Raw genomic sequence first — 69,663 nt, 5'->3', positions numbered from 1 at the left:
CACCAGCTGGGGATCCCCGGGAGATGCAGATGAATTGCTCCGGGGTGAGATAGCCATTCTCCACGTAAGATAGCCACTTCCTACACAGTGGAAGAGTAGGCCAGGGGCTGCTCCTCAGCACTGGAGTTGATGGAAAGAAGAAAGCCCCTGCTGGACAGATGCGGGAGCATCTACAGAGAAAGGCAGGAGGAGAAGGGGATGACAGAGGACGAGATGGTTGGATGGCATCACTGACTCAATGGACACGAGTTTGAGCAAACTCCAGTAGACAGAGAAGGACAGGGAAGCCTGGTGTGCTGCAGTCCACGGGGTTGCAAAGAGTTGGACAGGACTTAGTGACTGAACAACAAGTCATGTTCCCAAGCAGTGTATGAGGACTTGGTAATAAGAATCAAAATAACAGCTGCAACCTACCATAAACCAGGCCCAGGTGTTAATTCATCTAATTCTCATCCCAGCCTTACAAGTTTATACCCATTTTGCACATGAGAAAAATGAGTCACACAGAGCTTGACCCTCCAGAACTGGAGTCATGTAATTTGCATCTACTATCAAAATTTGGTTATGAGTTTAGTCCTAACAGTTGCTCTTAGTGACCATCTGCTGTCTATCCCCTAAGAGGTAGCCTTCACAAGCATAGCTCCCAGTAGGACAAGCAGGCCTTAAGTCATGTCTGTGACTTTCCTAAGCCCCTCCAGGAGCAAAGAGATCTCAGGACCACTCTGCTCCTCCCAGCCCTTCGGGATGAGGCCTGGTGTAGAGACACAAGCTGATTCTCTGAATAACCCAAGCATGGAATAGTGGGAGTAAGAGTGCTGGGCTGGGGGTGAGGAAGCCCAGGGCCAGGGGACAGACAGAATGGAGAGAGCGCCTGGGAGGAGGAAGGAAGGAGATGGGCAAGGCTTCTGAGCTTGTTCAGAAAAGCAGCCAGCTCTGGGCTGAACACAGAGGTCATGGGACCCCCATGTGTCTGGCAGGCTCCAGCAGGAGTCAGGCAAGTGCTGAGGACAAGCAGGGAGGGTAGGACCGGACTCAGGCCTTATACCACAAACACCTCACCATCAGCAAAGCCAGGATGCCCCAACATGGGAATCCGAGAGCTTCATGTCAACTTGGCTGCAAATTGTCTCCGCCATGCTGGGAGGGGTGGGTGGTTTCTACAGAGAAGCACTTGTTTAGCCCTGAGATGTCTCCGAGGGTGTGCTGTTTCCTCCTCCTCATCCCCACCACCACCACCCCTGCCCCGCCCCCCAGAGCCAGACAGATCTGCTCCACTCTGGCTTTGTCACAGCTTCAGACACATATGAACTGGCCTGGCTGGGGATAAACACAGCATGGGGTCAATAAAAGAATGATGCTGACTGCCTTCAGTAGCCCCAAACCTCAACACCACCAGCCACAGGCCTACCATCACACCCATCCCTTGCTCACTGCTCACAGAGAAGAAGGCAGTGAAGAGTCAAGCCATCTCCTTTCATCAACCACACTTGTGACAATTATAATGTCCCCAGGCGTCCGTCCTTGCTCTGGTCTGCGAGGTACTTTGGAGCTCTCCTTCCAGCCCCCACAGGTTGTCATGGTGCCTGCTGCTCAGACTTTTCATTGGACAGAGCTATGCAGACTGTCTCCATGGCAATAAAAAGGATCTGTGGAGAAACGATGCTGGCCTTGGAAATTAACTCACAGGAACACTCCTGGGAAATAAGCTCCTCTTAGGAGGTCAGGAGACATTCCCCTCCTGAAGACGCAGTTTCTCAGCCATTTCACTGGCCTGGGGAGCCTGGCTTGGTAATGGCCGTGCCACCATCCTTGTCTACTCTCCAGCCACAGAGGATGGAAGCTCCAGGTTTCTGGCTGCACCAGTAAAGACTGCAAGTCAGGACTTCCCTGGCGATCCAGTAGCTAAAATTTTTCACTCCCAATGCAGGGGCCCTGGGTTTGAACCCTGGTCAGGAAACTAGATCCCGTGTGCCAAAACTAAAGATTCCGTGTGCCTCAACTAAGACCAGCTGTAGCTAAGCAAATAAATGTTAGGGGGAAAAAACCCTGCAAGTCAGGAGAGGACGGTTGAGACAGAGAACAACTTTGCCCTTCTTAGGGTCCACAGGGAGCGTCCCTGCCCACCCCACTTCCCCTGGGTTGCACCCCTCCACCCTCCCCACATGACAGGACCTGGGCTCTCCCTGCTAAGATATGAGCTGATACAGCTGGAGGCACTGTCTCCTCTCTGCCCAGATACCTGTGTATTATCCCAGAACCTTTGATAACAAAACAAACAGCTCTCTGCTGGTCCTCTCCGGTCTTTCTCTGCCCTGTGTCTGCATCTTTCTCTTCTGCCTTTCATACCAAGCTTCTTGGCTTTTGTACTGTTCAGGTTCACAGTCCAACAGGGAGGGAACTAGGGTTCTTTGAAATGCCTAGTCCCTTTCAAAACCAACACTCGCCGACCTGGAATCGAGCTGAGCTAGGCTGAGATGGCCTACATCAGGTCCCTAACCCCTTACCTCTCCCCGACACTCCCTGCTTTCACAGAAGGATCAGAGGCCGGTTCACACTTGAAGGTGACTAATAACAGACTGAAGTGTATCATCTCAGGGAGATCAGAAGTTAAATTGTGAGGAATGAGTTCCTATGTGGAATTTTAGGATTTTCAAGGAAGATTTTCAAAGAGTAGAGTTTGGACTTCACTCTTAGAAAGGAAAAGAGAGAAACTATATGGATTTTCTTGTCTCCAAAGCATTTCTTTGTAGTTGGTGACTCGCCTGGATGAAAAAGGAAATTTGTTTTGTCTTACCTGCTATTTGTAAATCCAAAAAAAGTGATTTCTTATAAAATCTTGCCACACTGGGGACTTCCCTGGTGGCCCAGTGATTAAGACTCCTAGCTTCAATGCAGAGGGCACAGGTTCCATCCCTGATGGGGGAACTAAGATCCCACATGCCACACGGTGTGGACAAAATATAAAAATTTAAAAATAATCCTGCCACACTTAAGCTAGGCATGGAGTCACCGTGGAGGACTTTACCTCCACTATCTAGTGTGATGATGTCCTTCCCAGCAGTCCAGAGCACCGCTTTGTACCCATCACCTCTGATAGACCAGCCCCCAGTGAGCTTGGTCAGGTTCTATAAGGGCACCCTTCCTGGCTTGCAGCTGGCCATCTTCTCATCGTGTCCTCACATGGCAGAGAGAAAAAGAGATCTCATATCTCTTTTATAAGAGCACTAATTCCACCATGAAGGGCCCACCTTTGTGACCTTATCTAACCCAAATTACCTCCTTTCAAAGGTCCAGTCTCCAAACACCATCACGTTGGGGTAAGAGTTTCAACACACAACTACTGGGGGAGGCACACAAACCTTCCATCCATAGCACTCCCTGTTCAAACCCAGAAGCTCCTGCCCTGGAAAAGAGAACTTCTTGGGGAACATCAGTGCAAGAGGTAATGGGCCAAGAGAACCTGGCACAGGACTTTCTTGAGATAAGCTCGAATCAGGATCAGGAACCCGATTCAGGCACCACTTCTCCTAAACAGCCCATCACATTGTCAAACTCCTTACCGTCCATGGGACTGTTTCCTCATCTGTAAAATGACAGAGGAGAGAAAAGGTGGGGTAAACCAGATCTTTTGTATGACAGTTTCTAATTCTATTTACCTTGATTCTGGGGTACAGATGTTGCCAAAGCAGGTGAGGAAAAGATAAGAGACCAGGTGCATTGGAGAGAAGCCTGCAAATTTGGCAAGAAAAACACAGCCTCTGACAAGCAAGTGGCTTGGGTTTTATAAATCCTCGGGGAGCCACAGCTCCCCACACCTGCTTCAGTTCTTAACTATCAACAAGTGAAGCAAGGAGGAGGGACACTGAAGTGTTTGACATGGAGTTGGACGATGAACTTCAGAAGAATGGGGAAGAGAAGGAAGGAGTTAGAGGAGAATGACGGACACAGACCCATCTAATGTGGGCAGTTGGGGTCTGTTTTGAAGTTGGGTGGTGGGGGTGATGGTTTCTTTTGCTTGGCACCCCATACTCCTTCCTGGTGCCTGTTAAAAGGAGCCAACTGTACTCTCAGTAAGCTGTTTAATTGGCCAATGGGACCACGTGCTTTCAGTTCAGTTCAGTTCAGTCGCTCAGTCGTGTCTGACTCTTTGCGACCCCATGAATCACTCTGACCCAGGACACTCAAGACCCAAAATGCCCAGTGCTCTGGTCAGGATTCCTGCCAAGGTATCCAGTTACTAGCCCTAAGCGCCCCCCATCTCAGTCCCACACCTGGAGTACGACAGGTCACCAAGGCCCCAGCCTCACCATCAACATCTGTCAACTGTCTCCAGAAGCTGGGTCACCAGAAATGAGACAAAAGGAAGCTCTGTCTTCCTCCTCTGCCAGGTCTTCACATTCTAAACTGTCCTCATTTTTACTCAGGGAAAAGTAAAGGGAACTGTTAATACATAAATTTCACTGTACCAAATGTTGCATTTAAACGATTCTGGGTTTTTTTGACAAGTTGTTCAACAACATTCAGTTGTTGAAAGACCCCAGCCCAGCTCTGTTTGTGTGTAATGAGTTTATTCAGACCTTCCTGTCTTGTCTTCCTCCCCTGCCTCCTCATTCTTTTTTTCTTTTTTAATTTATTTATTTTTGACTGAAGGATAATTGCTTTACAGTATTGCATTGGTTTCTACCAAACACCAGCGTGACTCAGCCATAGGTTTATCCATGTCCCCTCCCACTTGAGCATCCCTCCCACCTCCCTCCCCATCCCACTCCTCTAGGTTGTTACTGAACCCTGGTTTGAGTTCCCTGGTCATACAGCAAATTCCCACCGACACTCTATTTTACACATGGTAATGTGTGTTTCCATGTAATTCTCTCCATTCATCCCACCCTCTCCTTCCTCCCCATAGTCCAAGCCATGTCCCTAAGTCTGTTCTCAATGTCTGTGTCTCCATTGCTGCTCTGCAAATATCTCATCCTTTTAATCTGGTTTCTTCTGGGAATCCCATGGGACAGCCATGTGGCCTGCTCAAACCATTAACCACAGATATGAGATCTGGCAGCTCTAAAGCCTCTAGTGAAATTTTCTGAAGGCTGTCACTTGGAGGAAGTGGACTAATTGCTATTTGGGGAAGAGGAGAGATTGTGTTTCTCCCTGGGGCCTCAGTGGAGCAATGGTTGAGTGTTTTGTCCCTGAAAGATACTTGAGACCACAGATGGTTACTTCCTGGAGACTGGAGGTAGACACTTATGTGCCCTGACTCATCCCTCTTGCCTTCATCCTGATTTCTGACATGAGTATGTGAACTGTGCCTGTGGGTCTTGACTCGTCACACTGCAGAAAGCATCTTCCTCTGATTGGAAGTATGGGAGTGTTGATAAACCCAGTGCAGCCCTCAGTGGATGGGAGATGAAACACTTGGGTAAACACTCTGCCTACCAGCCTTAGGGTGAACACTTCCAGTCTGAGAGGCATTCTCTACTCTCCTTGGAAAGTTCAGGGTGGCGGGGGGAAGGAGTCTGTGCCAGGAATGGCACCCATCACTACACACCCCTGTATGGGCTTTCCTTGCTTCCATGATCACCCACCACTCACTCCCTCACTCCTGCTTCCTCCCATCTCCTGTCCAAAAGCCCTTGTCACTGTTTTCAAAAGAAGCCAAACTAAGACAGATCTGAAGAGAGAGGTGGACTGACAGAGCCTGGCCATCACTTTGACATGAAGGGTGGTTGAGAGACAGATGTGGATTCAAATCTCAGCCTCACCTTTTACAAGCTACATGTATTTAGACAGATTAACCTCTCTGGAGCCAGCAGCAACTGGAAAACATCAAAGACTGATGATGAAATGATCAGCAAAGGGAGTCATTTTACTCACTGGGATTCATAGGGACCCATCCTGCAGAAGAACAGCATCTATTGACCTTCAATGACTAAGGCAGTGGAGACTCTAAGTGGAGTCCAGCCAGGGCACACGCAACAGCCCCACCCAGAAAGGCTCCTTCAGTCCCTCTCCCATCTCCACATGGTGTCCCATCCCTAAGGAAGCCCAAGGGCACCCTATGGCCTCTAGCCTTAGTCCTGAACCTTTTCCTTGATCACTCCTGTTTTCCATTCCCATTCTATTTCTAATCTTTCATTTATTCTGTTAATAAACTAATGTTTAGGACTTCCCCGGCGGTCCAGTGGTTAAGACTCAGCACCGCCAGTTCAGGGGGCATGTGTTCGATTCCTGGTTGGGGAAATAATATCCCACATGCTGCATAGTGTGGCCAAAAGATTGAAATAAAAATGAATATGAGGAGTAAAATTTTTTTTTAAAAACTTTCCTGGTGGCTCAGGGATAACCTGCCTGCCAGTGCAAGAGACACGAGCTCGATCCCTGATCCACGAAGAGCCCGCATGCCACGGAGCAGCTAAGTCCATGCTCTACGACTATTAAAGCCTGTGGTCTACAGTCCAGGAACCACAGCTGCTGAAACCCTGGCGCCTTAGAGCCCGTGCTCTGCAACAAGAGAAGCCGTCGCAATGAGAAGCCTGCGCGCTGCAACCAGAGTAGCCCCCACCAGCAATGGAAACCTGGCGCAGCCAAAAATAAATAAATAAACTGTTTTAAGAAAAAAACTATAAAAGTATTTTAAATAAAATAATGTTTGGCCCATGGCTTAATCAACCAAAAGGAGCATTCCCTTTAGGTGAAAGGGTCGTGCAACTTCTTGGTAAGTCTGACCCAGGATCTGCACCATACAGCAGATTTTTACCCTCACCCCACAGAACCCAGCCTCCATGAAAACTCGGGTAATGGACCCTTTGGCCCAGGTACACTGCCTCAGGCCAGCCAGGGACTACCTCTTCTGCTCCAGTGCTGCTCCAGGACTGTCCACCTAGGCACTGACCCTCAAGCTGCCTCCTGCCTGTAAGTTCAGCCCCATGAGTGGGACCTGGGCAGAGGCAGCCAGGGATATCAGCACAGGGGTGAATGTGGCCTTACAGGGGGACAAGGGACGGACCACCACAGTAGTCTGGGGTAAAAACAAGAGTAAAATGGCCAGAGGCTCCAACTTATGCCACTTTTTATTCCCAAGGGACCTCACATCCAAACAAGACAGAGAACCCTCAGGCTGGAAGGGCATCACCCCTGTTTATCATAACCCTCACCTGTGGCCATCTCAGGACTCCCCAGAATTCCCCTTTGCCCTAAGAGTTCTTTCCAGATCTTTCTTAAGGGATCGGAGAGGAAGAGGTTAACCTGAAATGTATAAATGCAGACAAAATGCTCCCAGGTAGAGTCACATATGCCAAGCCTCAGCGCCAGAGTCTGGCCCATCCTGAGGCCCTCCCTCCCACATCTGTGGGGGCTGCAAGCTAACTAGTCCCCACCCCACCCCACTCCGCCTTTCCTCCCAAACAGGCTTCCCGCCTTCTCCCCCCAGGCCTCCCAGCACACAAATACCTGCAGAAGAGCAGGAACTCTGATGTGCCAAACTCGGTGGCTTTTTGTTTTTCACTTATTAGTCGGGATGAAAGCATCTCGTACCACCTCAGGGGCTGTTGGGAACCAAATAAATACTGAGGTGGTTTATTCCCAGGAAGCACTTGGGTCTGGTTATCCCCAATCCACAGCCTCTGGCTGGAAACTTGACCCAAGGAGGACTCTGGGGGGAACGGATGGAGACCCAAAGAGTCCAGCCCCTGTCCTCACCCAACCAGGGCAGCTGCCTTTCCCGCAGCCCCTGTCCTCTTGTGAGGCAACGAGGTGAGAGCCAGGTGAGCGGTGGACACGAGGGCCGGTCCTGCTCTCTGCCCCTCCGCCTCTCACAGCCGCCTCCACATTGGGGACACTCCCTCATCCCACAGCACTCTTGAGGGAGCCTCATCTCACAGGCAACTTGAGCCCAGGCTGGGCTTTTCCAGACAGAAGAAGGGGCAAGGGCCATAGATCAAGTGCCAACCCTCCCTCTGCACCCCTACCCTTTCTCCTGCTCTCTCCCCCAGCCCTTCCCATCCCTGAAGTCTTTCCACCATAGACACACACCAACAGCCGCACACACAAATCCCCTCTCTGAGCATTTCCTTATTGGAAGCAAAGGTCTCTTCTCTCTCTCGACTCCCTACCCCCTGTACATGGGATTTTTCTCAGTGACAGCCATCCCCACTGCTCCCCTGGAAGTCAGCACCTTCCCTCATTCAGTGCAGGAGGCGAGGGGTCAGCAGCCCTTACTCTGCTGTCAGACTCTTATTGTCCACCTCCTCTCTGCGGCCGCTCTCTCCCTCCCTGCAGGCCCCCTGCACCACTCTCAGTATCTCCGCTGCAGGCCTGCGGGGCACTGACCTGACTTGCCTGGCGACTGTCCTCCCCTGCCTCAGCCCCTGCAGAGTGTATGAGACAGTCTTGGGGCTGGAGAGCCAATGGCAAGATTCTGCCCATGGCCCTGGCTACTAAAGGGCCGGGGGACACCCCACCGAGTCCCCTTTCTGGGCCTGGCCTTCTCATGGAAACATTCTGTCCTACCCTGCCTGTCTGCATCTTCCCAGCATAACCACCCCGAGGCCCCAGTTCTTCCAGGTCTGTAAAACCTACTCTGCAAGGACTGAAGCCTTTGGCCCAGAGTCTTAAATACTCTTGGTTCACTGGTAAATTCTGACTCCCCACTTCAGAGCCCTCAGTCAGGCTGCTGCAGGTGGCACCCTCCCTTGAACCTGTGGCCTGGAACTGTCCCAACCCCAGGAAGACTTCATGGCTTTTTCCTAAGTGACAGAAGTAGTAAAGGTGGCTTGATCTTCATAGCGTATCTCTTTCAACTACACCTGAGTTTATGTTAATAGGCAACTTGGAAAACACCTAAGGATGGGGGTTGGTTGCCAGGGGAACCAACGATGTGATTAGAGGGCTGGAACTTTCAGCCCCATCCCCTTGATCTCTGGGGAGAGGAGAATGATTGGAGGTTGAATAAATTGCCATTGGTCAATGATTTAATCAATCATGCCTATGCAATGAAGCTTCATAAAAACACAAAGGTCAGGATTCAGAGAACTCCTGGGTTGGTGAACACATGGAGATCTGGGGACAGCGGTGCCTGAAGAGGTCAAGGAAGCTCTGCACTCTTTTCCATACCTTACTTTTTTTAATATTTGTTTATTTATTTGGCTGTGTCGGGTCATAGTTGCTGTGCACAGGCTTAGTTGCCTCAAGGCATGTGGATCTTAATTCCCTGATCAGGGATTGAACCTATGTTCCCTTCATTGGAAAGCAGATTCTTAACCACTGGACCACCGGGGAAGTCCTTCTGCCCCATACTTTGCCCTGTGCACCTCTGCAGAGCTCTGTGAATCTGAAGAGGGTGCCTGCTTGGGGAAGGGATGGAGGAGAGGTGGGTGGGGTGGAAGACGAGAGATTTCGCAGTCAGTCGGAGACAATGGCGTCTACCTGAGGGTAGTGCACAAACGGGGTCACGGATAAGATGAGCAAGGAGAAATTCCCCTCACCATACATCACCCCCCCCCAAAATTTTTTAATTGGGTTCAGCTGAAAGCAGAGCAGCTTGTTTTGTGAGCATTTCACCTCTGTGGTGGCAGACATGATGGGGGAAGATTTCTGTCCGGGGGCCAGAGTTGTTTGTAGAGCATCAAGCCCTTGGAGAGCAGAGGGGCAGCAGAGAAGGTAAGGCGGGCCATCATCCAGTGTGCTCAGCTTCAGCAGGGAAGATTGCAAACAGTTCCGAGAAGAGGCATGGTCCCCTGAACTGAGATGCTGAAAGGGAAAATGACTCAGGAGGGTTAGTAGACTGTCAGCAAGGAAATCTCAGCTACAGACTCACAGATGAGACTTCAGAGGCATTAGAGAAGCTGAAGAGACTGGGGAGGCCACAGGGAGCTCGGATTTCAGGTCATCTCTGAGGATGGAGGCAAGGGCACTTGGCCAAGGGCAGATACACAGGAGGGACCAGTCTGAGAAGGATGTTGGCAGAGCACAGAGAACTAGGGAGGCAGAAGGCAAGCTCTGACCAGTGCATGGGCAGAGGGGGATGATAACAATGACAGGACAATTGTGACCTTATCACAGTCCATCTGGCCTATCAGAGGGGGCTAGGGGACAAACCCCCCGAGTGAACAGAACATAGTTGTAGGAGATTAACAAAGCCAGAGATTGACCTCAAGGCATTTTACAAGGTCTCTCACGGACCCAGGGGAGCCAAGTGGCAGGATGCCTAGGTGGACTGTAGTGGGTTGGAACACCTGAGCTTATGGAAGGCTGGGGGTGGGTCTAATGCAAGATCCATCTGAGGGACACTAAGAATCCCTTGTCTAAAAATGGTGGAGAATCTTAGTGTCAGGTACAGTCACCAAAGAGGGCCACAAACACCAACGTATGTCCCCACCAAAGGATGTGAAAAACATAAATAGTTGGCAGAGAGCAGACACCTTTCTGTTCTTGACTCTTACAAGAGCAGAGACTTCATCCATAACTCTACCCACAGAGGATGGAGCAGGGCCTAGAACAGAGCAAGCCCTAGAAAAATATTTGCTGAATGAATAAATTCAAAAGACATGAGAAAGGAGAGCAGAGAGTTTAGGAATCAGCTTTAAAAGCCAGAAAGGAACATCATGGCACATTCGCAGGGACATGTGGTCCGTGCCTGCTTTTACAGGTCTCAGTGGGGAGTGCCTCAGACCCCTTGCCAACTCCCAGGGGCAGCCTCTCACCTGTCCCCCATCTTCTCACTGGCCCCCAGGGTGCTCCCCACCAATGGGTTGACCACTGCATTGCACACCAGGAAGTCAACGCCCCTGCAGTGCTCCAGAGCAGGGTGGCATGTAAGGCTGGGTAAGCTGGAGATGGCTTGAGCAGGCCTTGCCCTCCCAGAGCAGTCCAATGCAAGGGGCATCGAGACAAAGCTTGTTAATTAGATACCATCTCCAGTAGGAATGCTGTCAAGGCTCTGTGAGAACCAAACTCAGTGAAGGGAAGTGCCTCGGACAGGCCTGGCCAGGCTCTCCAGAGCCGAGGTCCTCAGGGGAGGAAAATCCTATCCAGGAGCCCTCTGGAGGCTGAGTATCGGGGAATCTCCTTAAAGCCCTCTTCAACCATAGATCTCCCAGCTTGGGTGGGAGTGAGGCCCTCCCATCAACAGGCCCCTTTACAGAGCACCAGCGTGAGCAGTGAGGTGGGCTTAGTTAGACCGTGAGCAGCCATGGTCTAGGGCACATTCCAGGGCCTCCAGGCCCCCATCCCAGTCTCCACCTCCCCCTTTGCCCCCAGGGCTGAGCGAGGAGGGGAAGGCTCTGCACGTTCTCCTCTCTGTGTCCTTCCACCCCTGTGGCTGTTACTGTGGCCACCAGCCACTGCCGGTCTCTGCCATCCCCTGGGCTACATGGTGCCCGTCATGCTCAGCCCCTCACCCTTCAGCTCTGCCACCGCCCAGTCCATGTTCTGCTGCCAGACACTGAATCGTGGTGAAGCTGATCCTGTGGGAGAGATGGAAGGAACAAGGCAGCCCCAGCTCCCTGCTACCATTCTCCTTTCCCCTCTGAAAATCAACAAAGCCATGCCCTACCCCGCAGCCCTGAGGTCCTTCTGCGGTAAGGATCCCTGTGAGGGGTAGGCCCACAGGGCAATGGGGCGCTCACCCATCAGTGGACGCCGTGACCGTGGCTTCCCAACCGGCCAGGATGCACTTTCGTTTGCTTCCTCTGCTGCTACACTGTCCAGAGAGCTCAGCAGAGGATGGAACCTGCTCTGAGGGACCCAGGCCACTGCCTGGAGCATGTGACTGGTCTGCTCCCTGCTAAACGCTACGCTGGGGGAGAGAATCAAAAACTTAAAGCTTATTACCCCCAGCTCCTCTGGACAGACAAGGGCCAGCAGCAGAGAGTGGGAAATCAACAGGTGAGCCTCAGGCCAGGGAAACTTTTCTGAAAATTTCCTGTTTATAAAAGGGCAAATTAGAATGGGAGACCCAGAATTCAATAGACAAGGCTATTTTCCCATTCAGTCCATAAACAAGCACTGAGCACCTGCAATGTGCCGGGTACCAGGCAATAGATGTCGTGACCCTGGTGAACCATGCCCTCTGATCCCCACCCATGGCGCTTCCCAGTAGGGTGAGGATACCAGATACCAAACCAATAATTATACCAATCATCAATTTTAATGAGCTGCTTATGGTTGAAAAAGCAGAATTCAACGAAACTCTCAGTCAAAGCTGGAGAGAATACAAGCACAATCACTTTGGAAAATGGTTCGGCGCTGCCCAGGGAATTTGAACAGACAGCCCTCTGACTCTGTACTTTCATAGCCCAGGAGGGGGGTCATGTGTGCACCACAAGCCTGCACACAAGTGTTCACAGCAACATGCCTCAAACTGGAACCAAGCCCAAATGTCCATTAATGGTAGAATAGACAAATTGGGTTGCACTTATATACCAGAATACTATACAGCAATGAAAATTAATGAACTGAAGCTACATACTGAACAGAATATATGAATCTTAAAAAAAAATAAAGATATCATTGAGGGAAAGAAATCAGACACAAAATCATCCGTTATTATGTGACGCTATACACATGAGTTTCAAAAGCAGTCATAACCCCTCTGTGTTGTTTAAGATGCAAACAGGTGGTAAAATTGCACAGGAAAACAACAGTACTTATCACAAAAATCAGGACACTGAATATTCCTAGGGTAAAAGAGAGGTTACAACTGGGGAGGGGCAAACCTAGTGGCTCCTGGGGTGCTGGTTGTGTTCCACTTTATGACTATGGTGTCCATTAAGATACATGTGACTTGAGGAAGGGATAAATTAAGGAGTTTGGGATTAACAGATACACACTACTATGTATAATGTAGATCAGCAACAAGGACCTACTGTATATTCAATATCTTATAATCTCTAATAGGGACTTCCCTGGTGGTCAAATGGTTAAGACTCTGTGATTCTACTGAGGGGCTACAAATTCAGCCCCTGGAAGAAGAACTAAGATCCCACATGGTTCCACATATTGCACTGCAAGGCTAAAAAAAAAGCCCAGCTCCTCCGCACAGAAAAGGCCAGCAGAATGGAATGATAGAAAAGAGTCTGAAAAAATAATATATGTAACTGAATTATTTTGTAGTACATCTGAAACATTGCAAATCAGTTATACTTCAATAAAAAATGTTTAATCAAAAATATAAAAATAAATAAAAATTTTAAAAAAGAATATACCCCCACAAGAAAAAAAAAAAGATATGTGTCTTGTGTGTGTGTGTATATATATATGTGTGTGTGTGTCTGTGTGTATGCATTCATATACACTTTCATGTATTTATTATATTTCATAATCAAAATGTTTAAAAAGTTAAGATTATCTACTCATGGTAAATTTTTTAATTCAAGCAGCTCAAAGCTAACTCATAAACTAAATCTCCCAGTTCTCTTGTTGGAGGGAAACATCCCAGTGTCTCAAACACTTTCTCAGAGATGTTCTGTGCAAAGGGCTTTGTTTGGAACGACAGGCTTTTGTGTATAAACATTTGATCCACAAAGGGTTTGCTGGGAGCATCCTGCCAGGCAGTGGAGGAAGCAGAGGATCAGTGGGCTCCTTGAGGGCAGCTCCACTTGCATCCTCTCTGGGCCCCCAGATCCCTGCCAGGCCTGAAGCCAAGGGTTCTTGGTCAGGCCAACTCAGTACAGGGTGCCTGGCTCCTTTCTGCTCAGGCTGGGAGAACCGTCACTAGGGAGGCTGCAGGAAACAGGATCTGGAAGATGAAGGGGGTCTGGTGAGGGAAGTAGCTGGATGGGTGCTCAAGTCCAGGGGCACAGACTGAGAGGCAGAGCAGAGGGGTGTGAATGTCCGCGGCGGCTGGGACAGAGTAGGGTCCTCTCTGTGCCAGGGGAGCAGAGAACGAGGGACCCTTGGCTGAGAAAGCTGGCTGTGGTTCCCAATGCCTGCATGATGACTCCACCAAGCTGTGCTGAAGTGACGCTCTCTGAAGGGCAGCTGTGGGGAGCCCAGGCGCCCCAAAGCAGCCCCCAGCCAGACTGGTGTGGAGACCCATGCTCCACGGAAACACTCGGAAAGGAAAGAGGTATGCCACCCTACCTATGCACAGGGTGAGAACTGGCATGGGAGAATCATGCATTTCCAGTTCGTGGGGATGCTTGCCTAGGGGACCCTCTTTCCCTCCAACCCCCAATTTCCTTGCTCCACATCAGTGTGAGCCGAGGCTCCTGCTTCCCCCAGCATGAGATTCCATTTGCTTGCTGAGGAGCACTGTCCCTTCTTGAATCTAGGAATTTGATTAGCTTCCTGCTGAGGGAGATGGGGAAGGCATGGTTGGAGCAAGGGATTGTCAAGGACACTCAGAGACTTGAGGTATACTTTTGGGGTATGGAGAGTCAGGGAGATGAAGAGAGGCAAGCTCTGGCAGCTCTGAGTCCAGGGGCCAACAAACATGCCCTTTCAGGAGGCTCTGGTGAGGGCCGACTCTGTCCACAGACCCCTTATCTGTTCCAGACCTGCTCTGGCCACTCCATCACAAGGGACTCTGGTTACTAAGCAACCCCTGCCGTACCTACTGCATCTCCCCTCGTTCCTTAGCAACCCTAGCATAACCCAGTTCCTTGGAGTTAGGGGTTGGTATCTATACATGATAAGTGAATGGGTGCTGCTCAGGAATAGTGGAGAAATTTCAGAGTAAATATCAGTTTGCGTCAGTGTCATAATGCAGGTGATCAAATGGTCTGCTTTGGGAAGGACGGCCTTGATAGTCAATTTTGGTCTCTCTTCTGGTACCATACTTCCAAAAACACCCATTGCAGGTCCTAGATCTCCTTCTTCTTCTTCTTCTTCTTTTTTTGTTTTTTTGTTAAATCCCTTTCACTCTGCTCTTTCTGTCTTCTCTGCAAGGTCATAATACATTCTTTTAAGGGGATGAGGGGTTTCAGGTTCTGATGGTTCTACCTTTCCTAAACGGGACAACAGATTCTAAATGTTGTTCTGATCCCTGGGGGACTCCTTTCCCCTGGAGCTGCAATCACAGGTTAACCCCATCATGTGCCACGGGGAATCAGTCTCCTTGGCAGGGAGGGCAGCAGGAAAAAGAGGACTCGCATTTTGTCGGGGCAGGACACCCCCTGCTGGAAGGCTGGTTTTATAGCACCTCAGGGAAGCTGTTCCCATCACTCAGCAAGTCTGCGGCTTCCAGCACTTCTTCCCAAGCCTTCAACTTGCAGGAAAGTGGTTTGCGGGAAAGCTGCCCTACTTGTAAGGAAAAGCAGCTCCAGGAGAGACTGGTGAGACTTCCTCCATCTCCTTTGGTTCCCTTTCCTGTTCAAGTTCCCCTAGATCAAGGCCTGAGATTGAGTGACTCCCGTGGGCCCAGACTCTGGCAATTTCTCCCTTCATTCTCACTCATCTTCACTCTGAAGCACAGGTCCTGGGAGCCTAAAGTGGCCTCTGAGCCTGGCACTGCCCACTCTGATTCCCCTCCCCATGCAGATCAGTTCAGATGCCCAAATGTGGAGGATGGGAAGCCAAGTAGACTTACCCTCAATCTAGTCCCAAGTGGAGGTGGATGGCCTTCACTGATGGGACCAAAGAGAGAAGAGAATGGTAAAGGAAAGCAAACAAAGACTAGGGAAAGATGCGCAGTCATTAGAAACATTGATAATCAGGAGAGAGAAACGAGGGACATGTCAACAAAAGCTGCGTGATCTTGGGCATTTGTTCCTCTCTCTGACTCCATCGGCACCTTGATAAGACTAAGTTGGGTGGTCCTAAGGGCTGTGACAGTCCCAAGAGCTTTGTTATGAGAATCAGAGAAGAAATCAAAATTGAGCTGCAGACAGAGCCAGGGAGAAAGAAGCCCCAGCACAAAAAGTAAAAAGGAATGAAGTGGGCAGCTCTGGCATCACAGATCCCAACCTGGGCACAACATTCCTGCCCTGAGCTGAGGTGAGGCCAGCTCAGCCTTACCCTTCCCGGGCTGTGCTTCTGTCTGTCCTGAGAATGGGTCAGGGTCTCCTCTGCTGTGGAGTCTGCAACTAAGTGCAAAGATGTGAGTAGGCAGCAGGCTGGGTTTCAGGCACTGCTGATTCTATCAGAAGAGCTAAAGGATGCATGGACTTTACAGCTCTAGAATTAAGAAAGGTGGAAGTGATCACTTTGGTGTACAGTAGAAACTAACACAACATTGCAAAGCAACTATATGAAAAAAAAGAAAGATGGAAGTGAGAAAAGCCCACCCCCACGGCTAGGGAGGAAGCTTGGGGAGGGCGACCTTGGGGGAAGTACAGAAGGTATTTGTCTAATATTCTGCAGAGTACTGCACAGACCACTTACGAATAACCCAGTCCTTCCAGGCCAGCTGTCCCCAGACTCTCACAAACAACAGAGACGGACAGATCTGTGCATCCAAGCAGACTCCAGACCCCACAGTGGGCGGGGGTGGGGTGGGAGGAGTGAAAGGCAGTATGGGCAGCCTACAGGCTCATCTGGCTGGGGACGCAGAGCCGAGTACAAAGTAAGCCCCAAAGAGAGACCGTGGGCCTCAGTCCTAAGGCCAGTGATCCCACCCTTCCCCACTAGCTTGGGCCCCTGTAGTTTCACAAGACTACTGGCTACAGAGCTGCAGGTGCTGTCACTCAAGCTGTCACCTGGGCCCAAATATTTAATGAGCACACTTCATGCCAAGCACTGTGTCAAGGACTGAGAATATCAAAATACTGAAGACAGAGTCCCACCCTCGATAACCTTACAGATTATTGGAGGAGCCAAATCAAGGCGGTACAAAGCACTGCATGTCAAGGGAAGGAGGTTCGAGACTCAACCTAGAACCAAAGGATATTTCAGAGGAGGTATCCAGGCAATTGGATAAATCGTTCTGGCACTCAGGAGAACAAGCTAGCGATCAGAAGAATGATTTGCAAACTTTTGATCATAGGTAGAAGCAGTCTCATAAAATGGATGAGATATCCCAAGGAAGTGAATCAAATGGAAAGAGGACAGCCAAATTTGGAATGTGGTTGCCCGCCTCTGAGATGGTCCCAGAGATCCCGGTGGGCTGGTCTTCACAACCTTGTTTAGTCCCCTCCGACATAATGCCAGGCTCAGCAGAAGTCACGATGTGTCACCACTGAGAGTAGGCTATATTAAACTGAGTGTTCCGTCTTGGGCCCTCGCCATTTGTTTCCTTCCCTCCTGGATTAGTCCTGGCTACCATGTTGTGAGCAACCTGATGGCAAGACCCACATGGCAAGGAACGAAGGGCTGCCAACAGCCACACTGCCTGGGAGCGAACCTCTTAGCCTGAGCTTTGAGATGCCCAGCTGGCAACTTAACGACAGCCCTGCTAGATACCCTGAGCCAGAGCCCCCGGCTAAACATCTCTCATTCCTGTCTCTCACAACCTGTGAGATAATAAATTTTGAAACTGCTAAGTGTTAGGGTAATCTGCTCTGCAGTAACAGATAACTAGTACAGGACACTCGGAGAAATTTAGCTCATTGAAGAGACAGAACAGAAAATTCTAAAATATAATATTTTAAGAAATAATGTAGTCACAGTTAAAACAGTGTTGTATTGATACATGGATAAACAAATCAAAGGAACAGAAAGTTCAGAAAGAGATACATTATGTAAAGTAATTATCCTTCAATTAAAAAAATAAAGTGGAAAAGTTTTTTTAAAAAGAAAGAGATTAAAACACATTTGAGAATTTAATATAAAGGTGGCATTTTGAATCAGTGAGAAAAAAGATCATGTGTATAAATAAATGATGTTGAAACAACTGGGTAGCTCTCTGGGGAAAAAAGAAATTAAATTAGATCTGTGTCTTTCACATCACACACCAAAATATATATCAGATGGATCAAGTATTTCAATATTTTAAAAATGAGACCATAAATATAAAAAATCACAGTAATTTGGTTTTTTTACTTCTACATGGGGAAAAAACTATCTAAGCCAAGGCAAAATAAAAGTCCAAATTACATAAATTTCTAAAACAGACAAAGCTAATATATAGTGATAGAAATCAGATCAATGGTTGTCTGAGTGTAGGGACACAAGGGAACTTTCTAAGGTGGTGGAAATATTCTGTATCTCAACTGCTGAAACTCCACTACTTTGGCCACCTGATGCCAACCCATTGGAAAAGACTCTGACGCTGGAAAAGATTGAAAGCAGGGGAAGGACGACAGAGGATGAGATGGCATCACCAACTCAGTGGACCTGAGTTTGAGCAAACTCCAGGAGATAGTGAAGGACAGGGAAGCCTGGTATGCTGCAGTCCACGGGGTCACAAAGAACATGACTGGGGTCAAAGTCGAACATGACTGAGCGACTGAACAACAACTATATATATATATATCACACACACACACACAGATGCTGCAATGTGCAGCTTATGGAATCTTAGTTCCCCAGCCAGGGATTGAACCTAGGCCCCAGCAGTGAAAGCGTCAAGTCCTAACCACCAGACCAACCACCAGGGAATTCCCTATAAAATATATTTAAAGGACACCAGCAATATAGGGAACATTCTTCTAGCAACCATCTAAAAAAGACAAATAAAGCAAAAGTTCTCCATTAGTAAGCCACCAAACTCCCATGTACTTCCCCAGAATAACCACAGTTAACAGTGTGCTCTTCTAGAACTTTTAATGTGCTTGCATACATATATATATACACACACACATATATAAATACAGAATATGTACAGTTGTTTTGTGTGTTTGTATGTATCATATTATAAATGCTACTTCCTTGTTCTTTTTAAACATAATTTTCTCTATTTGTTTATGTAGTTTATTTGGGGCTGTGCTGGGTCTTGGTTGCTGTGGGAGTTTTTATCTAGTTGCGGTGGTCAGGCTTCTTTTTGTGGTGGCTTCCTTGCAGAGCAGAGGCTCTAGAGCTCACAGACTTCAGTAGTTGTGGCTCCCAGGCTCTGGAGCACAGGCTCAATAGTTGTGGCGCATGAGCTGAGTTGCTCTGCAGCATGTGGGGTCTTCCCAGACCATGGATCAAACCTGTGTCTCCTCCAATGGCAGAAGGATTCTTTACGACCACCCACCAGGGAAGCCCTATTGCATCGCTCTTGTTACATGACAGTACATACAGATGTATCTCATAGTTTTTTAAAAGCTGCATACTATTCCACAGAACAATACTACCCTAGTTTAGCATATCTCAGAGTGTGGTCTGGGAACCTCTTGGGGGATCTTTTCAGGGGGCCTATAAGGTCAAAATTATTTTCATAACAGTATGCTAAAGCTGAAGCTCCAGTACTTTGGCCACCTCATGCGAAGAGTTGACTCATTGGAAAAGACTCTGATGCTGGGAGGGATTGGGGGCAGGAGGAGAAGGGGATGACCGAGGATGAGATGGCTGGATGGCATCACGGACTTGATGGACATGAGTCTGAGTGAACTCCGGGAGATGGTGATGGACAGGGAGGCCCGGTGTGCTGCAATTCTTGGGGTCGCAAAGAGTTGGACACGACTGAGCTACTGAACTGAACTGAAGACATTATTTTGGAGAAGACAATGGCAGCCCACTCCAGTACTCTTGCCTGGAAACACCCATGGACCGAGGAGCCTGGTAGGCTGCAGTCCATGGAGTCACGAAGAGTCAGACATGACTGAGCAACTTCCCTTTCACTTTTCACTTTCATGCATTGAAGAAGGAAATGGCACCCCACTCCAGCGTTCTTGCCTGGAGAATCCCAAGGACGGAGGAGCCTGGTGGGCTGCCGTCTACGGGTCGCACAGAGTCAGACATGACTGAAGCGACTTAGCAGCAGCAAGACATTATTTGCATTCTGCACTCTCACTCCCTCTCAAATACACAGTGGAGTTTTCCAGGGGCTCCATGACATGTGATGACGTCATGGCTCTGACAGCTAATGAAATACGAATGTGTACTTCTAATATTTTCCAAAATGTTCTAAAGAAGTAGATTTAGGGTAAAAAATATGTGCATTTCCAAGAGATGAACTCAGCTTGTTCTTGAACTTCTACTGTGTTATTCCTCACTAACTTCAACTGTACCTGCTTTAATTTCTGTATTATTATACAATATTGTTATTCTGAAATCCTGATGTTTTCTTTGGACCCATGGGGGAAACACAAGAAATAAGTATACTTTATTTGGTTTTGTAATAATATTTTTAATGTTTTTCAAAAACCTTTCTAAAATGTGTCATTTTATGGGATTTCCCTGGCTGTCCAGTGGTTAAGACTCTGAGCTTCCATTGCAGGAGGCATGGGTTCAATGACTGATCTGGGAGCTAAGATTTCACATGCTGCAAGGTGTGACCAAGAAAAGTTTCTTAACTTAAAATAATAATAAAATAAAATTTGTCATTGTATCTAAAATTCCTACTTTGAAATGTTACAATATTTTATTCTAACACATATCATCACTTCTTTATATGTTTCTTATGTTCAAGAATTTGCCATTGGCTTAAGAAAGACAGATTAGAAGACTTGCTTCTTCAACCCACAGTTGCACCATACGTGTCTAAAAATACTGGAAAAGATGAAACTGACATGTCAGAGTTCTCTAAGTAGCTAAAAGGAATAATAGACTCCAAAGCAATTGGGCAAAATTAAGAAAAAAAAATATGATGAAACTTATATTTCCCTCAACTATGTAGATACTAATAGTTTATTTTATTACGTCTTATGCAACAGAACATTTTGAATAGTATTATAGCATTAGGTATACTGCAGCATTATTGTGAGACTAATCGCTCAGAGTTTAGAGAAAAAGGAATTGCCTATTTTAAATGTAGGTATGTTGAGTTCTTTAAAAGCTAAAACTTGTTTCTTTCAGCCCTTCAAAGTAGAAATGAAAAAGTTACTGAAGCATCATACAGGATAAGTTATCTCATTGCATTCACTGCAGAAGGGCACACAATAACTGAGAGATAATAAAGCCTCACACCTTGACATCACTGGACACCTGCTGGATGAAAAGTCATAAAAGAAATCTGAGCGCTGCCACTTAACAACAATACAGTCACTTGTCAAATTAAAGATTTAGCAGCAAATATGAAGACTGAGTTAATCTCTTGTCTGAAGAATTCTACTTTTGCTTCATAAATGAATGAATCAACATACATAGGAGAAACATGCTGTGTCCTTGTATTTATCTCATGTCAGCACTAACTAATCATTAAAGATATTCTTTTATGTGAATACTTCGCAGCAAACAAAAGTAGTGGTGAATTCTCAGTGCTGACTTTTTTCAATCTCATGGTTTCTCCTGAAACAATTGCTTTGATATTTAGTTGCTGGCCCTTACCTTAGCACAAATAAAACAGTGGCACAAAACTGTCATTAAATTCCTCACTGCAAATACTTGCAGTTTAGGAAAAAAATGCCAACTTCATATAAGATTATTTCATTAAATCTTAACCTTTTAAAGAATATGTGGTACATATATATACCACATATGCAATGGAATATTACTCAACCCTGAAAATGAAATAATGCCATTTACAGCAACATGGTTGAACCTAAATATACGAAGTAAAGCAAGTCAGAGAAAGACAACTGTCAGATGATGTCACTCATATGTGGAATCTATGATACAAGTGAACTTATTCACAAAGCAGAAATAGACTCACAGACAAAGAAAGCAAACTTATGATTATCAAAGAGGAAAAGGGCAGGGATAAATTTGGAATTTGGAATTAACAGATACACACTACTGTGTATAAAATAAACAAGAAGGACCTACTGTATAGCAGAGGGAACTATATTCAGTATCTTGTAATAACCTATAATGGAAAAGAATCTGAAAGGAATAGAGATAGATATGCATATATATGTAACTGAATCACTTTGTTGTACACCTTAAACACTGCAAATCAACTATACTTCAATTAAAAAATAAACTAGTTAGCACACACACAAAAACCTTGATCCTTGAAAACACATTTTGTTATCATTCTTTGTGAAGACATGGAACAACAGACTGGTTCCAAATAGGAAAAGGAGTATGCCAAGGCTGTATATTGTCACCGTGCTTATTTAACTTATATGCAGAATACATCATGAGAAACACTGGGCTGGATGAAGCACAAGCTGGAATCATTGCCGGGAGAAATATCAATAACCTCAGATATGCAGATGATACCACCTTTATGGCAGAAAATGAAGAACTAAAGAGCCTCTTGATGAAAGTGAAAGAAGAGAGTGAAAAAGTTGGCTTAAATCTCAACATTCAGAAAACAAAGATCTGGCATCCAGTCCCATCACTTCATGGGATATAAATGGAGAAACAGTGGAAACAGTGACAGACTTTATTTTGGGGGGCTCCAAAATCACTGCAGATGGTGACTGCAGCCATGAAATTAAAAGACACTCCTTGAAAGGAAAGTTATGACCAACTAGACAGCATATTGAAAAGCAGAGACATTACTTTGCCAACAAAGGTCCGTCTAGTCAAGGCTATGGTTTTTCCAGTAGTCATGTATGGATGTGAGAGTTGGACTATAAAGAAAGCTGAGCACCAAAAAATTGATGCTTTTGAACTGTGGTGATGGAGAAGAGTCTTGAGAGTCCCTTGGATGGCAAGGAGATCCAACCAGTCCATCCTAAAGGAAATCAGTCCTGAATGTTCATTGGAAGGACTGATGTTAAGGCTGAAACTCCAATACTTTGGCCACCTCATGCGAAGAGCTGACTCATTTGAAAAGACCCTGATGCTGGGAAAGATTGAGGGGAGGAGGAGAAGGGGACGACAGAGGATGAGATGGTTGGATGGCATCACAGACTCGATGGACATGAGTTTGACTGAACTCCGGGAGTTGATGATGGATAGGGAGGCCTGGCATGCTGCAATCCATGGAATCGCAAAGAGTCGGACATGACTGACCGACTGAACTGAACTGAACTGTGAAGAAATGGGAAGTATACATAAAACATTGCTGCTGCATGCTGAAGAACAATGGTTATCTCAAGGAAAAGTACTTGTGCAATCATCTGAGACAGAAACTGAACTGTCCACTTTCTTCATGTAGCACTATTTTACTGGAAAGAATGACTGATAGGCAAACTATGATTATTTATATTTGGATATTTGGCAGGTACTTTCTCAAAAATAAACAAAGGAGACTGTCACTTCAAGGAACATAAGTGACAATACTTCCTGCCATTCATACAATTTGAATTTTCCAACAAAAATTAGAACTGTAGGAAACCTGCGTCTGCCATCCTGAATCTAACAACTGCCTGACACTATAAGAGTTTTCCAATGAGATCAATATTGATATTAATAAATGTGATTTTTAGTATTGTGCAATAAAATATATCAGTGTTTGGAGGGGTATGCATAGCTCAGAGAACGAAAATTTTCCAGAAGACCAACACATGATGTTACAGCATCACACGTAGGTGAACGATCCACTCAAAGTATAAGATAGATCAAAGGAATTTTAATATAACAGAGCTGAAAAATTTGTTGATATGGTTTCATGCCGGGGTCCAGCCCCGGTGGATCCAGGGAATTCAAAGGGTGGACGGCGTTGGCGTGGAAAGACTTGCTTATTTATTAATATAAGATTAGATTAAGAAACTATAGTGCAGTAGGAAGATTAAGTGGAGAAAGAGGGCTGAATAGCTTGGTTTACGCGGAAGACCAATAAAATTCCAGACAAGGAATTTGCACCATCTACGTTGGGCCACCGGTGCCCGCTTGAATATCTAAGGGTGCCTCGCCTTAAGCTCCCTTTCGCGCGGATCTTAATAACCAGGGCAAATAAGTAGACCTGGCGAGCCTCCGTGCCCCAGATGGAAATTCAGCCTGAAATTAAAGTAAAGAGCAGACGGAAGAAAAGGGAGAGAAAAAGAGAGAGAGAGAGAGACACGGGGGGAGCCAGATTCCCAAGAAACCAGGCCGAGACTAGTCTGAGAAACTGGTCTGAGAATCTGGTCCCGTCCTTTATTGTTCAGAGGCCTTTTATACTTTTGATAAAACATGGAGATCAATGGGTAACACAAAGTTATGCAGCGTTAGCAGTCCAGACTCTTATCAAAACCAGGCTTTTTTCTCTGCATACCTAATTGTATACACAAGTTTTAGGTAATTTACATCATCTTCCAACCAAAAGGGCCAATTAACATTTTACAGCCTTTTTTCTGATAAGGGTTTGTCAACCACAAGACTTATTTGTGTTGATCTTCCCAAGGTCTGGTGCCACTCTCAGAAAGCACTAAATAAAGTTACATTCTTACACAGCAAGGATACAGCAACTTATAACAAGTAGAGGGAGTACAGTGATTTACAGCAAAAGAGAAGCAATTAACTCAAAAGTCTAGTGCTGCTCACATCAAAACTACTATGTATCTTTTTCTACATCCTGCTTACATTAACATCTTTTCAGGTGCCTAAAAGATAAAGAATATGGAGGTCTGGCAGCAATCCTTGAGTCAACAGTGAAAACCCTCTACCGATATAATTTTTAACTCTTTAGAAAAGGCTCTGTATCTTTAAGATGCTTTTAAGCTTTGTGCCTCCCGCGGTTGGAGGGCTGTAAGCAATTCACAAGCTGCAAGAGGTCTGGGGAACCTGTTAGGCAGGCTAGAGAGCTATCAGAGGGGTTTAACTGAAACATCCCTTTCAAATGCAGAAGACTAAAACCCTGAATTGACTTTTTTCCAGAGAATATCAGAAAAGTGGAAAAGCAGAGCACAAAAGCCGGCAGATTTTTGTGGGGGTACATGCTTAGGAATTTCCAGAGGGGTCCCTGAAGTCTGAGCACGCCTTGCGTATGTCAGCTTCCTTCCTCATGACCTTGTCACGGGCGGGATTCCTCACACTGGCTCCCGGCAGTTTCACATTCCACACTGAAACTACGCTTTAAGCAAACTACCAGTTTCCCTGGTGGTTCAGTAAAGAATCCGCCTTCCAGTGCAGGAGACTCAGGTTCCATCCACGGTCAGGGAACTAACCCCGAGCACCAAACTGGAGAAAAGCCTACACGCTGCAAGGAAGACCCGGTGCAGCCCAAATAAAGTAAAATTTTAAAAAAGAAACTCTCAGTTGTCAAGTGTTGGTGTGGTATGAAAGAGAACTATTCACAGTTATCTGAGAAAGCTGATACTCCCCTCTTTCCAGCTGCGTATCTATGAGTCCAGATATGCTTCATCTACTTCTATCAAAACACCATCTTATAACAGAGTAAATGTAGAAGCAGGTATGAGAGGCTAGCTGTCTATTATGAAGCCTGACATTAAAGAGGCTTGTAAAAATGTACAGCAATGGCACTCTTCTCACTGTATTTTTGCTTTAGAGAGTATAGCTATTTTTCATTTAATATGGTATTTATGAAAAAATGTCTGGTGCAGCCACTATGGAAAACAGCGTAGAAGTTCCTCAAGAAATTAAAAGTAGAACTACCATTTCATCCAGGAATTCCGCTTCTGGGTAAATATCCAAAGGAAATAAAACAATTATCTTTTTTTAAAAAAAATCTAATTGAAGGATAATAAAACTCTTATCTTGAAAAACGTATCTATACTCTCATGTTCATTGCACTATTATTTACAATAGTCAAGGTATGGAAACAATCTAAATATCTGTCAATGGATAGATGGATCAAGAAAACGTGATATATACTTATAGTATGGGATTTCCTAGTAGCTCAGTCGGTAAAGAATCTGCCTGCAATGCAGGAGACCTGGGTTCAATTCCTGGGTCAGGGAAATCCCTGGAGAAGGAAGTGGCAACCCACTCCAGTATTCTTGCCTGGATAATCCCATGGACAGAGGAGCCTGGCAGGTTACAGTCCATGAGGTCACAAGAGTCAGACACAACTTAGTGACTAAACCACCACCACCATATATATCATATATACACACAATATTTTAGCCTTAAAAAAAAAGAAAACTATACTTTAATAAAAAGTTGCTTTAAAAAGAGAAAGAGAAAGAAATATTATCATTTGTTAAGCATGGATGAACCTGGAGGGCATTATGTCCAGTGAAATAGCCAGACACAGAAAGATAAATACTCCATGGTGTCAATTACATGCGGAATCTAAAAAGAAAAGTCAAACTCATAGAAACAGAGAGTAAAAAAAGTCTTTTCCAAGGCTGGGGAGTAGGGGAAATAGGGAAAGATTGGTAAAAGGGTATAGTTTCAATTATAAGATGAAAAGTTCTGAGGATCTAATATATGTATAACATGGTGGCTAGAGTTGATAACACTATGCTGTATAATTGAAATTTGCTAAGAGACTAGAACTTAAATGTTCTCACCAAAAAAAGTTAATTGTGTGAGGTGATGGATGTGTTAACTCAATGGGGGGAATCCTTGCACAATGTATACATATATCAAATCATCACATTGTACACTTTAAATATATCTTACAAATCTTTTATCAGTTATAACTCAGTAAAGCTGAAATGTTATATATATGAACATATAATGGGTTTTAATGAATAAGTTAAAATTTCTCAGTTTTAATTTCTATTACAGTAAATTTTGGGACTTCTCAGGTGGTGCTAGTGATAAAGAACCTGCCTGCCTATGTAGGAGACACAAGAGATGTGGGTTCAACCCCTAGATCAGGAAGATTCCCCTGGAGAAGGGAATGGCAACCCACTCCAGTATTCTTGCCTGGAGAATCCCATTGACAGAGGAGCCTGGTGGGCTACAGTGCATGGGGTCACAAAGAGTTGGACAGGACTTAGAGATTAAACAACAACCTGCCTGAGACTTCCCAAAGCTACTTCCCATCAGCCTTCCTGCCCCCAGCCTCAGATCTGAGAAGCCCACTCCACAATCTACCGGGCAGAGCAGTAGCCCTGTGACCGTCCTGGGGTGGAGGGGAACCAGGGTAGAGAGCCAGGCCCTTGACAGCTCCTCTCAGATTCCCACCACCCTGTTTCTGTCCCAAGGGAAATTTCTCAGAGGGCAGGCTCCCTACACAGCCAACACTTCCTGCTATCCCCCCACGGACGAAAAGCTCCCCCCTCCTCCTCTGGAAGACTCTACCCTCACTGATGGTATATTAATCCCTATCTATACCCAAGGCCTCTCCAGCTGAGCACAGGTCAGGCTCCTGGAAACTATAGGTCGGTTTAAGGAAAAGATTGATGGTGTGTCCTCCACGACTGCATACCAAGGATGTTCCAGATGGAGCATTTTACCCCCATCCTTCTCTTTCCTGAGAATATATTCTCCCTGTCAGTCCTAAATATTGCCTCAACAAACTGTTGCCGAGTCATAAATTATTTTTCTCACTGATGTTCATCTCACAACATAATACACAGAACGTCCCAGGACTCTGCTCACATCTTGTGCTCCCTCCTGCCCTCCCAGTCTCTGCATCTCATCTCCCTCCTGGGTTTCCAGCTCCAGGTGTATTCATGAAGTCAGCCTGCCCCTAAACCTCACATGGTACACAAAAATTAATTCAAAATAGCACACAGATTTAAAAGTAAAACATAAAACTATAAAACTTTTAGAAGAAAACATATAGCAATCTTCCTTAGCCTGTTAATATGATAAATTACATGGACTGATGTTTGAACATTGAATGAGCTTTGCATCTTGGTTGATTATGATGTATAATGGTTTTTAGGTGAAGTTGCTCGGTCATGTCCGACTCTTTGCGACCCCATGGACTGCAGCCCACCAGGCCCCTCTGTCCATGGGATTCTCCAGGCAAGAATACTGGAGTGGGTTGCCAGGCAGTGCTAAATTCTATTTGCTAAAATTTCCTTAATATTTTTCTATTTGTGTATCTATATGCACGGAGGGTTCTTTTTTCAATGTTTATTTATTTATTTGGCTGTGCCAGGCTGTGGCATGCGGGATCTTGGGTCTCTTTTGTGGCATGTGGGATCTAGTTCCCTGACCTAGGATCAAACCCAGCCCCCTACATCAGGAGCACAGAGTCTTAGCCAGGAAAGCCCCTCATGAGAGTAACTGGATTGTCATTTTATTTTTCTTTTCTTTTTTCTTCCTATGTTTGGTCTGGTTTCAGTATCAAGATAATCTCTTTATAAAATGAGTTGGGAAGTTTTCTTTCCTTTTCCATTTTCTGGAAAAGATTTTGTAAAACTGGTCAAATCTACTTAGTATACTTCAAAAGGAACTGGAGTTCTTCCTTCCTTTCTGTTTTCTCTCACAATGGTAATGATTACCTGGAGGAGGCAAACCACACATCTACTCTGAGGTTCAACTATGACCTGTTTGTTTTTATATTTCTATAATGCTAGTATAGCTTTTATGATATGCCAGGGACTATTCCAAGTATTTTGTAAATATTAATTCTTTAATCCTCATATAACCATTTAAGGTAGATACCATAATCATTCCTACTTCACAGAAGAGAAAACTGAGGCACCAGATAAATACAGTAACTTGCACAAGGTCACACAGCCACTACAGGCATACCTCAGAGATACTGCAGGTTTGGTCTCAGAGGGGTGACAACTTTCCCAAAGACGCACAAAGTGTGTGTATGTACAGGCGCCAGCGCCCTCTCTGACAGCTGTGCTGCTGGGAAAGAGCCCCCTGCAGGATAGTCAGCACCCACCTGCTCATGCAAACGTCCGCCTGCAGACCAAAAAAGCCCGGTCTGAGGTAAAGCGAAGATGGTTACTGGAAAGTTAAATGTTGAGCGACTTCACCTCCCTCTTCGGGGGCCCCAGGCCTTCTGCCCTTCCCACCGTAAAGCCTGCAGATCCCAAACTCATTTGATAATGGTTTTCAATAGCAGGAAAGCATGCTAATAGGAGGTCCAGCCCAGCTAGGGCTAAGAGAAGCCTCTCTCCCTCAAGGGCTAGAGGCCTGAGCCAGCCTCTAGTGCCTCCTGCCTTCTTTGTCTCCCTCCCACCAGCATTTCCTCTCCTCTTTGCACCAAATTCCTGCACCAGAGCCTGGCATAAGGAACAGTTTCCAGCTCCCAGTAAAGTTCCACAGCAGCCCTCAGCCACCTCCCCTTCACTGGCTGCCTCCCCTTCTCCTGGGTGGCAATTTGACTGGAGTAGCTTGAGCTCTGACTTTTAGAACAAATCCAGATGACCAGGCTCTGGTAACCCAGTGGGACCTGGGAAGGGACTGGTAGTCCCCGGGGCCGTGTGACAGCCTCTGGGCTCTTACTGCACCTTGTCAGGCTTTGTTTAACCCTGGAATGGAGTCCCAGCAGGCCTAGGGATGGGGTGAGGGAAAAACTACCGCAAACAACACGAGGGCAGAAACTGCAGGGCCACCCTAACAACCGAGTCCTGTGTTCTGCTAGGAGAGCCATCCAGAAACCAGTGAAAGTGTGATGGATGGGGCTGTTCAAGGGGGAAGCTCATAGAGACAAAGGCCCAGAAATCAAATCTGAACTGAGGCAAAAACAGAGGGCCTGGTGTGTCATTGGCCAAAATGAAAACTGGCAGACTGTTTCCTGAGTTGTTCAGGGCACTCCTGGGTAGGGTTTGGGGCAAATCCTTCCGGTCCACAGCCTGAGGTCACCACTGTCACTGGTATCTGAAGGCCAGAAATAGAAATGAGACACTTGGCCTTCTAATGTGCTTAATCTAATGCTTGATTTATTAAAGATGAGACAGTGGCCTTTGGCGGTGGAAGCCTTACTAGGCATTGGAGCTGCTGGACGTGGCATGTGGGTCCTTATATTCATGTTGCTCCTCCACGATGCTTTCTGTCAAAGCACGAGGTCAGCCACTCCCTCACTCCCACCCTAGGACTTTGCTTTGGCAGGGGAGGGGCTGCTAAATACTAGCGCAATAAAAGCCTCCTGAGTCTCCTTTTCCTGTACTTATCAGCACAGGGACACAGTGGTGGATAAAGTAAAGGGAAGCCCATATCCAAGGATGGGATTATGATCTTATATATATCCCCCAGGTGATGAATGTCCAGTCACTCTGAGCATATTCAGGACAGCTCCTGCCCTTGCTTAAACATAGCACTCACTCAAGCAGGGAGGGACGTGCAAGATTCCAGTGAGCAGGAGGACAGCACAAGAGTGGTCTGGCCACCAGAGGCTCCGGGGAAGGATCTTCAGTCACTAGGTGGTCTGGAGCATGAAGTCACAATGACAGACCTAAAGACACAAAGGAACAACAGGCTCACCGCAACACCAGCCACCACAGGCCTTGCAGCCAGGTTAACAAATGGGAATCATCACTCCTCCCATCCATGGGGCAGAACCAGACGTGCTCCCAGAACTGAGGGCAGAGGTGAGGGAGGGATCAAGCTGTTAGGCAGATATACCCACAGGGTGACAAAGCCACAAGGAAAAAGAGCTGAGAACCCGGGACAGGTCTTTCCAGGTGGGGAGAAAGTTATGGATGTGATTGGGGTCATTAGAAGGAAGCTGACTGCCCTCCTCACCCAGTCCATCCCCCATCAATGGCAGGGTTTGGGGGAATCTGCATGGAAAAGTCTACAAAAAGGCAATGTGTGCAGTGGCTAGAAAACACAGGCTTCAGGGACTTCCCTGGTGGTCCAGTAGCTGGGACTCAGTGCTTTCACTCTTGGGGCCAGGGTTCAATCCCCAGTAAGGAACTAGGATCCTGCAAGCCCCAACGTGTGGCCATCACAGAAAACATTTGCAAACAAAACAAACCAAAAAACCCGCAAGCTTTAGACACCAAAGAGACTGTTCTAAAGGTGGCTCAGTGGTAAAGAATCTGCCTGTCAGAGCAGGAGATGCAAGAGACAAGCGTTGGATCCTTGCTTGGGAAGAGACCCTGGAGGAGGAAATGGCAAATCACTGCAGTATTCACTCCTAGGAAATCCCATGGACAGACAAGCCTAGAGGGCTGTAGTCCATGGGCTATGGACACTAAGCATGCATGCTTGCTTACTTGCTAGGCTTAGTAGCTATATGGCCTAGGGCAGTGATTCTCAAAGTGCCTTCCTTGGTCCAACAGTATTAGCCTTACCCGGGAACTTAGGAGAAATGCAGATTCTTGGGCCACATCCCAGCCTTCTGGATCACACTCTGGGGGTGAGGTCCCACTCACTGTTTGATCAAGCACTCTAGCTGATTCTGCTGCATGCCAGAGTTTGAGAACTGCTAACCTAGGACAGTTACCAATCTCTCTAAGGCACAGTTGTTCTCATTGGTAAAGTGAAGATAATAGTGCCTACTTCATAGGGTTATTGGGAGGATTGAATAAGATACTGCAAATACAGAACTTGGCCCAGAACTTGGTAAGCCTTCTGTGAAGGTCAGTTATTAGTACTATCATCTCCCAGCTATTCTGCAAAACGAAGGGAATCAAGGGCCTAGTGTTGCCCTCGTCCTGGGCCACCTAGTCAGTGTCATTTTCAAGCATCCACTGCTAACAGGAAGATACCCAGTGCACCTCCCTCTCAGGGGGGTGTTCACCGTGTACTGAGGGAAGGGAAGGGACTGGGAGGTGACCTGCTATCAGGTCCCAGCTAGGGAGCTCAGCTGTGTGTGGGCTTCCCTTTGAACCACACCAGGGGACCAGGGACTCACTGGCTGCTCCATCCTCACTGAAGGGTAAAAATCAACTTCTCCAAGCCTCACATCAGCCTGCACCACCACCACCTCTTCCAGAGTTAATAGAAAACTGTGACTCAAATAATGGATTAGATAGACAAATGTGCTTGTGCAGAGATGTTATTAGTTGAAACATGAGGAGGGGAGGCTAACCTCACAGTGTGAATGCCCTTGCTCTCTCACCTAACGCTAGTGCAAGGGCACATCCTGGTCTCTATGGTTACCAAGAGCAGCCTCGTCCAGGAGGACCAGAAGGTAAACAGCAGGAACTGAGTCCACGGTTGCCACAGTGGGAAGGAGGTGTCCCACAAAGGCAAGGGAGGAAAGGGTGGGGCCATTTTCCACCAGCTCCAAGGGGCAGGATGAGAAGCCTCTTAACCTGAAAATGAATTTCACAGAGAAGGATATTTCCCTGCATTTATTCCTGGCACACTGTGTTCTGAACAGTTGTTCCCATTTTTCTTCGAAGATGTCACTTAAATTTTTTTTTCCATTTTTCTATTTTCATCAGAGAGAAAGAGTCAAGTAGATGTGAATCTGTCTTTAACACATGCTAATTTTCCGTTTAATAAGGAAATTCTGTGGGAAGTAGCAGTTGCAGCTGCAAGAGGTAAAATTCCTCCCTGGAAAATAAGATGGGGAAGCACAGCTGAGTCCAGAGTGAGCATCAGAAACTGAGACACCGGAAGCAGAATGCCAAGTGTTCACACACATGTGATGACTGTAGCTTAAGGTCTCCACCGGCTGCCTCCTGCTGTTCGGGCAGTTGCCAAAAAGGAATGTGGGGAGTGATTGGATTGGCTGTATCCTCAAATGAGTTAAAACAGGATACTAGTGTGGGATTTAGGAAGGTGCAGGGGTTTTTTTCCCCTTCATATCTGATATGCTGGATGACTCTGGCCTTGAATCTCAGCTTCTCCAAGCCCCCAGCTCCTCCCTCTGCGGTAGGGCCCGCCTGCCCTGCTCTGAGAATCTCCAGGATCGGAACCCCACCTCCCAACCACACATGCACGGGGCTAGGACTCAGAGCAAGCTGTGATGAAATAAGGCACAGTGCAGTGCTATGGCAGAATGTAGCCTGGCTGGTTTCTTTACCTATTGGGCATCTTATCCTGCCACCTCCCATGGCTCAGAGGTATGGACTCTAAGACCAGTGACCTGGATGATACCCAGGCCTTTCTTCCCTTGATCCTCTGATCCCCACACCAGTCATTTAAAGCATGCCAACGTGTGCTCCTCAGCGTGAGGCAGGGTACCTCAGTGTGCACCCAAATCTAATTCAGCCCTAATGACAGCCTGTTTTCCCCTTTCCTTCCCATCCCACCCCAGGAAAAACTTGGGTTCTTTCTCTCAGCTCCACTGGATGATGTTGAAGGCCCAACCCCATAGCATAACCCCCAGGACCACCCCTCTTTCCAACACCAAGCTGCTCCCTTCACAGCCACCATAGGAAGCAAATGAGCTTAGAAGGGATGAGGGGGTACCAGATGATGCTGGACTTAGCCAGGCATAGATCCCCTCAACAGAATCTGAAGTTATTGTCCTCTCCCACAGGGGAAAAATGGATATCCAGGCCCCATTTGCCCATGTTCAGAGGATTCACAGTCCCTGAAGGCCCATCCTTGGGTCTCTGAGTCCATAGACTTTGGGTTAAAAATCCCTGCTCTGTAGAGAACCCAACCCCACAGAGAGTGTGGGAAAAGAAACAGAAATAAGGTCTCAAACACCCTTTCCCTTCTCGGCAAGCCAAAACCAGGAGCAGAGAGAGGCAGGAGTGGTCACACAGGGAAAGACAGCATCCTGAACATTCTAGAATCATGATCTGATGAGCAGGGGAAGCTATGTGTCCCAACAGCCGTGGCCAGACAGAGAGAATGCAGTGTCTGGACACTGGCCATTCTTACCCTCTCTCCCACCACAGGGATCTCTGGCTCCATCCTGACCCCTGGTGGCTGCCAACGGGATGAGGCGAGAGAGCTTCCCAAGCTCCTCCCTGCCCTGTGGGGGTTGGAAGGGGAAGCAACATTGGAAGATGAACTTCTAAGCCTACCGGCCCCTGATGGGGTCCCCAGGAGATATCACCATGTTTCTCAGGGTGCTTCAGGGGGTTCACTCCACTACAGTGCCTTCTCAGTCTAAGCTTGGCAATCAAACAAATGTACATGAAAAAAAGCATGTTTTACCTGTCAAGTTGGCCAAAGGGGTGCGTGTGTGCGTGCGTGCGTGTGTGCGTGCGTGCGTGCGTGTGTGTGTGTGTGTGTGTGTGACTGAAAGAGGAAATAGACAAAACAGGCTCTATCTTGAAAGCAGGACTCCATCTTGGGCCGAACCGTGGACTTTGAGCTATATGCCCAGTATCTATGGAAACAACACACCAACTGGAAAACCAGGCTCCAGGGCTGTTCCATAGCCTAAAAGAATACACTAATTACCTGTGTAACTGATTAGAATCATACATTCTATTATACTTACTGGAGTATGACCACAGGCCTATTGATAATTGCCCACTGTTAACTACCTAGGCTTAAGGCATATGAATCACCAGTTACCTTTGATTGTATCTTTGTTCAGATTAGTTTCAGGGAATTTGGGGAGGTGGGTTTGGGCATGTACACTTAGGGTATATAAGGTTTTCACAAAAACTGGCTGGGGTCCTTGGCTAAGAGGAGACTCCGCCTTGGGCCCGCCGGTGTGATAAACTGCACTCCACTACCTGCATCGTCTTTCTGAGTGAGTCTGTTTCCCGGAACGCGTGGCTACATGACAAATACATGAAGGCACTAAGACCAGCATTCTCATGCACAACTGGTGAGAGTACAAATTTGTGCAACCTTTCTAGAAGTGATTCTAGCCAAATAAACCCAAAATCTTACCAAGTGTTTCCATTCAAGAAATCAACAGACTGAAATTACATGATACCTGGGTTTTGAAATAAATAGAAGAGAAAACAAGATTAGCCAAAAGTGGTAACTGTTGAAGTTGGGGGATGGGCACATAGGAGTTTTTTATTCTATTTTTTGTTTATCTTGGTATAGGCTTGAAATTTTCTATGATAAAACTTTATATGTATTTTTGGCCACACTGCGTGACTTGCAGAATCTTAGTTCCCAGACCAAGGATTGAACCCAGGCCACTGCAGTGAAAGCACCAAGTCCTAACCACTGGACTGCCAGGGAATTCCCAAAACATTTTTTAAGAAAAGCATCAGATTTAAATTTTAACTCTGGGCATAATCATTTAATAAAAATGTTTCAGAGTTTGAAAAAAAAAAAAAGCATCAGAAATGCAAGGATTTGTATAAAAGGTGTTAATCTGGGGGAATTGCCTGGTGGTCCAGTGGTTAGGAGTCTGCATTTTCAATGCCAAAAGAGTGGGTTCAAACCTTGGTCAGGGAGCAAGAATCCCATGGTCAAAAGAAAAAAAAATTGATGTTAATATTTAATAATAAAAACTATAAATAGCATAAATGTGCTATCCTAGAATGCTTCAACCATTTATGTTGCATCCAAACAGTGAAATATTACAGTCATTAAAAATTCAAGGATGTTTTAATGATATGAAAAATTGCTTACAGTGTAATGCAAAGCAAATAAGTTGGATACAAAATTATGCAGTATTTAAATAATTATGTTAAATAAAATATGCATAGAGGAGAAGACGGTATGAAAACATTAATACACTTGAGCGCTAGTCATGCAATGACTATGGGTGATTTTTACTCTTGATACTGTGCTTTCCTATTTCTACATGTTTAACTTTAGTAAATAGGCCCCCAAAATTGCATGTTAAAACAATACTCCCTTGAGAGTCTGACAGATATTCAGCTCCAATGGCTGCCATATATTAGCTGTGCAACACTGAGCAAGTTAACCTCTGGGTCTCAGATTCCTCACCTATTAAACTGGCATACTGCCACCTATTTTTCAAGCCCCATTTACTGGGCATTTACTATGTACGAGGCACTAAACCAAGTGGTTTTCCCTCTCTATATAATCACAGGTGCTATTCATGCATGATCATTTCAATCCTCACAACAAACTGAGATGTAGGTGAGGGTGTTCCCATTTTAGAAATACACAAACTGCAGCTCGGAAAACTTAGAGACTGTGCTCAGGTTTACCCAGCTAGCCGGCAGTAGAGTCAGAGGCCTGTCGGTCTTTGCTAGCTCAGTTCTTGGCCTCCTGTCTGGGCTGCTCAAAGTTACAGTTTTGTAATGAGGGTTGAGTGAAGTAACACAGGTGGAAGACCACCCACAGTGGGGCTCCAAGTCCAGAGCTGCTTCATTTCGTATTGGTTCCCTTTTCTATGACCCTCCAGGCCTTAGTAAATGGTGGCAGAACAAACCACTGCATCCTCCAAAGGAAAAAAAAAAAAAGGCATCTTGACCCTAAAAGAAGGGTTATAGGACCTGTAGAGACAGACCAGAAAGGAGCTGGAAAACTGCCTTTCAGGGCAATATGAGGGGCTAGGACTGTGTGTGCCCCCAGTTTCCAGGCTAGTCCTGCCAAGGACTTCATCAGACGATACCTTGATTTGCAGCTTAGAATTCAGTACTGAGTCACCCTGCCAATAAGCATTGCTCCCCACTTTTCACTTACCCTGCCACCATTCCTCCCTAAAACACAAGTATCCCCAGACCCATAGCTTTGTTTTCCTCTTCTTGTTTTCTACCCCACTTTTCTTTTTTTTCTTTTTCTTTTTTTTTTTGGAGAAAAGGGGGATCTTAGGGTCTGAATAGTACAGTGTGCTGTGTGGAGAAGGAAGGCCTCGGTATCTAGGGGTGAGTGATGAAATGCAGTTGGGCCTATTCCACAACTCCCTTCTGGATTCATCTTCAATGCTCTTTCCCTAGGGAGCAAGCAAAAGTTAGGCTATTCTCTATTTCTACCCCTAGTTCGTCTAGAATTGCTTGTTAGTTGTCTGTCTTCTCTACTAGATAATAAGCTCCATGAGGGCAGGCACCAGACTGTTCACCACTGGATCTGTCTCCCCTGCAACATGCCTGATACATTGTAAACTATGTACATGACTCTCCATTCAGCAAGAAAGAAAGAGAGAGAGAGAGGAAGGGAGGACCTCTCCATCAGCAGCCTTGTTCCAAGTAGACCCACAGTTGCCCCATTCCATGCTAAGCTCTTAGATGTGGTCCTAACCCTGAAGGCTTAACATGTTTCTCCAACCTCATATCCACCTTTAGAAAAACAATGTGCAAGAGAAATTTCCTTTTATTCCAAACTTCGTGCTCTTTATTTTACCTCAGTACTCAAAATGGATCTCCTGACTTTAAGGGCAGATTTCAAGTACAAGGGATTCCTGGGAGGAATTATAGGGCTCAAAAGGTGTCTCAAGTCTGTCCTAATCCTAATTCTGCCACCTCTACTGTGTGATCTTGGGTGAGTGATCTCCCCTCAAACCGTGGCTGGGCCTTGTTCTCTTCTCTGTAAAATGATAGGGTAGACCAGAACTTGTGTGAAAATGAAAGCACTTGAGAGAATTCCCTGGCAGTCCAGTTGTTAGGATTCAGTGCTCTCACTGCTGGGGCCCTGGGTTCAATCCCTGGTCCAAGATCTAAGATCCTGAAAGCAGCTAGAAAAAAAAGAAGAAGAAAAGCATTTGCAGTTGACTCTCTACCCTGTTGTGGGTAACTGGACAGTGTTCTCCTTCCTAATGCTTAGGGGCAGGGTAGATTCAGTGTCTGAGTAAGCTGAGGAGAGGAAAGACGAATGTGCCTACTTCTGTCTGTAAACGGGAAGACCCAGGCTGTGTGGCCCCTCTGGTCAGGGAGCCTCAGGGAGCAGCGGAAGGCTGAAGGGGACCTTGCCACAATGAAGCACCCCCCAAAAAAGCACGTCATTGCCTCTAGGTTTGCAAAAGAGAAGACTCCAAACACCCAGGTTCTTCGTGGCACTGCCCAAGCAAGACCCCTGTTCCCTATTCAAAAACAATGCCCTCATGTCTGCCCTTCCCCTCCCTGGGAAGAACCCAGGGAGAAATAGTTGGAGGGGGTGGAGGATGGTGCAGCCAGGCCTCCTGGCAGGGCCCCATTTCAAGCTTGCTCAGAAAGCGCAGGTGCGGAGCCTCTCGGTCCACTGCAGCGGTTTCTTAGGGAGGACAGTGGACTTGGTGGACACAGGCGTCCAGGCCCAAAGGCTTCCTAGCTTCAGTCCAAGCAGCTGGCAGGTTCATCCTTCTCTCCAGGGCCCCACAAACACCACTTCTGGCCCTCCAGCCCCTGCTTGGGCTCCTCCCGCCTAGATGTCTCCCCAAGCCCGCCCTCCCCGTGCAGAGCTTTCTCCTTCCCTCACAACCCTTATTTCACTCTCAGTCTCCATATCTATTTCTTCTCCCTTCTCCTCCTCCCCTGCCTCTCTTCTGCTTGCCACCCCTCACCAGCCCCGAATGGGTCTCCCCCCCTTTCTCCCTCTCCGACAGAATCTCCCCCCGCCTTAGCTCTCATCCCAGCACCGCTTTCTTTGTCTTCCTCTCGCCCTCTCCCGGCCCCGCCAGCATCTCTCCTCCCCCGGCTGGCTTCGGCCTCCCCCAGCCCCCCCATCTTCAGCTCAGTCTCCTCCCCCTGGCTCCTCTCCCCTCCTCTCAGCCTCACCCCACGCCCGGCTTGCACCCCAGGGTTTCTTTTCACCCTGGGGGGCTCGGTGCCTCTCATCCTCCACGCTCCGGGCCTCCGGCCTCAGCGCAGGTGGAGCAGGCACCCGGCCTTTCCTGCCCCGCCCCCGGCGCTGACACCGCCGCTGCCTCTTCAGCCCGGTCTCCTCCTCTCCCCACCCTCTCCTCTCTTCTCTCTGCCCCTTTAAATCTGCCTGGCCCAGCCTCCCCCGCGATGCTGGGAGGGAGCAAACATTGATTTGTGCTGGGATGGAATCAGAATTTTGATTTTTTTTCCCCTCTCCCAACCATGAGAAGAAAATAATAAAAACACCCCCTCTTGATAGCCCCCTCTTTCTTCCCATCCAGCTCCCAGCTCCTCTTCCTTATCTCCATCCAAGGCAGAATTTTTTTTTTCCCTACACTGTTCTCATCTCCCCCTACCCCTGCCACTACCTCGCGCCCCCTCCCTCCACCGCCTGCTCCTCCAGCTGGGGAGAGAGGGGACTCTCTCCTGCGGCTCCCCCACCTTTGGCTCTTTGGGTTGGAGCAGTCTCTCCGGAAGGGGAGGGGGCTTGGCTTGCCTGGGCGAGGTGGGAGTGGAGGTCTCCAGCCATGGATGCTGTGCCTGGGAGGCAGCCTGAGCCCCAGCCCACATGGTGAGTAACCTGCCTCCGCCCTTCTGCCTGTCTGCCATCCCCACCCTCGCCTTTCCCCTGCAGAGCCTCCCCCAGCCCCATCCTCTCCCCCACCAAGCCCTCTACCCACCTTGCTCCGATCTCCCCCGTACCTTTTCAACTACCCCCCACCTTTGCCAGGGAAGCCAAAGAACCGGGGCAGAGAGGTCCTCACAGCAGGCAGGGAAGCGGGTGGCCTACGATTCTGCCCAGCCCCCGTCCAAGGACCCCCGCCTAGTGCCATCCATACTCGATACTTTGGGGTTCCAGGTTGGAAAAGTGGGACTCCCGCTAGGGGTGAGGACCCCAAACCCTGGGAGCGGCCCTTTATAAGAAAAGAGGGGTGGGGGAGCTCTGTGCCCCCAAAGCTTAGGAGCTGCTGGAAGATGCTGCCGAAGGGTGGGGGGTTGGGGGGCGGTGCTGGTGCCCCGGAGCCACTGGGCCGGGGAGCGGCGGGCAAAGAGGAGGGGCCTCCCTCGCCACTTCCCCCCTGTTTCTCCGCAGCCACTCAGGATGAGGGTCCGGCCCTGCCAGCCCGCGCTGGGGCACCCCCGCCCGGCCCCGGTCTAACTGCCCCCGCCCCCAGGCCTCGCCCGGCTCCCAGGCCCCCAGCCGGCTTCTCCAGCCCCAGGATGCGCTGAGCCACCGGGGGGCTGAGGCCGCGCCAACTACATGCATGTCCCCCGGGGGCAAGTTCGACTTTGACGACGGGGGCTGCTACGTGGGGGGCTGGGAGGCGGGGCGGGCACATGGCTACGGCGTGTGCACGGGGCCCGGCGCCCAGGGCGAATACAGCGGCTGCTGGGCGCACGGCTTCGAGTCACTGGGCGTCTTCACGGGGCCCGGCGGACACAGCTACCAGGGCCACTGGCAGCAGGGCAAGCGCGAAGGGCTGGGCGTGGAGCGCAAGAGCCGCTGGACGTACCGCGGCGAGTGGCTGGGCGGGCTGAAGGGGCGCAGCGGCGTGTGGGAGAGCGTGTCCGGCCTGCGCTACGCCGGGCTCTGGAAGGACGGCTTCCAGGACGGCTACGGCACCGAGACCTACTCCGACGGAGGTGCGGGGCCCTGCCCACTGTCTGTCTGCTCGTCCGCGTGCGCCTCCCCGCTGGCCTGCCCCGCTTATGCTTTCCCCATCCAGACGCCCCTGTGCTCCACTGTCGTCCTACACTCCCCCATCGATAAGCGCCCCTGCGCCCATCTTTCTGCCCTCTCCTGTCATCATCACACACGCCTTCCTCATTTGCCTGTTCCCTGCCTGTTTTTTCTCTCCCCCACATGCCTGCCCTCACCCCTTCCTTGTATGCCTGAGCCTTACATCCCGCCTCTCGGACCCTCATCACCCCGTCTGCCAGTCCCCCACGCTGCCCCCTCCACCTGTCCGTCCCTAGCGCCTCTGCTCTGCCTGTCCCCTCACATTTCCTCGGCCAGCTTGCCCCTGAGAGTTCTCTTTGCCTGCCATGTGTCATGTATACAGCCCCGTCACCCTGCCCCTCACGCCCTCTGGACCGCCTGTCCTGCGCACACCCCAGCCTGCCTGTCCCTTCCGCTTTCCCCTGTCTACTCGCACGTCCCTAACCCGTGCATCTCCTGCTACCTGCCAGTCTTCACTCGGCTTTTCCACACCTTGCGACCCAACTCCTAGAGCCCCTCCCCGACCTCCACGCCAACTGCCCTCAGCTCTCCCACCCGATTCTGAGGCTTCCAGGGGCGCATGGGGCTGGGGCTGCAAGGAACGGCAGGTCCTGACTCTTTCTCCCCCTCCTACTTCGCCCCCCGCAGGCACCTACCAGGGCCAGTGGCAGGCGGGGAAGCGCCACGGCTACGGGGTGCGCCAGAGTGTGCCCTACCATCAGGCGGCGCTGCTGCGCTCGCCCCGCCGCACCTCCCTGGACTCCGGCCACAGTGACCCCCCGACGCCGCCCCCGCCCCTGCCCCTGCCCGGCGACGAAGGAGGTAGCCCGGCCTCTGGCTCCCGGGGAGGCTTCGTGCTGGCCGGGCCCGGGGACGGTGACGGCGCGTCCTCCCGAAAGCGCACCCCCGCGGCCGGCGGGTTCTTCCGCCGCTCGCTACTGCTCAGCGGGCTCCGGGCCGGCGGGCGCCGAAGCTCCTTGGGCAGCAAGCGGGGCTCCCTGCGCAGCGAGGTGAGCAGCGAGGTGGGCAGCACGGGACCTCCGGGTTCCGAGGCCAGCGGGCCCCCGGCCCCAGCGCCGCCCGCCCTCATCGAGGGCTCGGCCACTGAGGTGTATGCGGGCGAATGGCGCGCCGACCGGCGCAGCGGCTACGGCGTGAGCCAGCGCTCCAACGGGCTACGCTACGAGGGCGAGTGGTTGGGCAACCGGCGGCACGGCTACGGGCGCACCACCCGCCCCGACGGCTCCCGCGAGGAGGGCAAGTACAAGCGCAACCGGCTGGTGCACGGGGGTCGCGTGCGCAGCCTCCTCCCTCTGGCCCTTCGCCGGGGCAAAGTCAAGGAGAAGGTGGACAGGGCGGTCGAGGGTGCTCGTCGAGCCGTGAGCGCTGCCCGCCAGCTCCAGGAGATCGCCGCTGCCAGGTGGGCACCCAGTGCAGAGCCCTAAGCTGGGTGAAGGGCAGAATGTACTCCGTGGATACGGAAGGGGGGCGTTGCTTAAAGGGGGACCTAGGACCTGGCAGTTGTAGCCCTGGGTATTTGTTGTGTTTATATCTGAGACTACAGGTGGACTTAGGTGTAACTGTGGGTGGCTGGGTATTTGAGGGAAGCCCTGTTAGACTATAAGTGTGTCTCAGTGTCTTTTGTAGGGAGTGTGTCATTGTTGTGTGTGGGAGTAGCAATGAGCGCTGCCTTGTGCCGGCCCAGAAAACCTCTTGGAGCTCAGACACGTTCCTAGTCTTCCTCGTCTTGTAGCTGATCCAGCCTCCAGGACTCTGCTGCTGGGAGCAACAGCCCCAGGCAGAGAGACAAGAGGTGTACATTCCTAACCACATCCAAGCCAGCCCACAGTCTGACAACATTTCAGCCTTAGGCCTGGGGAAGGTCTAGTTTGTACAGCTGATCTGGAAAGTGAAAGTGAAAGTCGCTCAGTTGTGTCCGACTCTTTGGACCCCGTGACTATACAGTCTATAGAATTCTCCAGGCCAGAATACTGGAGTGGGTAGTCCTTCCCTTCTCCAGGGGATCTTCCCGACCCAGGGATTGAACCCAGGTCTCCCACATTGCTGGCGGATTCTTTACCAGCTGAGCCACAAGGGAAGCCTAAGAATACTGGAGTGGGTAGCCTATCCCTTCTCCAGCGCATCTTCCCGACCCAGAAATCGAACCAGGATCTCCTGCATTGCAGGCGGATTTTTTACCAACTGAGTTATTAGGCAAGCCCACAGCTGATCTACCCACCTGAAAAAATAGTCCCTCTCAGCTCTGACTCCTCGGCCTCCCTTAACCCAGCTGATAAAGGTTGGAAGGAAGCAGACTTGCCTGTAAATGAAATTTTCTTTCTGTAAATCAGATTACATTTCATGCATCAGGAACCTCATTATCTCAAGCAGTGCAGTCCAGTAGGAATATAATGTAAGCCTAATACATAATTTTGAATCTTCTAGTAGCCATATGAAAAAAAAATAGGAAGAAACATGAAATGAATTTAAATAATATATCTTATTTAAACCAATGTATCCAAACTCTTATCATTTCAACCTAAAATAAGTATGAAATAATTAAGGAGAGATTTGTATATCACCCCCTCTTTTTTTTCTGAAATCTTTGAAATCCAGTATATATTTTGCACTTAGAGTACAACATTCAATTTGGACTAGCCTAATTTTAAGTGCTTAATGGCTTGTGACTGAAGAAAGCCAAAAATCTATTTGTAGTGAGTTCATAAGCTCCTAATTATACAATTACACATAGGAATTTTTAGATATTGTTTTTATTGAAAGGGGAGGGCACAGTTGAAGGATCTTGTTTGAAATCTGAGAGGGATTCAGAGGATGAAAGTCAAGATATGTCCAAACATGCTTGGGTGTGAAGTGTGTGTGTGTGTGTGTGTGTGTGTGTGTGTGTGTGTGTGAATGAATAGGTCATATCCAGAGTAGAAGCCTGAACCAGAGAATGTCTATGTCTATGTGTGGATATATGTGAGTTTCTGGATGGTTAGAGTCCAGGGCCTTGAGCCAGGGAAGGGGGAGGGCAGAGCACCAGGGAGCACTTTAGGCTCAATAGGGAGTGGCCATGTGCAAGAAAAACCCATCTCAGTAGCCAGAAAGATCAGGCAGTAGGAGGAAGCTGGTTGATCTCCCCAGCAACAGGCCTGGCAAACTTGATTGGCTGCTGGTTGCCATGGAACCAGCAGAGCCTCAGCGGCAGGTGCACATAGACTACATCATTCAGGTAGCCTGAGCCTGGCCTGACTCCTGAGCACAGACTAGGTCTACTGGCCAGGCTCTGACCAACCATACCCTCCAAAGTGAAAAGCACAGGCCCTTGTCAATGTTGCAGTTTCCTGGCCACCAACAGAACGCAATGCAACCCCAAACTGTGATCCTAATCCCCTGCCTTAAACTCTGAGACCAGCTCAGTTTCAGAACAGGGCTAAGCATACAGATCCTGAAAGCCACAAGACAGAAGAACAGGGTTATCTGAGATCCCTCCAAGCAGGTTCTAACAGTCCTTGACCGACTAGGTCTGAGGGGAGGAAGCTGACCATATCTCCCAAGGTATATAAAAAGCAAGTAGACCTAAGGTGACAGGGGACACCATGACCCTGATACCCAGATCACTTTCCCAGGCCAGATAAAACAAGCCCGGGGCCAGAGGGAGGCATAGGCCTTGATACATTCAAGCCCATGGCAAGTCTATCTGATTACGTTTACCTCTGGTCCTTCAGTCAGGATTACCTCTGCCTCTGATCCTACACCCTATCTTCAGTCAAGATTACAGAACTAATATAGCAATTAATAAGGCATCTATGAATAACAGCAGAGGGTAAAAGGGAGGGGAAAATTGAGGAAACATCTGACATCAGATGGAAAACTGAGAAATAACAAAAAGGAAAGGACTGATAATGCTTCAAGGTTACCTGTAACTAAGGAGCAAGGCTGGGCTTCCCTGGTGGCTCAGATAGTAAAGAATCTGCCTGCAATGCGGGAGACCTGGGTTCGATCCCTGGGTTGGGAAGACTCCCAGGAGGAGGAAATGGCTACCCAACCCAGTATTCTTGCTTGGGAAATCCCATGGACAGAGGAGCCTGGCAGGCCACAGTCCATGGGGTCACAGAGTTGGACATGACAGAACAACTAACACACAAGGAGCAGGGCAGGGTTGAAGGCTGGTTGTGGAAGAGAGATTAAGCGCTCACCCAGAAGCTATGATCACAATGGTGAGAAAGCATGCATGTTACCAGGGAGAGGGAATAGGTAGTGGCAGAAAGGGGAGACCCACCCAGTTCCAGAGCTCAGAAAGGAGGAGATGGGGTGAGGGGCAGTGACAGTGATCAGGGGTAGAGAAGGATGTGATAACAGAAGTGGCTGAAGAAAAGATTTTAAATTCTCATAACACAGGAGGTATCAACACAGCAAGGTGGCATAGCTTCTGAGCACCAAGCAGGTGAGCTGCAGAGAGGTGCTAAGAGCGTGAGGCCTCATTTGTCACTGGGAGGGAGCAGGACAGGAATGGAATAACAGGGCTGCAGGCAGCAGGGAGGGCCTGGCCCCTGCAGCTGGAGGAAGGGAAGTGTTACTATTGGGTGGAATGGCGGAGGGGTGCGAGAACGGGAAGGTGTGACAACAGCAAACACAGCCCAGGTATCGGAGAGGAAAGCAAAGGCCAGCTGCCCTGCCAGGCCGTGGAAGGGGAGCAGCTGCCAGAGGTGATCTCAGATCTGGGGGCTGTGACATGGTGGGTGGCGGGTTGGGAGGGAGATGGGTCAAGGGACTGGAGTAGGTCTATTAAGACCCTGTCCCCGGAACCCGACAGGGCAGCAGATGCCCTTCTCAAGGCAGTGGCAGCCAGCAGCGTTGCTGAGAAGGCTGTGGAGGCAGCTCGAATGGCCAAACTGATAGCCCAAGATCTGCAGCCAATGTTGGAAGCCCCAGGTAAGGCGGGGTAGGGGGTTGGCTTCCTGGGAGCTGGAGGGACCTGGGCTTGGAAAAGGGGGCAGTGAATCCCTGCAGGGGCCTGGGGATGGGAAAAGCCAGGATATGAGAGTCTAAGGGGACAGAGGGTGGGGACCAAGCCCAGTTGTTTGAGGACTAAAGTAGGCATTTGAGAAATAGAGTAATAAGGACTGGGGGTTGGGACCTGGCATTGAGAAGCTGTAAAGTTGGGGTACCAGAGTCCTGAGAGGTGACCAGACAGAGAGAGAAAATTGTATCTTTGGCAGCCCAAGGCTAGTTCAGCACGTCTGATTCATAGCTGTCCCTACCCCAGGCCGCAGACCCAGACAGGACTCCGAAGGTTCCGACACCGAGCCCCTGGATGAAGACAGCCCTGGGGTATACGAGAATGGACTGACCCCCTCAGAGGGCTCCCCTGAACTGCCCAGCAGTCCTGCCTCCTCCCACCAACCCTGGCGACCCCCTACCTGCCGGAGCCCACTGCCTTCTGGAGGGGACCGGGGTCCCTTCTCCAGCCCCAAAGCTTGGCCTGAGGAGTGGGGGGGCCCGGGTGAGCAGGCAGAGGAACTAGCTGGCTATGAGGCTGAGGATGAGGCTGGGATGCAAGGGCCAGAGCCCAGAGATGGCTCCCCACTCCTTGGAGGCTGCAGCGACAGTTCTGGAAGTCTTCGAGAGGAGGAGGGGGAGGATGAAGAGCCCTTTCCCCAGCTGAGCACCCCAGGGGGCTCGGAGTCAGAGCCTGCAGCTTTGCCAGTCCTGAGGGGCCTGTCCTTGAGGGGTCCTGAAGCCGGGTGCCTGGTGGAAGAGGCTGAGGAGGCTGCTGCAACGGAGAGGCCCGCCCAGCCGGTAAGAAACTCTTCTCGCCCCCGCCCTCCGCCCCACCCCACCACCTTGTGCCTTCTGAATCTCCCATCCTTTCTGGCCCTGCTATCCGTCAAAGTTTGGCCTATCATCACTTCCAGACCTCTCTCTGATCCCCTGTGGGGCTTTGATTTGCACTTGGCTTTCTTTTTGCCTACCCAGTCTTGGACTATATCCCACCTCAAAAAAATAGAAATAGAGAATTTTCAAGCTGGGAGGAACCTCCAAGACCTTCACATTCCAACTCCTTCACTTGACACATGGAGAAACTGAGGCCCAGAGCAGTTACAGTAACTCACCAAGGTTACAAATGAATAATTATCAGTCGAGCCAGAACATCTTCCCGTGCTCTCCTTTCACATCATTTCCACCCCCACCCCCACCTCCACACTTTCTCTCTTTGGTGCCCAGGAATAAAAAAGGAAAAGCTTGTTCCCTCCCTACCCTGACTCTCCCTCCCTCTCCAGGGAAGAAGGGAAATAGGGAAGGCAGAAAACTGGGAGGGTGGAGTTTCCCTAGAACCTTCTACCCTGATTGGACTCCAGGCCTTCTCCTGTTTCCTAGCAACCACATCCTCACCCCTTCATCCCTCTGCTTCACTGCAGTAAAGGCGCCTGCTGCCAACGTCTGCTACTAAGGCCAGGCACCTTCTGCCTGGGCCACGTGCTGCAGGGAGGGGAGAGGAGCGGAGGATGGGCTCACTTGATGGAGCCAGAGGGAAGGCAGGGCTCTGCCTGGGAGTAGAGGGCTGTTTTGCAATCCAAAGTAAAAGTTGGAGAGGTTGAGGAGGGGTGTCTGGGGCCCTTCTGCTTTGCCACCTCAGCCAGGGCAGGAGGTGGGACTCGTAGCTGCACCTGGTCCTCAGGCGCTGAGGCTGCCTTTTCCCCATCTCTCTAGGGAGCTGCCAACCCGCTGGTGGTGGGCGCCGTGGCCCTCCTGGACCTCAGCCTGGCATTCCTGTTCTCCCAGCTCCTCACCTGAGGCACCTGCCTGGCCTAGTTCCGGCTTTGGTCGCTGCCTCTTCACTCCTCTGACCTGCCTTTTTTCTCTTTTCCTCCCCCTGGTTGTTTTTTCCTCCTGTCTTTCTCTTCTCGCTTCCCTTTCTTTTCTGGCCCTCTCTGGTTTTAGCTCTTGCTTCTTCTTCCCCTCTCTCCTTTTAGATTCTCTCATTCCCTCTGGCTCTGTCTCTGTCTTTCCCGCTCCCTTTCCTACCCAACCCTTCTCTCTCTAGATTGTTTACATACGAAGGGCTTTTCTCGCTCAGAGTCTCTTCTCTGAGACACACAATTCCAAGTCAGACCATTGCCCCCACACCCTCCCTGCCTTTTCTTTAGACCTGAACTTGGATGAGGGTGGGGGTCTGGTGTCCTGAGGAGTCTCCTGGAAGCTGAGTGGAAAGGAAGAACGTGGGGAAGGGGTACACTTGATACTGGAGAAGACCGTCGACTGGGCAGGGCACTGGCCGTGCTGCCAGGATTCCCCGACCCAAGGAGCCTGGTGCCCCTCTGAGGCCTAGTGACAAATCTGGAAGGGATGCAGCCTCCATCTCTGACCTCGGAGGAGCCTATCTCACCTCCAAGGACTGAGCTAGGTTCTTACCAAACTCCATCCTTCCCTGAAGGAGATGAGAGAACTGAAAAGTAGAACAGCTCCCGAGCATCTTCTCCCTCTTTCCTTCCCCAACAGCCAGCCCCTCACCCAACCCCCTAGGGTGGCATGCCATGTCAAGAGCAATGTGTAAAGGAAAGATAAAGTCCCATGCAGCCAAGCCCACCTGCTGACCTCTCCCACCTTTCTCTCTCCCCCTAAAAGTTTATTTGGTTGGTCTGGACTCACGTGTGGCCTTTGATTAAATTCCTAAGGGACCTGAAGAAGACATTTCTACTGCAGAGGGTTAGGGGCACCTGAGCAAGGACCCCACTCCCCGACTCTGGCAGTAGTGGCGGGGGGGAGGCAGTTCTGGAAAATGAACCACACAGGAAAACAGGAACTCACAGGGCAGGAGAAGCTGGTCAGTAGTCTCTAAGTGGGTTAGATCCCTTCCCCCATCATCAGAATCTTGTGAACTGGAAAAACAACACCAAGGAGGGGATCAATCTCACACACTTTCCAGGTAGAGCAGAGAGGTGAGAGTCAAACCGGGGTGAGAGGTGGGTAGAGAGCCCTGTTGGAGGTTGTGGCTGATCCCTGGTACTAGCGTTTCCCCTGGGGACAGGAAGCCCTAGGAAGAGGGGGCTTGAGGGTCCCCAGGGGATCTTTCCTCCCTCCCCTGCATGAGGCAGAGGCAAGCTGCCTGCCAACCCCCTCCCTCAAGGAATGGCCTTGCCTGGGAATGCCCACCACACACAAACTCTTTTTTTTCTAGTCAAACTCTGTTTACTCCCTGGCCTGCCTCCCTCCCTCCTCCTCTCTCAAACTTTACTTCTGATTTCTATTTCATGGAATTTGGGATTGACGTTAAAACAACAGTGCCGCCAACACCAAGTCTTGCAGGAAAAAAAAATACAAAGAAATTTAACAAAAAAAAAAATATATTAATAAAAAAGTTCAAAAAAAAGGGGGGGGAATTGTCCTCTCCTTTGGGTGCGATGGATTCAAACCCAAACTCTCAGAAGCTCTCCAGTGAACGAGCCCTCTTGGGAAGTCCCAGGCCTGTTAGACAGTCTCGCCGCCCCGAAGTAGTTAAAAAGATCCTTCCCTTATACTCCAAATCAGAAAGGCCTAAGGTCAGAGGATTCAAGATTGCTCTGTAGTCTGCAGGGCGGCCCAGGAGGGGCGGGGTCCCGCGATAGGGGCGGGGAGAGAGAAGGATCAGACCAAGCCCCAACCTTCCTCGGGGCTAGGACCAGGAAGCGCTGGGGGGACAGGAGCGGAGTTGAGACTGAAGCCAGGTGAGGCTGGCGTCCTGGTGTGCGGAAGCTGACATCGCCTGAGAAGGGGACGGGGGTCTCTGAGAAAGAAGCAGCGCCGGGCTCTAGAAGGAAGGGAATAACTGAGCTAGTGATGGGAAGCCAGGTGGAGACCCGCCGTTGGGGGGGAAATAGGCGGGGTTCCAGCGCAGGCTCGGTAGCGACGGGTGCGGGGTGGGGCGAGGACGCATGCGTAATGGAGGTCTCGGGCGGCATTTGGGGACAGGGATCAGTTTTAGGGTGTCTTGGGACCCGGGCCCTCGGGAATTTGGTTAATTGCAAGCCTGTGCAGAAAAGGCCGGATGCTTACTGCCAGAGGGTTAAGGCCCTCTCCGTTTCCGGGCTCTGCCCGCCAGGATGGTGGCGTCCTCGCTGAAGCTTCAGGATCTAATCCAGGAGATTCGTGAGGCCAAGACCCAGGCCCAGGAGCGGGAGGTGATCCAGAAAGAGTGCGCCCACATCCGGGCCTCCTTCCGCGATGGGGACCCTCTGCACAGCCACCGCCAGCTGGCCAAACTGCTCTACGTCCACATGTTAGGCTACCCCGCCCACTTTGGACAGGTACTGGGCGTGGATGCCTCCCGTCCGAGTTGGATGAGAGAAGCTAGTGGGGCACGGTAGCGAACACCACCCCCTCACTTACTTGTTTCTCGATTTCTTTATTCTCCGGAGTTTCTGGGCCCTCACAGGGTGTACCGCAGATCTCCTTGCCCTTTACCACCCCAACTGGTCATCAGATGGACCGAACCCCTCATTCTCTGGCCAGCGCCATTCAAGGCCCCTCCTTTCTCCTCCCATTCTTCCGTTTCCTTGAAACTAACTGAATCTCCTAAACCTCTATTCATGTTGAACGGGGCGGTCCTGGGGTATGCTGCCCCCACAGGTTAATCTGGTGTAAAGGAGAACCAAAAGCCACGCTAGTGCCTCTGGTTTCACCCCTACCCCTTCCTGGTCTGCCCCCTTCCCTGTAGATGGAGTGCCTGAAACTGATCGCCTCCCCCAGGTTCACAGACAAGAGGGTGGGCTACCTGGGGGCCATGCTTCTACTGGATGAGAGGCAGGATGCCCACCTGCTCATTACCAACAGCATCAAGAAGTGAGAGGGTTCTGGGAAGCACTTGGAATCAGGGAGATGGGAGAGTGGGGAACTGGGAAATCCCAGGGGGTTGCCTGCTGTAGGTACTGGAGGACTGGACTTCTCAGAGGCTTGACTGACTGTCCTCCCCAAACTCTGCAGTGACCTGAGCCAGGGAATTGAGGCTGTCCAAGGCCTAGCCTTGTGCACACTGAGTGCCATGGGCTCTGCTGAGATGTGCCGGGACTTGGCCCCGGAGGTGGAGAAGCTGCTCCTGCAGCCCAGCCCCTATGTGCGCAAGAAGGTGAGACAGCAGGTCCTAGGCTCTTGCTCCTGCACAAACTGTCCTGTCTGCCACATGATAGAGGTGGGGGATTCCATCCTGGCAGACCCTCGCCCTCTCTGAGCCCTCTGACCTCTGCAGGCTGTTCTGACTGCAGTACACATGATCCGGAAGGTCCCTGAACTCTCTGACATCTTCCTCCCACCCTGTGCCCAGCTGCTTCATGAACGCCACCATGGTAAGGCCACGGGGCTCCTCGTCCACTTGCCTCAGCTCTGGCTGTGGGAAAGGGAGCCCGAGGACAGGAACAGTAGCTCCCAGGTGAAGGGCAGCACGTGCATGCAAACACGCACACAGTAGACTCCCCTGTGCCCTGTCCACCATTGGCTCCCTCGCCCTGACCCAGGCATCCTGCTGGGCACTGTCACGCTGATCACCGAGCTCTGCGAACGAAGCCCTGCAGCCCTTCAGCACTTTCGAAAGGTGGGCTGGTGAAGGGGTGGGCCCCGGGCCAGGAGAAGGGCAGTGGGGTTGGAGGGAGCTGAAGGGAGAGAGGATTAGGAAGAATGCCCAGGTCAGGCTCTGCCCTCCCTCCAGGTGGTACCCCAGCTGGTGCACACCCTCCGGACTCTGGTGATGACAGGATGCTCCACAGAACACAGCGTGTCTGGAGTCAGCGACCCATTCCTGCAGGTGGGCTGATCCTTCCCTGCTGTATCCCTGGAACAAAAAGCTTAGGCATCCCATGGCCAGTGGTCCCCTCCCAGACAATACTTTGGTTCATCAGTAACTTGGCCAGGAGGGTGGCAGGCACCAGGTCATCCCAGGTCCAGTGTGGGGAGGGGGAGTGCCTGAAAACTAGAAAATCCAACTTGGTAACAATTTTTTTTTTTTTTTCAAAAGACTGTCCCCAGATCTCCTGGCCTCACTCACCTCTGAACCCTCCCAGGGCCCAAGGGGACAGAGGAGGCTGGGAGGGGGGACTGCAAGGAGGCTGTTGGGAGCCAGCCAGACCCCTCACAGTGCTCTCAACGTTGGATTTCTCTCCTCAGCCCCTTACCCCCAACTTTTATTTAACCCAATTTCAGGTCCAGATACTTCGTCTGCTTCGGATTCTGGGCCGGAACCACGAAGAGAGCAGTGAGACCATGAATGACTTGCTGGCCCAGGTGGGGGTGGGGGCCTGGGTTATGGGTGTTGCTCTGTGATCCCACTGGCCTGAGCGTCCCTCCCATGACCACTCCCCCTGCAGTGGCCAAATGATCATGTCTCCATTTCTTTCTGGACTGTGATCTCTCCTGAGGTCAGGGACACAGTCTGTTACAGTGCAGTAGTCCCTGGCACATAGTTGGGGGGGGCGGGGGTGGAGGGGATGGATAGACTTTTGTAAGCTATTTGAGGGATGACATGAGAAAAGGGTGGAGCCCCTTAGAGCTTCTCTCCCATCCACGCAGGTAGCCACAAATACTGACACCAGCCGAAATGCGGGCAATGCAGTTCTGTTTGAGACGGTGTTGACTATCATGGACATCCGCTCTGCTGCGGGCCTAAGGGTACCTTCCCCGAGGCCCCTCCCCTGGGCCCCTCCCACCCACTCCAGCCGGGCAGACAGGTCCTGTTCTCCGGTTTCTCCTCCCTGCCCTGGGCACCCTGTGCCAGGCAGTCCCCACTGCTGAATGAGCAGGCTGCTCCTTCCCTGACTCCCAACCTCTGCCTCCCATAGGTTCTAGCTGTCAACATTCTTGGCCGCTTTCTACTCAACAGTGACAGGAACATTAGGTAATAGGCCCAGGTGTCTGGCAGGGCTGTGCCACTGAGCCCTTGACCCTCTGCCCTCCTTCTTCCAGAATCTCCGGATTCACCAGCCCCTTATTTCCATACCCAGGGCAGGACGGGTGGGGAGAGGGCTGACGGCCAGGGTATGCTAAGGACCCTCGTGCTCTGACCAGATATGTGGCGCTGACGTCCTTGCTGAAGCTGGTGCAGTCTGATCACAGTGCCGTGCAGCGGCACCGGCCCACCGTGGTAGAATGTCTGTGGGAACCTGACGCCTCCCTCAGCCGGTAAGCAGGGCAGAGGAACCATAGTGAAGAGTAGAGGGCCCAAACCCCAGGCCAGGTCAGCAGCTGGAGAAAGGGGACTACGGAGACAGGTGCCTGGGAAAGGGGGGCCCCAAGGAATGTCATGGGGTGACTTGGGAGACCTTGTCTAAACACACGTTTCTTCTCCAGGCGGGCCCTGGAACTGAGCCTGGCCCTGGTGAATAGCTCCAACGTGCGAGCCATGACCCAGGAGCTGCAGGGCTTTCTGGAGGCCTGCCCCCCTGATCTACGGCCCGACTGTGCCTCTGGCATCCTACTGGCAGCAGAGAGGTGAGGGGATGGGTGCCCAGGAGGCAGAGAGGGTGGAATCCAGGGAGGGTCATCGCCAGGACTAAAGAGCCATGATGTGCCATAGGTTTGCCCCAACCAAGCGGTGGCACATAGATACCATCCTCCGTGTGCTGACGACGGTGAGGCAGGGGCAGGGCTGAGAGCTGGGTGGGAGCGGGCAGGGTTCACCACGCTGACCCAGCCACATTCACCCCTCCAGGCAGGCACCTATGTGCGCGATGATGCAGTGGCCAACCTGATCCAGCTGATTGGGGGTGCCCAGGAGCTCCACGCCTACTCTGTGCGCCGCCTCTACAGCGCCCTGGCTGAGGACATCTCCCAGGTACTGCTCCTTCCACCAGGCGCAGGGCTGCCCACCCCTCTCATCCCTTCCTGGGCTCCCTGCTCCATACACCAGATTCCCAACTGTTTTTCCCCTAGAGTCACAGCTCTGTCTCTCTCTCTTTTATCCTCACAGCTTTCTACTTGGTAGAGTCACTGAAGGACAGAGCCCTGCTCATAGTTAGAACACCCGGACTTCTGTCCTGGTTCTGTTACTGTCTGTGCAACCACAGATGACTCACTGAACTTTCTTCATACTGGGTCTACTCAGCATTCTACCCTGCCTACCTCCCAGAGCTGTCTTGATCAAACGGGATATAGATAAAAGCTCTTTTTGCATGTATTAGTTCTTATTACTACCTTGAATGCTGAGTGAATTCACAGATGCCAACCAATAACCAATATGCCAATACTGCTTTCCATGTTACTTTAGTAGGCTAGGCAGAAACCACCCACCCCTTCAAGGGAGGACCCCCTCACTCCATCCTCACTGCACCCCTTGTGCTTAGGCCATGGCGGGGGGAAGCGGGGTTGTTTTGTTTTTGGTATTTCTTTCTGAGTTTTATCCTACAGTACTTCTAAAAACTGAAACAGTTGATTTACACTACTTAGTTTCAGGCGTACAACAAAGGGATCCTTATAAGATTATTATTTTTCTAGTGTGGATCATTTTTAAAAAATCTTTATTGAATTTGTTACAATATTGCTTCTGTTTTATATTTTTGTTTTTTTGGCCCTGAGGTATGTGGGATCTGAGCTCCCCAACCAGGAATCAAACACATACCCTCTGCATTGGAAGGCAAAGTCTTAACGACTGGACTGACAGGGAACTCCCAAGATTATTTTCCATTATAGATTATTACAAGATATTGAGTGTACAGTAAACCCTTGCATATTTATTTTATATATAGTAGTTTGTATCTGTTTATCTCCATATTCCTAATTTATCCTTCCCATCCCTCCCCCCATTGGTAACCATAAGTTTGTTTTCTATTTCTGTGATTGTTTCTGTTTTGTGTATGGATTCATTTGTATTATCTTTTAGATTCCTCACAGAAATGTTGTCATACTGTTTGTCTTTCTCTGGCTTATTTCACTTAGTATGATGATCATGAGATCTGTTGTAGGCCATGTAGTTCTTATACTTGGCCACTAGAGGGCAGAGGAAGCCCAGGAGCCAGGACAGAGCCCGCAACTAACACAACTGCTCATAACTGCTCGCTGTGCCAAGGCCCTTCCCTTTCCCCACCCCTGCAAACTCCACTATCTCTGCACTGCCTAAAAGGATGTCACGGGGTCTGGAAGTGAGGAAAGGACCCAGATGCCGGCCCAGCATGTTTCTCATCCCCCACAGCAACCACTGGTGCAGGTGGCAGCCTGGTGCATTGGGGAATACGGAGACCTCCTGCTGGAGGGGACCTGTGAGGAAACTGAGCCCCTGCAGGTGGGTCCTGCGTTGGGGTACACTGAGGAGGGACATGTGAGGGGAGTCAGGGCCGGTCCCAGGATCACTCTGTGTGCCCCCCGGAAGGTGGAGAAAGAGGAGGTGTTGGCACTGCTGGAAAGGGTGCTGCAGTCCCAGATGTCCCTGCCAGCCACCAGGGGATATGCCCTCACGGCCCTCATGAAGCTCAGCACCCGGCTCCATGGGGACAACAAGTAAGACTGGGTCCCTGCCCCTCCCACAGAGCCTCTTCTTGGTACCTCCAGCGAGAGCTTTCCCTTCACCATGCCCCCCGCTACTGAGTTTCCCTCCAGGCCTGCACCTCCATCCCCAGCCCCCTGTCCTTAGGTCCTTCCTTTTTGAGCCAAGTATCGTGGGTCTCTCCCTGCTCTGTGGGGGCCTCTTCCTTCCCTGCCACATCCTAGAGGTGAAGGGCAGGGCAGATGGCCAGTCCCAGTCACGGACCACCCTGTGGCCCAGCCGCATCTGCCAGGTGATGTCCATCTATGGGAGCTGCCAGGACGTGGAGCTGCAGCAGCGGGCGGTGGAGTACAACGCCCTCTTCCGGAAGTACGACCACTTGAGGTGCGCCGCTGACGGTGTGGGACCCAACCCCCAGCTCGCTCCCTATGGCCCTTTCTGGGTGCAGGGTCACAGCCTTACCTGTGCCCACCCACAGTTCATGGACGCTAAGTGGGCTTCCCACCCTCCTTGTTCATCTGAAAGCCAGAAAGACTCTTCTGTCTTAGGAAATCAGAGGGGCATTTCTGACCCACCATGAGCCCAGGTCTCTCATATTCTTACCCCTCCTCCCACACCTCTTGTGAAAAGCCCAGGGTCTACCCAGAGGGGTACACCTGCCTTCTTCCTCTCAGGGCTGCCGTCCTGGAAAAGATGCCTCTTGTGGAGCGGGGTGGCCCTCAGGTCGATGAGGAAGCAAAGGAAAGCAAAGAAGTAGCCCAGCTTTCGGAAGCAGCCCCTGTCCCCACAGAGACCCAGGTGAGAGGGCCAGGGGAGCCCTGGGGGAAGAGCATGGTCCAGCTTCCATACCCAGCCCTGACCCTTCTGCCCTCTCCAGGCCTCAAAGCTCTTGGATCTGTTGGATCTCCTGGATGGCCCTTCTGAGAATGCCCAGCACCCTCCCCCTCTGGATCCCACCCCAGGAGACACTTTGATACACCTCCTTGACCTTCCCTGCGCTCCCCTACCCCCTGGTAAGCCTCAGCAAAAGGGAGATGTCTTAAAGAAGGGGCAGTGGAGATAGGTGCTTCCCCCTCTAAGCTGAGGCCTGAGATTCGAAGTCCCTCTTCCCTGCTGTGTGCTACCATCACATCCCCATCTTAGTAAAAGGATTCATTAGATCAGACCAGTTCCCTCCTGGACACCCTCCAGTGCCGTCCTTTGTTCAGGTTTCTTAGTTCTGGCCCGGGGTCCTGCTTCCTCCCTGCCCATCTCACAGGCTTTCCCACTACCTGCTCCACTGGCCCCCTCTCAACTCTGAGGTCCTCTCACCTCAAGCCCTTGGTGTTCATTTTCTTTTCACATGGAATGTTTTTTCCCCAGCACATTAAAATAACTGGCTCATTCTCCCATCTTCAGTCTCAGCTAAAATGTCAGATACTTCCCCTCCCTCTCCTCCTTAAGTTAGTTCCCCCCACAGGTTATTTCCTTCAGAGCACCAGTTACAGACTGTGATTGTTTTCTTGTTTATTGTTTTTCTCTCCTAAGCTGTGAGCTCCACTGGGGACCTCATCTTGTCCACTCGATCACTAGCATCTGGAGCAGTTCCCTGCACCCAGTGGGCGCTCATTTAATTTTTCTTGCATGAAAGAATGAACTGTTATCTTCAGCCCATATACTGAGTCACTTCTCTCTCCCTACTGTAGCTCCCATCCCAAATCTCAAAGTATTTGAGCGTGAAGGACTTCAGCTGAATCTTTCTTTTGTTCGACCCCCTGGAACCCCTACTTTGCTGTTAATCACTGTCACTGCCACCAACACCTCAGGGGGTGACGTCACCCACTTCATCTGCCAGGCGGCTGTGCCTAAGGTTTGTAGAAGACCAGGACTCAGAGGTAGCCTGGATACTCCAGGAGAAAAAGCCACTAAGTAGGGGAGGTGCTGGGGGTGGAGGGAGGGTGAGATGAGAAGGGAGTGACTGCAGAGAAAGGCACCTGGGGAGTCGCGGGAAGAGGGTTTGAAACTGTTGGGTGTGGAGTGGTTGCCTGAGCCAGCCAGCTGCCTTATGTGTGCTCTGTCCAACCTCCTGTGTTTAGAGTTTCCAGCTGCAGCTACAGGCCCCCAGTGGAGACACTGTTCCAGCCCAGGGTGGCCTTCCGATGACCCAGCTGCTCAGAATCCTCAATCCTAACAAGGTGAGCTCCAGGAGCCCCTTGAGGCTAAGACCTAGGCCAGGGAGGAGTCATCTGTGCTTACCCTGGTCTTCACTCTCCTGTTCCTAGGCCCCCTTGCGGTTGAAGTTGCGCCTCACCTACGACCACTTTGGCCAGTCGGTACAGGAAATCTTTGAGGTGAACAACTTGCCTGTGGAGACATGGCAGTAACTCAGCCTCCACTCAGAGCCTGAAATCCTCCTGTGTCCCCAAATCAGGAGCCCCAGCTACTTGGATCCATATCTGAGGGTGACCAGCAGGTGGCACTCTGATCCTGTCCTTGCTGCTGCAGAACTGGGGTGGGGGGAACCCCACAAATGATGAAAGCCCAATAAAGCCCTAGGGGGCAAAGCCATTATTTGAGGTAGAAAATGTATGTGAATAACAGCCAGGGAAGAGCCTTCTTATACAGGAAGTAGGTATCTTGCCCTAAGCCTTTGGAACTGGTTTCAACAAAGGAAGGTTTTCCTTCTACCCCCGTTCTGGCTGGGGAGCAGATGTGCCCCTAAACCTCCACAGGAGGCACTCTACTCTCTAGGCACAGGGCCAGTGTCAAACCAGAAGTTCTAGATTTCTAACAGGAATCCTCACCAGCTTCCCCAAGCTGCTGCTGTTCCCTGTAGCCCGGGGCAGGGAAATCCCTGCTGCCTCCCCTCCTCTCTAACTCAGCTGTAAGGCAGTTTAGGAGCCGCTGGCAGAATCAATGGCATCGACCAAGGGAGGGGGGTGGCAAGGGATTTTCCTGTGCTTAACTACTGATCACGGCTAAGTGGAAATCCTATAAACACGAGCGGAAATCAATGGAGGCTGCTTAGCGGCCAGGGGAGAGGGGCGGCCCACAGATTGCATCTGACGGATGAGGGAGAGGAGGCAGCCAGGGAAGGCTCCAGGAAGGATAGCGGAGGGTAGGGTGAAGGAACAGACAGAGCTGGAGCGAGAGGGGTCACTGTGGGAAGGGGAGCCAGAAGGGAAGAGGCACGGTGAGCCCAGGAATGAAGCTCCTCAGCCCCGTTGTCATGTCCAGATCTCCAGTCCCCTAAGGCTGCTCTTTGGAGCCGTACACTTCTAGCAGGCGCTGGTAGTCCTGGGGCCGGAAGCGCTGCAGGTACACAATCAGCTTGGCAGGTGCCTTCTCCTGTGCCAGCACACCTACAGGCAAAAGGAGAATGAGGAGAGAGCCAGACAGGCGCAGATACTGTGCCTCTCCCTGCCCACGCAGCGGGACCCCAGGTTGTTTCCAAGGCAGCACTGGGATTCCGAACGCCTGCCAACCAGCTTAGCTAACCCACCAGCCTACTCTCTGATTGGCCTGGGGAAGCGGGGCCGAAGAGGGCCACTTGAGGCAGAAGTGGGCCTAGGAAGCCAAGCACGAGCCTCTCCTCTGGCAAGGAGAAGTGGCGAAGGGCACTCAGGCGCCAGGAAGACAGAGGGTGCCTCAATAGTAACTCATTTCAGTTACTGCTCCTGCCCCCCAGTCAAGATTAAAGCCTCTCCAGGCAGGCCAAAGCTCATTAGCTTGGTAATGAAGCACATGCAGAGATGCACACACAGAGAGAAACCAAGGGGTGTAGAAAGGAGAAGCAGCTACAGCCATGAATGAGGTGGGATTTGCAGAGAATTCTAGCCTCTGTGGTGCGGAGCCACAATTAGCCAGTGTCTGATTGTTAGTGCCTGGCAGCATGCTGGGCCGATAGCAGGGAACTCAGTGTAGGTTTGCTGAGGAGGCAAGAACAACATTCCAGGGCTGTAAGGCCCCGCGGGATGCACAACCCTGTACTTGCATGGATGAACTGTACAGGGGAGCTAACCTGGGAACAGAACTAAACTGCCAACATTCGCCCCGCTCTCTGTCACATGGGAACAACATTCTTGACTTTTACTCAAGCCAGTAGGACCAATGAGGATTTCATTATAAAAATCAGAGGACAGGAGTTGGGGGGAGAAAGGATGGATGGAAAGATTGAAGAAGAGAGCTGACAAATGGAATCGAAAGACACCTGGAGTGGCTAGAGGGATGAGAATGACATGAGCCAATGGCTGGGAAGGATTAGAGATACATGGAAGGATTCAATGCAGGTTAGACAGCTACTGTAAAAGAAGGAACCAGATTTGATAGAGCCCTGAGAAAACTGGGTCCTCTAGAAAACTGCTAAAATAATTCCTCTTAAAGAAATAGCCTCGAGACGTCCCCCGACAGTTGGCCCAGTGGGTACACTCAGAAGAACAAAGGAAGTACAGAGGAGCGTGTCTCCCTCACCAAGCAGGCTGCTGAGGTGGTGGATCTTCTCCAGGGCAGCTGGGACTTCAGCCTCCTTGTCCACCAGCGCCTCTACCTCACCCACAGCGTAGCCAAAGTCAGCTGTATCCAGGTCCACCCTGAGCAGCCGCTCCTCTCCGTCAGCTCCGGACAGCACCAGTTTCCAGGCACTGCGCTTCGTCACAAAACTAGCTACTAACTGCAGCCCCAAGGGGCCCAACACAGCAGCCACGCCCCCAGCCCCCGGGACCACAGCCCCCAGCACCTCACACAGCTGGACCACAATTGAAGGCTCAGCTGTGAGTTCCGTGTACTCAGTGTGGGGTCCTGAGACACTTGCCGCTCCGGGACATTTGAGCTCCCATCCACTGCCTTCTCGCTGTCGGAGCCAGTAATCAGCTCGCATGAGGCTCAACTCAGGGGTGTCGTAGTAGCTGTCTCGAAAAGTGACTCGGTGCTCCAGGGTACCCCCCAACTCCTGCAGCCGCTCCTCTGTGCCGGGCCCGGGAACGAACTTTCGCTCCACTTCAATCAGGCCCTGGGCCATGCTACCTGCAATCAGTCAATCAACAAACACTGATGAGCTCCCGAAGATCCCTCCCCGCGGAAGAACTTGTGAGGGGCACACACCGTCGCAGGGCTGTCTGTAGGGGGTCCTTCCTCCTTCTGTGATGGATGGCCCTGTCTGTCTCTGATGTTTTTAACGGCTCAGCAACAGGCACAGGTCTCCAGTTAGATCCCTTCTGCTGCTGATGTCCAAAATCCAAAGGATTCCCTGGGAAATCCAAAGGGCTCTCTAGAAAGCAAGCCGTGTAGCGGGTGTCCTTTCAACGCCCCTCCCTCGACATATGCTACCCCGGGAGTACGGCTACTCACTGCAGGAGATGACCCCGCCCGATCCCCCTAGGGCACCGACCCCCGGAGCCTCGGGTCTCACCTGAAAGCCCAAGGGTCTCCCTCTCGCGGGACCTGGAGTAAGGGGAAGGAAGCCCACGCCACGCCCGCGAGGAATGCCGGAAGCAGTCCCTGGTTCCGGACCTCGGCCCGGTTCTCTGCGCAAGGGGGAGGCCCCGGCACAAGCGGCCATATTAGGCCCGATGTAGCGATGCCGAGGGCAGGCTTGGGCCGAGAAGCCTGCTAAGTTATGAGGGGCCGCAACCTCCGCGGTGGGCCAAGAGTAAGGATGGCCCCCTCCGCTCTGCTCCTCATTCCAGACCCCTCCCAGCTCCCGAGGGGCGGCCCGGGTCTCAGGCCGCAGGCTGAGCCCGGCACCCTGGTACCCGGGTGCATGATGGGAGGTGTAGTTCCGAAGGGAAATTTTGCTCTCTTGCTCCACTCGTCGCTATGGTGACAGGAAAGCCGCGATTGACGCCTGTGGGAGTCTTATCTAAAGTTAAGTCGGATGGAAAAGGCACTCAGACCCCATTTCCGCCTTCAACCCTCTCACTTCGTTGGCAGATGGGCCTGGAATACAAGCCACTCACTCAGACCCTGTCCAGCAGATACTTTATTGACTATCGTGGTGGCCCATTAAATGCAGGCCAATGGCAATGAGCTGGGGGAAGAACAAAGTTAAGACCAGTCTAGTTACTCTAGACTCTGGAGTTTTAAAGGGTAGTTAAAACATCCCCAAGAATGTTCAGGATAACGGTGGATGGGAGAGTTGTTTGTGTGTGTGTGCAGCTTGAGGGATCTCAGTTCCTGGCCAGGAATTGAACACCAGCCTTCCACAGTGAAAGCCAGAATTCTAACTACTAGGTCACCAGGGAAGACCCCTCCCTCGACGACTTTCTGTAAGAGGAGGAAATGACATTTTGGATGAAAACTAAAGACATGATGGGATTTCAACGACTGGAGACAGAAACAGCATGAGCAAAGACCCAGAAGCTGGAGAGCACCTGGCCAGTGTTTAAGGGAAAAGAGACAAAGCTGGAAGTGCCACTGAGCAGACTGGGAAAGGCTTTACATGCCACACTGAGGCATGTCTGTTTCCTGCGGCCCCTGTGCAGGTTTTATCAGGAACAGGCGAAATATTGCATTCATTTAAGATATAGGAAGACATGAGAATGGCCCTTTGACTGCTTTGGGAGACAAAATTGAGAAGGCTGCTTTTCCTTACTCCCTCCCAGGATTATGATTACCTGGAGGCATCTACTGTATGTCTGGTTTTGGGGGTAAGGTAGCTTACTGAGAAACAGTGGTTCTTGTCAACTCCTGGCTTCCCTCCTATGATGGGTGAGAAGGGCTAGGTTCTTTACACTTATCCTTTCCCCAGCATGTTTTTGGAAACACGAGACTCATGGGAGGTACCATGGAGAGGACACTGGTTTACAGACATGGCATCTTGAACCTGGCATGTTTTTAATGTTTATCTGCATCCCCCCCAACCCGATGACAGGAACCAGTGTGCAGGGAAGAGAGGGACCCCAGCCCCTAACTCCTTTCATTGGCCTGCTTTTCATCTGTCCTTCGCTTTTAAGTTTTGTTGCTCAAAGAAAGTAGACTTAATCTCTTCCTTGAGTTATAGGGTCCAAATCCAGTAGGGCAGAGGCAGCAGTTTAAAGAGAAAGAAAGATTAGACTCCAAAGTCAGTCACACCTGGAGTCAACTCCAGTCTTCATTTCATTGGTGTTTGGTGTTGGGAAAGCTACTCCACCTCCTGAAATCTGTTTTGTCTTTAGTAAAATGTGGACTGCCTCACAGATAAGTGTGAGGATTCAGTGACAAACTGTCACATCCTAGAATTCAAAATGTTAGTTTCTTTCTCCTTCCTTTTGTCCTGTGAACTCTGGGATTTTTTTTTTCCTTCTATTAATAGAAGTAGGCTGTAGCAGTTAGTATGGGCTCTGGAGTCTGAGCATCAGGATTTGAATCCTGGCTGGGTCATTTACTGGCCATGTGCCCTTGGGCCAGTGAATTGTTTGTGCCCTGGTTTCTGGTGCCAGGGTAAAGAATCTGCCTGCTGATGCAGGAGATACAAGAGACATAGGTTCGATCCCTGGGTTGGAAAGATCCCGTGAAGGAGGAAATGGCAACCCACTCCAGTATTCTTGCCTGGAAAATCCCATGGACAGAGGAGCCTGGTGGGCTATAGTCCATGGAGTCTCTAAGAATCAGACAGGACTGAACATACATGCAGGCCTTCCTAACTGTAAAATGAGACTAGTTGTGGGGATTAAATAAGTTAATATACGTTAAAGTGCTTGGTACTGTCCCTAAGCACTCATTAAGTTTCAGCAGTTATTAGAACATAACAGAGTTTATGTGAGCTGATAAACTGAAAATAAGGATGGGAAACCAGGCCCTCTCTCCACCCCACCCGCACCCAACTCTGGGGACTATGTGACCGCGTGAAAGAGACAGAAGCTCCGGTGACTCAGAGTAATTGCTGCGGCAGACAAGGTTCTATAGTGCCCAACTGGAAGGGAGGGGAATTAATAAGGCAAGAAGAAAGGAGTTAACGTAAGAAAAAAAAAGAGAGAGAGAGAGGTCTCTGGTGGTTCTGGAAAGCTCGTAGAAGCCATGGCTTGCTCTATAGCTGATTAAAAAAAAATATATATATAGTAATAATAACACAACACATATATGTTTCTGTAGACAGAAGAAAGAGGAGGAGAACTCGGGAAAGTGTTTAAGATGCTCTTTGCGGCACCGGCTTGGACCTGGAGCCACAGTCAAGCAGGTGGCCAGCACCGCAGTCCGCCTGTCATAGGTCCCGCCTACAGTCTAGTGAAGCAGGCAGACACCAAGCTCTAGGGCGGGCGGGCGGGGGCGGGGGCGGGGGCAGCCGGACTACAACTCCCGGCGTACTCCGCGACGGGCGGGCCGCTGCACCTGCTCAGTGGGGCCGCCCCGGGCGCCTGGGTATTGATTATTCCATTGTGTGGGACGCCTCGGCTCCAGCCACTGAATGAGGCGGAGGAGTGAGGGCGAGGAGGAGGAGGAGGAGGAGGAGGAGGAGGGCGAGCAGGAGGAGGAGGAGGCAGGGAGCGAGCGAGTGCCCAGGGTGAATCAATGGAAACCCCCTCACGAAGCCGGGAAAACACTTCAGCCGCAGCCAAATAGCATTGATTATTTTCCTTCACTTCCCTCACCGCCGTGAATTTATTTATTTATTTTTTCCATCTCCGTCCCCGACGCCCCGGAGTGAGCGCTGGAGGGAGGGAGGAGGAGGGGAAAAAAAGGAATCAACACATCGGAGAAGTCCCTTCCAAGAGCCACCCCCTCCCCTCCCCGCCTCGCGCTGCTCGGCGGCCGCGGTTCGACTCCCGTCCCTGCTTCCAGCTGAGGTGTAAGTGCATCGATTTCCGATGCTGCTGGGTTGGTTGGGTTTTTTTTTTTTTTTCCCTCTCCTCTCCCTCTCTTCTTCCCTTCCTTGCTCTTTGGAAGCTTGAGACGGAGAGGAGAGGAGGCGCTCGGAGACTGCCGTTGGAGGGCACAGAGAGGGACCGAAAGGGACTGGGGGAGGGGACCCAGACCGACGGACGGACAGACCGAGAGCCTGAGGAGAAGGAGAGACAGGGTTGTGGGAGGGAAGGAGAGGGCCTGCGAGAGGGCGAAGAGAGAGATGCCGGGGTGGAGGCAGAGGCGGGGAACGGAAAGGCATCGAAGCTGGACTAACAGCCAGCCGGACGGAGGGAGGGTAACGAGAGGCTAGACGGGTCGCGCCGAGCAGCACGGGGAGCGGGGGTCCCGGAGGGAAGAGGAGGCCGGGTGACTATGGGGGCTCGGAGCTGTCAGTCTGGAGGGGCCTGAGTCTCGGCGGCCCCCCGCCGGCCTCAGGATGGGTGAGGAACGGCGGCTAGCAGGCGGGCTGATGGATGGGCAAGCTCGCCACGGGTGGGAGTGTGGGAGGGGAGGTGGGTACCCTTAATCTTTGATTTTTAGGCTTTGCCTGAAGTTGAGTTGTCTGTTGCTTTTCGGTTTTCGAAAGGTGCTACTAGTAGGTGAGGGGAGGCCACCGCTCCTATTCAAGGTGAAGTGTGCCTCTCTTGGCCCCCAACTCTCCATCCGCTCTTGTCTGTCCCTCTCTCTGAATAGCTCTATCATTGAGCACTGGACCACGCTGCGCCTGTTGCCCTGCCGATCACTGTCCGTGTCGCTACCTCTGAATTTTGCCATTCTCATTCATTCTCCCCACCCATCCATCTCTGGGTCTGGGTCTGTCTGTGTGTCACTGTCTCCGGATGTGACTTCCTATCCGGGCGATCCTCTTGCTGTGTGTTCTTGTCTCTGTGTGTCACACCTTGGCTGCCTAACTGGTTTACCCATCTAGGACTCCGTGCCCTTTCCTTCAGGGTCTGAATGGATATCTCTGGCCTTTTCAGGCTGCCTTGGAGTTTGCTTATCAGTCATGATTGATGATTGTGGTAGTCACTGGTCAGGGGCCTGGAAGAGTGGAGGGATAGGTGTATCTCCCTCAAGGATTTAAGTGCCCTTTCCGCACAGCCAGGCCGGCCTCGTCTTCCGTCTTCACCCAGGGAACTTTGGGACTTCCTAGCATTGTTAACTGTCCCCTTTGCCATGTGCTTGTGTCCCCCATCGGGACCTCACCGCTGGTGTCCTGCGTGTCATCTGCCTCTCCAGGAGCTTCCCACCACATAGCTCTTCATCACTGACTTGATTTTCCTCCCTTCCCTCACTTTACCATTATACATTTTTTTCATTTCCCCATTTTGTTTCACCTCCTTTTTTCCCCATCGCCATCTCTAATGATCTCCTTTGCCTATTCTTCACCTTTGTTCCTGTAATCTGCCCTCTTCCTCCCTTTTCTCTTTGGTCACCCTAAGTTTCTTGTATTTCTTACCCTCTCACTCAGCATTTTAACTGCAGCAGCAGAAGATACCAGGGAGCAAAGGGGCTGGAAGAGTTGGGGAGTATGGTTTGTGAAGGCACATAAACAGGCCAAGAAATCAAGTTAATGGGCTTCCAGGGGCATATCACCCCTTCATCAGTCACAGCCATTATGTTTCATTCACTGTCAACTTTGATTTTGTAAGGGGACATTCTGTGGGACTCAGAGCTCCACGCTGCTTGGTTGCCCCTTGTCCTCCGGTTCATTCTAGACCCTGGTGGCTTTTTCTCTACTTTCTAATTTGTCTTCTTCCTGGGTCTTTGATCTTATCATATTTGGATTCAGTTTGCTTCTTCAGGAAGCAGTTTTCATCCATGTGACAGAAGCTATCTTCTGCAAAGGGCCAGAAAGGTGGATAAAGACTGGGAGAGTTTACCTTGTTTTAAGCTCCTCATTGTTTTTCCAGACTTCAGAGGCTTGAAGGGTAAGAGGAGGAGGTAGACATGGGCAGAAGACGGAAGATTTCAGAGGTGAACAGCGACAGAAAGGAAGAGGAGAGAAATAAATGCACAGGGTAGAGAAATGCATGATGTGAGGAACATGCGAAGGAAGAGAAGAAGATTCATGCAGGATGGGGGCAGGGGAGGAATCAAGGGGTGATTCATGAAAAATTGGGAGAATGAAACAAAAAATGAGTTAATAATGATACAGAAGGAGACAGGGAGAGAAAGGATAGACTATTTCTCAAGAGGAAGGTCAACAGAAAAAGCAATATGAAATGAATAAATACAGTGTTAAGATGGGGGAAGGGAGGAACTGAAGAATAAGATGAGGTGGGAAAACAGTATGGTACAAAGGGGAATGGAAGGCAAAAAGAGGACTGGTGAAGCAGATCAGAGCTGCACAGAGCTTGGTAGGGAAGAGGAGAGGATGAGGTATCAAAGGAAACAAATGCCTCTGGTGTGAGAAGGACACAGCATGATGGATGCAAAGAGAGCGCCGCGGGAGGGGCAATTTGGAAAAAAGGCAGAGCAGAAATACCATTGGGCGAATCCCCAAAAGAGAGAGATGCCAAAGGAGAGGAGAGGAAATGCAAAGATACGTGGTGAAGAGGAGAGATCTGGCCCATTCCGTTGGCCAAATCCTTCACTAACCTACTGGAGGCCTTTGCATTTCATTCCCAAGTCAGGGCAACATGAGCACAGAGATTTAAAAAACACTAGAAATTCCCATTTACTTTAACTGATAAGGAACAGGAATCTTTCTAGCCCCTGAGCACCAAAGACCTACAGCCTCTGATGTCATAAATTGCTGATGTTGCCTTGGCAACCTGACAGGGTTCCTCCCTCCATGATGTCAGAGCAGCGGGTGTTACCTTAAGACCCACAGAGGAACAACTTGCTGCTTTGCTGGGGAGCTATACACATATTGGCGAGGGCCATAGTCAAATCTGTAGGATTCCTACATTGGTAGCTTGACCTTGCCTCCCTGCAGCTATTCTTAGCTCTAAATGAAGTCTTGTTTGTGGGCACCTGAGGTTTACTAGAGCCTGCAGGAGCAAGAGAAAATTATCTCAGGAGACAGGGGCATTGAGGATGGAATGGTAGGACTGAAAAACAGGCAAAGAAGGAAGAGAGTGGACATGGGCAGTTACAGAATGTGAAAGGAGAAGGGCTTTGTGAGCAGGAAGGAGAGTTACTAAAAATGTAAGATGAAGCTCGCTTTGGGCTTTGGGTTTAGGAATGGACACGAAGCTGGAAATGCAGATTAGAGGGGATAGGAGCCATGTGAGAGCTGTGTGAAACAGGGATACAGGAAAAGGAAGGATCTTGAATGGAACTTGGCTGTGAAGGTAAAAGGGGGGGGGGGTAGGGGGGGACTCTGAGAGAAGCTGTCAGTGAGAGACCCAGGGTTAGTCCTGATGGCCATATGAGCAGGCATTGCCTGTGTCTAGCTTCTGACGGTTTTCTAGCACCTAGCACAATGTCTGTCACACAGGGGATGGTTAATATCTATTGATCAAGACGGTGAATAAATAAGAGGAGGCTAAGGAAGAGGTGCCCGCCTTCTTTTCACTCCAGCTCTCAGGCCTAAGTCTGCATAAATGGGTGAGTTGAGAAAGCAGACACTGGAGGAAAGGACTGGAAGGCCGTTACCAGAAGTGCCTATGAAACCTGAGGCGGAGAGAGGAGATACTGGGTCAGGGGCACACTCAGAGGCATCCAGGGCTGATTCTAGGGGCTGATCTGGGGAGTCTGCAGAGATCCTGGGAGAAAACATGAATGAACAGTCTTAGAAGCCCAGGAGGAAGATACGGAGGAGGCTAGAGAAAGGAGGTGGTTTCCAGAAAAGGTTAAGAGTTGTTTCTAAAGACAGATTCGGAGATTTGAATTGGAAGTAGCATCCTTAACCCACCCCATTCCCAGTCATGAAACCACAATGGAATCTGCCATATGTAAATAAATAAATATACACGTATGCATGCACACAAACATGCTAGCCACAGAGTTCGTATCAATACAGACCCAAAATCTTGTCCAAATCTAGACAATTACAAGGAATTCAGTGTTGGCCAAGTGGGCCAAAAGGCAGAAAGAAGCACAGACTTATATATGTAAGAAGCCCTGAGAGGGATGGCCTTGACATCTGGCTATGCATTGCGTTGTTGGGAGTCTAGAGGTATAGAGTAAAACAGGAGATGGCAAGAGATGCACAGCTCATCACAACTCTGAGATCTGTGAGCAGGCTGCTAAACACAGAAGCCGCAGAGGAAAAGGATGCACCCAATCAGGAATTATAACCTGTGCCTGTGGTGAAGAGTCAAAAATGCCCTGAATGGATCAAAGGAATCTAGGAAAGAAGCCCTGGAGGAGAGGCCGCAAACTGGGAGCCCTGAGGGAGAGCCTGTCTATAATAAGAAAGGCCAGGGCAGCTGGAGAAGGGTCTGGCGGGCGGGGGCCTCCAGCGAGGACGGTGGCGGCTGGATGCACTGTCAGCCGCTGCCACGGACTTGGGCAGCTCATATTTTGCAGCAGGCGACAGGCTGTCGACACGGCGGTCCTTTACCTCACCGTTAGAAACTCATTTCATTGATTTTTCCATCTTTCTTCTCTGGCTTCTCAGTCATCCCACCACTCACTTTTCCAGAGCCCCTTGCCTCTCTGTGGAAAGCTCCAGGGGACTGCCTGCCCACCCCTCCTCCACCCTAGGCCAGTGAGATAGGGTGAAGGATTTAGAGGTGCCTTTCAGCACCCTGAGGTAATCCCATTGGCTCTCACTGCCCCATCTTATAGGCACACGTGCAGACCAGGGCCTCTGTGTCCAGTTGTCTAGGGTACCCAGCTAAGGGGTTGACAGAGCTGAGATCTACCTGTTCTATCACCAAGCCGTACATACTTGCAAGAAGATACCTTTTCCTAATATCTCCCAAGACAGCATGGCACCCCCTCAAAATATCTCTTTCAAAGTCAAATGAGAGAATAGGAGCTGCCTCTGTACTGAGGCAGGAATACAAGGTTCCAGGTTGGGAATCACAGCAGGGCCATCCACTGGAACAGTGATGGCACTGAAGTAGCGCGTGGTTTCTGCAGAGAGAAGAGGGCATTCATATGCAATGTCTGGTCCTGTGTAGCGTGTGGAAGTGCACAGTTGGAAGGGCAGGGGTGGGTGAAGAAATGTTTACTTCATGTGTAGATATTTCCGCCGTGCCTCCTCCAGTCACAGCCAGCTACCTTCAGTTTCTCCCTTTGGGGCTGGGATTGGGCTAAAGGTCAAGAGTCAATTGTCAGTCATTTGGCTTCTCAGTGGAGGAGGGCAGAGGGTGGGAAGGGAGTGTTAGTCTGTGTTTCCCTGAGGAACTGACGGGGTGAACACCATTTCCATCCTCAGATTTCTCATTCCGTTTTGTCGGTGACCCCTCCCACCCCCCACCCTGAGGCCCTCTGGCCCATCTTTCTCTGGACTTGGTAAGGTGGTTTCTCTGGGACCCCAGTGTGTCTTGAGTCTCTGTGTCTGGATTCTGCTGCTTGCCTTGACTCAGGCGCCTGTCATCCTCTATCACAGTTGTCTTCCTTTCAATCCAGCCATTTCCACCTTCTGTATCACTTTTCTTGCTTGTACCACAGGCTCCTCCTTCCTCCCATTCCCAGCGTCACCAGGCTCTGTGGTCTTCAAACCTAGAGATAAATCCCAGTGCTTTAGGGACAGGAGTGTGCTTGAGGTTAGGAAAAGGGAAGACTGAGGAAGGCCAAGACAGGGAGTCAGGGGAGGCAGGGCAGGGAAGAGTGGGAAAAGAGGAAACCGGCAGAATAGAACAGGAAAGGTAAAAAGGATGTGACTTGGAGCCTGGAGAGCCGGAGGGAAGGCCACAATTTAAATGAAAAAGGAGGGCGGTAGGCTGAGGCTGCGAGGACGGGGAAACGGAAGAGAAAAACCCGGAGCCTGACCCCCTGCAGAGAAATGAAGGCCGCGAGGAGGACGGAGGCCGAGTGGCTGTGGGAGAGGCTTAAGGCGGAAAAGGCAGGCGGCCGGCTGGGCCTCCGCCTCAGTCCTGAGTTCAAGCCGTGCCGGCTCTGACCCTTGTGGGAGGAACTGAAGTGGCAAATTAACGACGATAATGAAGTCACTGCTCCTTGTTTGTCTTTGCAGGTTTCCCCTTGAGATTTGTCCTTTGGCCAGACGGGGCACCGTGGGGGAGGGGAGGGCCAGCAGCAGGGAAGGGCGGGGGAGGGGAGCGGAGAAGGGGACGGGGAGATGGAGACGCAGCGGACAGACAGACCGGGGGGAGGCAGAGGGAGGGGTAAAGGAAGCCAGGAATGGAGGAGAGGAGGGCAGGGGAGGGAAGCGCGGAAAGATGGGAAGGGAAAGAACAATGGGGAAAGGGAGAGGGAAGCCTGGAAGGAGGAGCAGAGGCCCGGGAGGGAGAGGAGCGGTGGCAAGGGGAAATGGCGAGCCGGAGGGGAGGAACGTGGCCGGGGCTGTGGGAGCTGCAGCTGGCGGGGCTGGGGGCGGGGCCTCATCTCCATCTCTAATGGCTGTGAAATGAGGTTAGCTCCATTAGAGGCGGTGAGAGTGTAACGAGATCACA

The 69,663-nt window shown here is 50.4% G+C and overlaps 3 protein-coding genes across 3 annotated transcripts; 2 read left to right on the top strand and 1 right to left on the bottom strand.

Moving 5' to 3' along the window:
• Nucleotides 1–39,436: 39,436 nt before the first annotated feature.
• JPH4 (junctophilin 4) lies at nt 39,437–46,689 on the top strand. The gene is made up of 5 exons (XM_068966010.1): nt 39,437–39,815; nt 40,540–41,311; nt 44,708–44,826; nt 45,161–45,693; nt 46,606–46,689. The coding sequence occupies exons 1-5, from the start codon at nt 39,437–39,439 to the stop codon at nt 46,687–46,689; spliced, it is 1,887 nt and encodes a 628-aa protein (XP_068822111.1).
• Nucleotides 46,690–48,550: 1,861 nt separating this feature from the next.
• On the top strand, nt 48,551–56,841 carry AP1G2 (adaptor related protein complex 1 subunit gamma 2). Its single transcript, XM_068962662.1, has 22 exons — nt 48,551–48,599; nt 48,974–49,178; nt 49,589–49,713; nt 49,855–49,996; nt 50,117–50,213; nt 50,382–50,458; nt 50,573–50,668; nt 51,064–51,144; nt 51,430–51,528; nt 51,699–51,754; nt 51,925–52,038; nt 52,207–52,347; nt 52,433–52,487; nt 52,568–52,690; nt 54,044–54,133; nt 54,221–54,348; nt 54,614–54,718; nt 55,009–55,132; nt 55,212–55,347; nt 56,020–56,183; nt 56,410–56,508; nt 56,596–56,841. Exons 2-22 carry the CDS (start codon nt 48,975–48,977, stop codon nt 56,695–56,697), a joined length of 2,358 nt encoding a protein of 785 aa, XP_068818763.1. The 5' UTR covers nt 48,551–48,599; nt 48,974; the 3' UTR covers nt 56,698–56,841.
• On the bottom strand, nt 55,869–59,804 carry THTPA (thiamine triphosphatase). Its single transcript, XM_068962677.1, has 3 exons — nt 59,721–59,804; nt 58,784–59,335; nt 55,869–57,675 (listed from the first exon to the last, which is right to left on the bottom strand). The coding sequence occupies exons 2-3, from the start codon at nt 59,328–59,330 to the stop codon at nt 57,563–57,565; spliced, it is 660 nt and encodes a 219-aa protein (XP_068818778.1). The 5' UTR covers nt 59,331–59,335; nt 59,721–59,804; the 3' UTR covers nt 55,869–57,562.
• Between the last annotated feature and the right edge of the window lie 9,859 nt (nt 59,805–69,663).

Source organism: Capricornis sumatraensis, chromosome 2 (genome assembly GCF_032405125.1).
Source record: "Capricornis sumatraensis isolate serow.1 chromosome 2, serow.2, whole genome shotgun sequence".
Taxonomy (NCBI): Eukaryota; Metazoa; Chordata; class Mammalia; order Artiodactyla; family Bovidae; genus Capricornis; species Capricornis sumatraensis.
The sequence above is the reverse complement of the archived record's forward strand: the minus strand, read 5'-3'. Positions and strand labels throughout refer to the sequence as shown.

What these genes read in the sequence shown, in the direction of transcription:
- JPH4 (XM_068966010.1), top strand. Translation starts at nt 39,437, where the DNA reads ATGTCCCCCGGGGGCAAGTTCGACTTTGACGACGGGGGCTGCTACGTG. An exon ending in CGAGACCTACTCCGACGGAG is followed by an intron (nt 39,816 to 40,539) that starts GTGCGGGGCCCT and finishes CGCCCCCCGCAG; the next exon opens with GCACCTACCAGGGCCAGTGG. An exon ending in CGGAGAGGCCCGCCCAGCCG is followed by an intron (nt 45,694 to 46,605) that starts GTAAGAAACTCT and finishes CCATCTCTCTAG; the next exon opens with GGAGCTGCCAACCCGCTGGT.
- AP1G2 (XM_068962662.1), top strand. Translation starts at nt 48,975, where the DNA reads ATGGTGGCGTCCTCGCTGAAGCTTCAGGATCTAATCCAGGAGATTCGT. An exon ending in TCCTCCGTGTGCTGACGACG is followed by an intron (nt 52,488 to 52,567) that starts GTGAGGCAGGGG and finishes TCACCCCTCCAG; the next exon opens with GCAGGCACCTATGTGCGCGA. An exon ending in CGGAAGTACGACCACTTGAG is followed by an intron (nt 54,719 to 55,008) that starts GTGCGCCGCTGA and finishes TCTTCCTCTCAG; the next exon opens with GGCTGCCGTCCTGGAAAAGA.
- THTPA (XM_068962677.1), bottom strand. Translation starts at nt 59,330, where the DNA reads ATGGCCCAGGGCCTGATTGAAGTGGAGCGAAAGTTCGTTCCCGGGCCC. An exon ending in CCACCTCAGCAGCCTGCTTG is followed by an intron (nt 57,676 to 58,783) that starts GTGAGGGAGACA and finishes TTTTGCCTGTAG; the next exon opens with GTGTGCTGGCACAGGAGAAG.